The sequence below is a fragment of the Mixophyes fleayi genome, chromosome 12 (genome assembly GCF_038048845.1).
Source record: "Mixophyes fleayi isolate aMixFle1 chromosome 12, aMixFle1.hap1, whole genome shotgun sequence".
NCBI lineage: Eukaryota > Metazoa > Chordata > Amphibia > Anura > Limnodynastidae > Mixophyes > Mixophyes fleayi.
The window spans coordinates 61768973-61841061 of record NC_134413.1 but is presented as its reverse complement, the minus strand read 5'-3'; the positions used below and the strand labels follow the sequence as shown (position 1 = coordinate 61841061).

General features: G+C 43.4%; 1 protein-coding gene across 1 annotated transcript; it reads right to left on the bottom strand.

Annotated features, from left to right (window-relative positions):
* Positions 1 to 11859: 11859 nt before the first annotated feature.
* LOC142108931 (vomeronasal type-2 receptor 26-like) lies at positions 11860 to 33437 on the bottom strand. The gene is made up of 3 exons (XM_075192908.1): positions 33378 to 33437; positions 24906 to 25029; positions 11860 to 12755 (listed from the first exon to the last, which is right to left on the bottom strand). The coding sequence occupies exons 1-3, from the start codon at positions 33435 to 33437 to the stop codon at positions 11860 to 11862; spliced, it is 1080 nt and encodes a 359-aa protein (XP_075049009.1).
* Between the last annotated feature and the right edge of the window lie 38652 nt (positions 33438 to 72089).

Here is a 72089-nt window from a genome sequence, read left to right as displayed (position 1 = left end):
GTAGGCCCTGTCGCTGAAATGATTGGTTTGTTAAAGTGCGCATGTCCTATTTCAACAACATAAGGGTGGATGGGAGGGCCCAAGGACAATTCCATCTTGTAAATCTTTTTTTGGCATTATGTGACCGTCCAACAGTTGTTTGCCATGAGCACAAAGTACGACAGTAGTCATCCTATGGCAAAGCGGATAACTGTGGCCTTAACAGCTATGTTGGTGTTAGACGTGCGTCCGGTGTCCGCCATCAGTGGAGTGGGATTTAGACCAGGGGTGTCCAACCTTTTAGCTTCCCTGGGCCACATTGAAAGACGACGAGTTGGTTTGGGCCGCACATAAGATACACTAACAATAACGATAGCTGATCATCCAAAAAACCATAAAAAACATAGTTAACATATATATATATATATATATATATATATATATATGAGAAAAAAGTGATGTTATATATATATATATATATATATATATATATATATATATATATATATATATATCACTTTTCTTTCAAATCCCCCTATACTTAACTTTCAATCGCCCTGTTCAAAAAATCCTCACTAGTTATTATACTATAATCACTTTTTGTATTGTTTCGATGCAATATCAATAAAGTACATTTAAGCCAGGCATTGTATATCAGGGTGCCCTGACCAGGCCTGCGGTACCTGACATATACATCACTGTGACCCCAAATTGTGACCTGTTTTGCTAATTACACCACTATGTTAGCTAAGGGATAACAACTTATAATGGGCCAAAGAGAATAATATATAATACCCCATTAGTATTACAAGTAGAAGTATGTAGCAGGGAGAAAAGGTCCATGATGCTCCAGGACCAGGTGACTTTTATTTACTGGTCAGCGTCCCTTGAAATAATAAAAAAAATCCCCCTTAATGACATCACGCCCGACATTCACTGCGAGCACCGCACGGAGGAGGAGAAAAGGGAGGGAGCCGAAGTACCAGCTGACGTGACCGTGTGACCGCAAGGTAAGTATTTTCTTTTTTTTTTTTTTTTGCAGGATTTTTTTTTTCCATTAACAGTGCTGCCCCCTTACCACAACCAAAACTCCTTCTGGGCCACATTTGCAGGCATGCTGGGCCGCATGCAGCCCGCGGGCCGCGTGTTGGACAACCCTGATTTAGACGGTTGATGGCTTACCCCACTTAGGCTCTCCTGGGGATTTTTGGTGTCAGACAACGCCAGTAACATTGTGCGGTCATTACATATGGGCAATTTCCGTTGTGGCTCCATTATCCAAATTAAAAGGATTTTTACCTGTTGGTGTAATGATGTTATAAACACTACACTTGAAAGCTTGAGCCTTTAAATGAAAAAGTCACTCTTCATTGCACGAAGATTTGCAACAGGGACAGATTTTTTGTTCCCAAAGTCAACAAATAACACTTCGACGCTGTCTGTCTTTGACATACTTGATGGGATCTCAATGATGAATGCTCTGTACCATGGTCGTCGAAAACAAGAGGTAGTGACGCGCTCGAGCTACACCCTCAGTCTATATGCTGCAGAGGATGTAGGAGCAGCCATATGTGCAGTGGAATTTAGACCAGTTGGAGGAGGTATTGTGGCCCCGTTACCAAATTGGGTACCAGAGCCACTCCACTACGCAGTCCAGAAAGCTACCTCGGTGCAACGTTTTGGACTAAAAACAATATTGTGAGGTGTGAGGTGTTCAGAATAGACTGGAAATTAGTGGAAATGATTGTTATTGAATGTTATTGAGGTTAATAATAGCGTAGGAGTGGAAAAAATCAAAAAGACTGGATTTTAGTGCTTTTTATGCTTTTTTAAATATAAATCAGAACCCAAAACCCGAAATCAGAACCAAAACCTTTCGTCAGGTGTTTTGGCAAATTAAATCAGAACCCAAAACCTCAAGCTAATCAGAACCCAAAACCCAAAACACTAAAAGTGCCTGGTGCACACCCTTACTTTAAAGGTGGGCACTGAACACCTACTGCTGGGCTTCATGGGAGACTTATTTTGAAATCTTTTCAACAATCGAGGTGTGTGAATGTTGGAGGCATGTACCCATGAGCGCTCCTCGGGGCCGAAGCCTTTCCAATTCACCAGATACTTCAGGCCACCTTTGTAATACTTGGAGACTAGGATTTGTTTAAACTCCCCCTCTTGATGAACTTTTGGAATGATGGAAGAAGATACAGATGAGAAACCATTAATCCTTAGAGGTTTTAACAGGGAGACATGGAAGGAATTAGAAATACGAAGGGAGGCAGGTCACCGCAATTTGAAGCATACATGATTAATGACCCGAGGAATACTGTAAGGGTCAATGAGCTGTGCAGCCAATATCATACAAGTGACCTTGAGCCGTATATTTTTGGTGGAAAGTTATGACCTATCTCCGACTTTAAAGGTAGAGAGTACTCGTCGTTTCTTATCCACGGATAGTTTGCAGCGAGTGAAAGATTTTTTTAGACAGGACCTTACTTGAGTCCAGATGAAGAGAAAATTCCGGTGTAACGTATTGGCAGCAGGAACCTGGGAGGGTAGGAGGGATGAAAATTTTGTAAGAGGACAATGATGTCCATAAACCTTAAAAAAGGGAGAAATAGTGGTAGATTCATGAAAAGCATTAATGTGGGTGAATTTGGCCCAGGATAGGAGGTCCACCCAGTTGCCTTGATTGGCAGAAGAAAATATCCTGAGGTAAGTCTCTAAGTCCTGGTGGCACCGGTCAGTCTGCCCGTTGGAAGGAGGATGGTAAGAGGAGGACAGACTCAGCTTAATTCCCAACAATTTGCAGAGAGACCTCCAGAACTTAGACACGAATTGGACAACCTGGTCCAAGACTATTTTAGTCAGACAGCCATGTAGATGGTTTATTTCTTTAGCAAAGTGAGATGCCAACACCGGAGAGGACGGAAGACCAGGGAGAGCGATGGAATGGGCCATTTTGAAAACCGATCCACCACAACTCAAATGGTGGCACAATTCTTACTAGGTGGAAGATCAGAAATAAAGTCCATACTGATATGTGTCCAAGGTTCATGTGGAATGGGTAATGGAAGTAACTGACCAGAGGGAGGCTGATGCAAGGACTTGTGTTGGGCGCAGACGCCACAGGAGGAAACAAATTCCCTGCCATTGGAGTGGAGGCTTGGACACCAGTAACTTCTAGACACCAGTCGGTGGTCTTACGAATCCCAGAGTGACCAGAGAAACGATAAGAATGGAAATGTTTCAGTAGTCTCCTGCGGAGACCAGAGGAAGCGAAAAACCTTCCCAGGTGGAGGAACAGGGTCTTCAGTACAGTAGAGGAAACAAGACATTTAGGGTGCAGGAGAGGATCAGAAGGACCGTCCTCCAAAAGAGTGTCCGAAGAAAATACACGAGATAGCGCGTCAGCTCTCTTGTTTTAGTTCCACAGCCGGATCCGTCATCTGGCCTGTTCTTAGTGCCACGGTTCAAAGGCCTAGATCAGGGTTGTCCAACCCGCGGCCCAGCACGCCTGCAAATGTGGGCCAGAAGGAGTTTTGGTTGTGGTAAGGGGGCAGCACTGTTAATGGAAAAAAAAAATCCTGCAAAAAAAAGAAAAGAAAATACTTACCTTGCGGTCACGCGGTTACGTCAGCTGGTACTCCGGCTCCCTCCCTTTTCTCCTCCTCCGTGCGGTGCTCGCAGTGAATGTCGGGCGTGATGTCATCACGCCCAACATCCATTGCGGAGCGCAGCACAGAGGAGTCACCCGCGCGAGAAGAACAATCAGCAGCACAGAATTGGAGAAAAGAAGAGAAAAGGACAGGAGAACAAGCCGATTAAAAGGTAAATTAAGGGGGATTTTTTTTATTATTTCAAGGGACGCTGACCAGTAAATAAAAGTCACCTGGTCCTGGAGCATCATGGACCTTTTCTCCCTGCTACATACTTCTACTTGTAATACTAATGGGGTATTATATATTATTCTCTTTGGCCCATTATAAGTTGTTATCCCTTAGCTAACATAGTGGTGTAATTAGTAAAACAGGTCACAATTTGGGGTCACAGTGATGTATATGTCAGGTACCGCAGGCCTGGTCAGGGCACCCTGATATACAATGCCTGGCTTAAATGCACTTTATTGATATTGCATCGAAACAATACAAAAAGTGATTATAGTATAATAACTAGTGAGGATTTTTTGAACAGGGCGATTGAAAGTTAAGTATAGGGGGATTTGAAAAAAAAGTGATTATATATATATATATATATATATATATATAATCACTTTTTTCTCATATATATATATATATATATATATATATGTTAACTATGTTTTCTATGGTTTTTTGGATGATCACCTATCGTTATTGTTAGTGTATCTTATGTGCGGCCCAAACCAACTCGTCGTCTTTCAATGTGGCCCAGGGAAGCTAAAAGGTTGGACACCCCTGGCCTAGATCCTATGGTTTGCCTAGATTTGCACTACTCAAGCAAGGCGCGTAGTCTAAGGAGAAGACGGTGTTCACCAGTGATCAGCCACAAGGCGGTTTGGGCTTTGCTGCGTCTATCTCGCAGCTCGTGAGGAACAAGCAAAAGATGGTCAGCTATGGCAGACAACACGTGGAGAAGTGTGGAAGACAGATGACGCTGGGATAGCGGAGAAAGAGTGGAGTCTCAGCTCTGCAGACGACAGGTTACCACTGGGATGATGGCAGGAACACTAGGAAGTATCAGTTCTGAAGTCAGCAGGTTATAACTGGAACGGAAGTGAAGTACAGAGATTGATTGTCAGCTCTGCGGACGACAGGCTACCAATTGAATTGCGGCAGGAACACTTAGGAAGTGTCGGTTCGGAAGCCAGCGGGTACCATTGGAGCGTAGGTGAAGTGCAGAAATAGAGAGACAGCTCTGCGGTCAACAGGTACAATGTAGCCACATTTAGCACCAAGGAGGTAACTAAAAGAACAGGCACCAAACATCCAGGGGAGGTGCCTTTTAAACTTTGGAGCCAAAATCATCAACCAATAGGAGAGGAGCGGAGAAAATAAATAGAACGGGCCTGTGCATGCTCAGACCCAAAACGAAGATGGTGGCAGCAAGGACGGAGCGGATGGACCGCAGAGACAGGTAAGAGTGTCGGGGATCGTGTATGCAGATGCCTGGCATGTGACAACTTGTATAAAATCTATCTGTATTCTCTGAAAGGGATACTGTTCCCTGGGGTATGCTTTTCCATGGAGTTGGGACAGACTTAGCCAGGTTAATCTGTGCATAGATTTAGGCATCCTGCCACTAATGCCTGTGCTGCTTGGGTGAACCCTGGTGCTATCCATAACCTGTTAGTGAGTGCAACCATAGCATCTTTCACCAGATGCACTTTTCCATGCTATATTGACCATAATTGGATAAAGTGCTTTTGGCAGACAGAAACGCTGATCTTTACACCACTCTCCTTGCACATCTAGTACTCCTTGTTTTGCCCAAGCCTTTTTCTTATTCTCTGTTGCTTGTTTCTGCATAATTTGGAGTGTGGTACGGTCAAACTTGGGGTCAGGAGTCACCATGTAAATAGACTCCCCTTGTGGTACTGAGGCTATGGTGGCTTCTCGTGCGGCCTGGTCTACTAGCCTATTTTCCTCAGCTTCGGAGGTGGTGTCTCTTGTGTGTGCCTACACCTTCATCACTTACAGTTTGGAGCACAGCTGGAATAGGGTGAACAGTGCCCTGATATATTCAGCATGTTTGACTGGTTTAACTGCTGAACCCATACAGTCACAAATTTTCCATATATGGGGCCATAGTCATGTGCAATTCCAAATGCATCTATGTAAAATCGTGATCCATCTACAAAAACGAGGATGTCTTCATCTGTTAATGGTGTATCTTTAATGTCAGATAAAGCCAGAAATTATTGTCTCATTAGTTCTACACAATCATGTTCAGAAAAATTTTGTGTGAATATTTTTTCTTCTTTTTAAAACTGGGATTCCTCCAGATTCCTAGGTGATCCCTGATGTGTCCTCCCATTTTTTGAAGCATGCAAGAATAATGTAACCAGATCTAACTACACCGGTTAAGTGTAGCATTACTGGGAGATAGTAGTGCTACTTCATATTTAGTATGTCTGTGTTACGAGCCGCGGCGGTGCCCAGCCGCCGCGACTCTCCTACCTGCGTCCAGGCCATCGCTATGGCGACCGGGACGTCACTTCCGCCTGTGACCCGGCCGTTGCCAGGGCAACAGAGGGACGCTTCATCGCTGCGTCCCGGCAATGAGAAGCCGGGCGCATGCGCCCATCAATATTACTAGCTTGCGGGCTAATGAAGTTAGATTCATGGGGGCTGGATATTATCAGAGCCAGGCTCTGATTGGCTGTCCTCACTATTTAAGGCAATGAGGTCTGCTACCTCATTGCCGGTTATAGCTTCTGTGCTCCAGTCTGCTGACCTGCTTGTTCCTGTTCCTGTATCCTGATACTGCTACTGATTTACCGTGTATGACCCCTGGCTTTGAATTGGACTTCGCTTGTGTTTCCTGTGACCCTGATCTTCGGCTTGTTTACTGTTTCTGCTATCTGCCTGTGACCCCTGACCTCAGCTTGTTTACCGATACTGTTTGTCTGCTGCTGGCCCTTGACCTCTGTGTGGACCTCACTCCACTTGCCTGGGTTCTCCCCAGCCGGTACACACTTCACGACCCTCTGTCAGTCTGCGGCCCAGTCTGTCCCCACCATCAGGGGCTCCAGTGAACACCTGACTGGCAAAGTAGATTCCAGGTTGTGTTGTGCCGGCTGGAGGGGTTCCTAACAGTCTGGCTGGTAATGACAGTCGACAAATGTTTTGTTTGTGCTTGGTTTAAAATTTCTGTTACTGCATGTGGTACTATTAAGGTAACTGGGTGTCCTAGCACAATATCTGTACTCTTTTCAAGCACTAGGGCAGCTGCAGCTACTGCATTTACACAGGTGGATGCGCACGTATAACGGGGCTCAACTGTGTAGATTAATATGCAAGTGGCATATAATTTAAAGGGCTAGTCATAATCCTGCAAAGCCAGTGCTGGAGCTGAAGTTACTTCAGCTTAAAATTGGTTAAACATTTGTTTCTGCTCAGAGGAGAGTGTAAATGGCTTGCTATCGTCCAGAAGTGCTAATGCAGGAACACGAATAATAGCTCATAAAGTCTTTTTTCATTGAACTCCCAACAATGCATTACCATACCGAAGATACAAAGAAGTATTTACAGTATATGACGATTACATTACAGTAAATAAGGGCAGTGAATGTGTTTATAACACTGATTGACTCAAAACTATTATGAGGATAAAAATAAAAACTTTTTGTTATTTGCCATAATTTGACATTACATTGCATTACTTTCTTTCAAACCATCTAATATAAAATTTAGTTAAAAAACAAACAAACCAAAACACCATTTCTTATTCAACTATGTCCATTTCTCCTTCTCTCTTCAAAAACATACCTTCTGACCTTCTACGACATACAAAAAAAACCACCTAGTTCTTTCCAAAACACAGTAGTAATTACTCAGCAGAGTCTACATTATTTAAATCCTTCATTAGTGTCTGTGTATGTTTGCTGTGGCTGTGGACCAAAACATATTGCAAACTTCTAGTCATTGGGAGTTGGATAAATTCAATCTGGATTAACTAAAGGGTCTTTCCCTGTAGCTGGAGACCTTACTGTGAAGGAAAAAACTTTTGCATAGAGATTAACATTTATTCATTAGAGATTAAATCACATTTCCAAAACAGTGTGTGCTGCTTCATGTAACATGCTTGTCATTATCAGTACACCATTATCAGGTAACCAGTGAACATTTTTGTGCAGTGAATAGCTGCTAATAGGACACTATTAGTTTCTCTGTGTAGCTTAACTGTAACACAATGTGTTCCATGTTATGAAAATATGATTTACACAAAGGGGCAGTCTGAAATCTCACAAACAGGGAATGTCAAAGTGACATGACCTTGGCCAGTGTTCAAAACCACTCCTTTCTCATCATCACCTAGTACAGCCCCCTTGAATGACTCTGATATGTCTTCCTGTTTTCAATCATTTCATCACATGGCTCTCAAAAGGTTCCAGGCATTCAGCCATTTTGAAATCAACACTGCTCCTCTCATAAATCAGAGAACTCTCACTAGATACCGCGCATCGTGTCTGCAAATCACTCAGCATTTTCTCAACAGAATCTCCCATCACCAAATATTCACACATATTTTCAGATTCTGTTATTTCTATGTCGAAAGTATTAATATATTCACTTAAACAAGTCTTGCTCACAGGCGGCATTTTATCTCGTAACATTTCTTTATGGGCATAACAAACCCCCCTGATTTCTGAGAACATTCTTCAGCACCATTTTCACATAACTTTAAACCGCTTGTAATATCTGCATGTAAAAGCTCACTCCCACCTTTCTCTTTTAGCTTAAAGTGAAAGCTATTTTTCTCAAATTCACAGACAAAATATTTTTTCTTCAAATACAGAAATGGCTTGTTGGACCTTAACCAGCTGGAGGTCAGTGTCTTCTCCTGACACTATCTGTCCATTCACTAATTCGCACAGTGACAGAAAAAAAAGATTTTAAAACTTGATTTGCATCTTTTCAAAAGCTTACAATTAACCAATGTTGGCATTACATTTACAAATGTACAACTTTATCGACCTTAAAACAAAAACAGAAAAAACGTACTTATACAAGAAGTAAAATTAACTGATATCTCCCAAACTACTGATGTGGAACTACAAGTTCCCTTAGAGCAATTTTACATACATTGTCAAATAACAAAAACAGAGTGTGTCTCCAAGATTTCTTTCACACTAAAGTCTTTTATACAAAATAAGGGGGGGGGGCATTCCACTCTCTACATATCACTCACACGTAATAAGACAGAAACAGAGAAACGTATGCAAAATGTGCAATTTTCCTCCCATATACATACATCCACAGAACACAACCCACCTGCCCCACATTAGGTGGTATCTGAGTCATTATTTTTGTCATTTTATCATTTGGATCAGTTTTTTGAACAGTTGATTCATATTTCATGTTTCAGCTTCTGATGTATTTAGCATATTCACATGTATTGCGACTTTCCAGATCTCTAAACTTTCCAGTGCCACCTCAAACAATCTCTTGGGGTTTGGTGTCAATACCCATTTGTTCTTGTCACATTACCACTTGCAACACCCTTGTTTCTTCATTTACACATATCAATACCTTGTTTCCTTATCCGCGGTTTCTTGAATAATTCCGGCAGACCTTCTACTCCCCCATTTCCTAATATCTTTGCACATCATGTATATGGGGGAGCTGCAGTCATTTATTATTCCCATATTGACAGTATTTTGTTGAGTCCAAATAGGGACTCTTATCTAGTTTCTTTGGGTTGTCCTTGTAGTGGACGTCCCATTTTCTGTGGACTCCTTGTAGTGGGTGTCGTGCAAAATAGTTTTTTTCACAGTATCTGGGACAAAGGTCTGCAAAATTCTTTTAAATTTTGGCCAGATTACAGAATCTCCCTCCTTTGATATATTTCTGGGGATGGTTTCTAAATTGTTCAACCAATGTTGTCTTACATGTGTGTCAATATTATTTCTTTCAATGTGACAACCTAATGAGCCTTTGAATTCTCTGAAGTTGTGTTCTGGGAGTGCATGTAAAACGTGATATTCATAATATATGGCAACTCTAAGGTTGCTATCTGTGACTGCTATCAATACAGGACCCAAGAATGTACTCTCTAATTCCCTCTATTCCAAAACAATCCCTATTCCAAAAAATAGGGATTCTATGTTTATCTGCTTTGTTAGTATTTAGACATTGGGAAACTAACTGTTAACAAGTTAATGTTTGGAGAAACGCAAACCTCAGACCTCTGGCGCCCATATCACGAGTACCAACAAGAAAAAGCAAAGCACCCTGACCAGACACAATGGGCGACTTTTTCAACAATTCTACTGTGTTTTATAAGCTGTCACTTAATTCAGCCCTGTATGAGCTAGGATGTCTTAAGACGTAACCCAGTGATCACAGTTCGTGAAGGACGAGGACAAGCCTCTGTTGCAGGCGCGAAGTGTGGTCTTTGATCAACGTCCTATTTGACTTTTTATCCATCATACAATAAGCACAATCACATGTACTCAAATTCCACTCATATTTCATAAATCTAAGTGACAATACAATTACAGTAAATAAATTGGGTTAGTACTGTATTATATTAATCAGACTATACCTGAGACTCACAAATTTGCGTGTCAGGTGCCTCAGACAGACATGAGGTGACACAGAATATGAAGACCAATGAGTAGAAATCTACTCACCACGGATGTGTTGGGGTTCAACGTTCAGGGATACCTCCATTGTCTATTTTATAGCCTAGACAGTGAATTTCGGTGGGACCTCCAAATATGATAAAGCTATATTTTTACTAGAGTCTCAAAGTATATTCAGTTAACCTTGTGATGTCAAGTATATCTGCAAGTGCTTCAATCAACTGGAGAAAATAAACACAGACCAAAGTTCTGTATGTAAGAAATATTCTCTGTTTAATATCTCAATGTTACAAGTTTTTATAGCATCCTGAATATTTGTGAATCCAGTGTCATAAGCATACAATGGTCTATGAGATGCACTGCAGATGAACTGTCTCACGTATTCTCGAGGTCTCTAGCTTCCTCCCCCTGTATGTCAACTATTCTTATCTATGTCATCTTAACCTCAAGGATGTGGGTGCAATAGGATTAGATTGCTGATGTTATAGACATAATGTTAGTTATCTAAATGACAATGCAAACACTATGCCCTGATTTTCATGTCATATCAATAAACTTGTATATATTAAATATTTGGTTGCCTTTAACCTATATAATTTAGCTTAGCCTTTATACTTATATGGGTTGCTAACCTACTGGCATATATCATAACTTATGTATTGTACATTGCACATGGTATGTTACTGTTTATGCTTTTTAAAGTCATACAAATTGTTTTTTTTAAAAAAAATAGAACAATATTAGGAAATTTATTTCTGTCCTGTTAGACAGTGCTTATGGGCTGTTAGTAAAATAACTCTTCCTTTTCTGGGGTTATGGTTCTTTCCAGCCAAAGTAGAGCAGTGTTTTTAGGTGTGGGGCAAAGCCTTCCCACTGTAACTGGAATGGTGGTTGCCCGCATATTATAAAAGTTTAAGGTTAGGAAAATTTATATATTGACAGTTGCAAATGACTACTGAGATTTAAAGCCTTAGTCCGCTAATTATTAATTGTAGCAGTTTAGGAATTGACTTGGATTCACACCACTATATGTGGGAGTGGGGAAACCCCCATCGGATTGGTGGGTTACTTTATTATACCCTCTCCCCATACCAATCAGGACATGCCTTCATTTAATTGTATTGTCAATCTAAAAATGATACATCTAGCGTTCCACTACACCTAGGGAAACCAGAATTAGGTTCCAAGCACATATCTTTGCTATTTGTTTTACATTTTTTAAACTATTTAAGTCTTAATCAGCTGAGCAGTTAATTCCAATAGAGCCCATCTATTCCAACCAAATAATTAATCTCTTCTCTTGCTGAAACAGGGGTTAATTTGTGTCACACAATAGTCCACATATGCTTATAATGTTTCTGTAAACTTGATTATATATTTTTCCATTATATATGCAGCATCATTAAAATGGTTAGAATGTTACATGTTACAAATACATTTAAAATAATCTATTTAAAATTACATTTAGCAGATATAAATGGATTCCCTTCCATTAAAGTCCAGTGCTAAGTTAATATTTTATACTACTAATTATATTATAAATAATATGATAACATAATAAAAACATTTCAAATGTAATAGCAGAGCACAGATAATCAATGAAGAAAGACATTTTGTTTCTTGTTTAAATCAGGTCGGAATAAAATAATATAGCATTTGGGAAGAAATATGCAGCCTAGCAGTGCAGAACTAGAAGCCAGGATGGCAAATATTTCAACAGCTACCATATATTTTCCTTTGGTGCTCAGATAGCTTGGAATGAAAGAGATCCAGACACTACAGAACACTAGCATACTGAAAGTGATGTGCTGAGCTTCATTAAACATGTCTGGCAACTTGCGGGCAAAATAGGCTACAAGAAAGCAAACCGATGCCAATAATGCATTATATCCAATCGCCATATAAAAAGCAGGTTCAAATCCTTCATTGCACTTTAATATCATAATAGATGGTTGAGATTTGGTGTCAAAGTCTGGGAATGGCGGAGAATAAAATATCCATAGAAAACATATTACCGCTTCTCCCAAGGAACATAAAAGAACAATGTACCTTGGAACCTTGGATCCAATCCAGTTCTTTAGTCTGCTGCCAGGTTTTATAGCATTGAATGCAATGACAACAGTGATTGTTTTTCCAAGTACAGAAGAGATACTAATAGTAAAAATGATACCAAAGGCAACCTGTCTTAGCAAGCATGTTACCTTCATAGGATGGCCAATAAATAATAATATACAGAGGGGTGACAACATGAGAGCAACAAGTACAGTATAACTAAGCTCTTGGTTGTTAGCTCTCACTATAGGGCTGTCCTTGTGTTTAATAAATATCCCAAGTATAAATGCTGTAGTGATAAATAGAACAATGGCTAGTAAGGCTAAAGCCAAACCAAGCGGTTCTTCATAGGACAAAAAGTCTACTGATCTCATGATGCACTTATCTCTCTTCTCATCCGGCCACTGGTCTTCTGGACACTGAAGACAATTCTCCATGTCTAATAGAAACAGAAGATACAGATGTTCTAAATAACAAATTACAATATAATTTAATATAAATTAACTAGAATTTCATCTTGTTCCTATATTACAATATATTATATTTGTATTAACAGTTATTTATATAGTGCCTACATAGTACAAAGCACTTTACATAATACATGATACATTCATATAATATAATTCATATCAGTCCATCCCTATGTTCCCTAACACACATACACACACTCATTTAGCCATAATTCAATTTACTTAACTATCTTTGGAGTGTGGGAGGAAATGTCCTGGTTGGAATGCTCATTATTCATTTTCTATATGTAGCACCTTAATAACTGGTCTGTCTGTTGTTTCCATTTCTGTGTCCACCCCAGCACTTCCTCTTTCTATTAACTATTCTGTCCTTCTTCCTAAACATTTGTGAACAGCACATTCCCCTTACTAATTTTCAATCTTTTTTATTTTCTATAATTTTATCTACACCCTCTTCTGTCTCCTTTTAATAAAGCTGTAATAGACTGTAGAGTACAGAAACAGTGCACATGTGTTTGCATATTTTAGCTAATTCTCATTAACTTTATTCATGATAAGTGAGTTTTACTTAATACTATTTTGAAAGCTAAGTGTTATAATCATTCTCTCTTGTATATGCCTCTCTTTCATTCTTAATTTCAACTGAGGTCACTTTCCTATCTCACTTTCTTTCTCTACTGCCATATATTAATTGCATCAAGTCAAATACTAGAGATGTTCACTCACCCCTGTCTTGGTTTTGCTTTTCCACTGTATTAACTTCTTGTTTTGCTTTTGGTTTTGGCAAAGACACCCTCACATGTGTTGGTTTTGGTTTTGGATCTGTACTTTTTTGAAAAATTACTAAAATATGCTAAAATCACATAATTTGTTTCTGTTTTTGTTCCTACATTACTATTAACATAAAGAACACTAATTTCCAGTCATTTCCATACTTTTCATCACCTCACAGGTCACAATATTATTTTCATCTACTTTTGGCTAAGGACTGCAGCAAGCTGACTTGATGCTAAGTGACAGAGCAACGACACAAACACACAGCAGTTCATAGCACATTTAGAAAACATTGCCACACAGTAGTGGCAGAAAACAAAAGTGGTGCAAGATGGACTTGTACTTAGGCCCTCCCTCCAATCCATATTTTAAAAAGCTTTAACAAACTCACACAGAAACAGGAGGGGTAGCAGGTACAGTTTAGCAATCCAAGCACTTCAGCGACAAGGAGTGCCAATTTTGTGGCTGAGGTGCTTGGCTTGTTTTGGCCCCCACAAAACAAGCAACCAATGGGCTTAAGGCAGATAAGTTAACAGTGCTGTCAATGAACTGTAAGACTGCAGAAGTTACTAAGCGACAGAGCAACAGTAAAACACAGGGTGATTTATATTACATGTAGGACACATTGCCACACTGCAGTGGCAGAAAAGAAAAGTGGTGAAAAATGGAATTGTCCTTCGGCCTTCCCACCCACCCTTATGTCAGATTGACATAATATGCTTGATGGGCAGCAGACTAGAAAAGGTTATAAAGTCGCCAATATAATGACATCGACAGCATTATTAGGACAACAATTAAAATGTAGATAGTGTTTATTAGGTTGACCATTCAAATGTAGACAGTATTATCACTATCATTAACCCTGTCCCTGTCCATAACCTGTCCCTAGACCTATCCCTATCCCTAGATCTGTCCCTGACACTATCCCTAGACTTGTCCCTAACGATATCCCTAGCCCTATAATAATTAAGTCCCCAATTGAATAGTCTACCTAATCATACTGTCCTCCATGTGAATTGGTGACTTAATAATATCGTTGACACCTGAATTGTCGACTGTTACACCAGCTGAAAGACCAAGCCCTAAATGTCAAATAGTGCAAGAAGGATTTATCCTTGGTAACATGTTAAAATGGATTGTACATTTTAACAAACCAATCACCTCAGCAACAAGGACTGCCTCTTTTGTTGCTGAAGTGATTGGTTTGTTTGGGCCCTCACAAAACTAGCTACCAATGAGCTTAATGCAGGTAAGCTAAGCTAGCAGTGCTGTCATTGAACTTTACAGTGGAAAGTTGTTGTTATCATCATCTGCAGCCTCATTCTCACCCTCAGCAGTGTGCACATTATCCTCACACAATATTAGTTCATCTCTGCTGAAATCCATCATTACTTTGATGTAATTGTCTTCACATTTTTAGGAAGTAGCCTCCTATGCTGATCGCTGACAAGTTTCACGGAGGTGCTGGAAACTTTCTGAGTACACACTGGAGGGTGGGCAGCTTAGGTATTGCAATGCAAGTTTGTACATGGATCTCCAAAATTGCCTTTTTTTCCTCCCAGTATGTAAAGGAACTGTCTGACGTGTCTATTTGTATGCTGTCGTAAAAAAAAATCCTCCACCCTTTGGTTGCCAGTCATGTCCCTCATAGAGTTTGTTGATCTAAGCTGGTCCCTGGTCACCTAGTGTGCCATTCCTTTTTCCTAACCAGCACAATGGGCAGGTGTTTAGCACCACACCTGCCCTCTTTCCCTTGCCCTCCTGACACTCCCTATATTCCTACCTTGATTTCCTTTTTCCCGGTCGTTCCATTTCTCCACTCCCTCAGTTAGCCAGAACCTTATTTTGATGCCTTTGTTTCTCTTTCCTGACTCCCTGCCACTGATCTTCTCATGCCTCTCCGCCTTGTCTCCTTCAATGTTAAGGGCTGCAGTACACCCCAAAGAGAGGCAAACTTTATGCTTCCCTCCAGGCCCTTAAAGGTGATCTTGACTTTCTCCAGGAAACGCCTCCATCCGAAACTTAAATCCAAAACATTCCCTCTCACTTATCATGCATGTGACTTTGCTAAGAATAGACATTGGGTGGCAATTCTTTTTGCTTGTCATATTGTTTTCGAGCATCTGGAAGCCCGTAGAGATAAGGAGGGTAGATTTCTTATTCTAGTGGGTAAACTGAACAACCTCCCTTGCACCTTGGTGAATACCTATGCTCCAAACCAGGACTAGCATGCATTTTTTACTCGACTGAGTACAATACTATCTCAGATTTGTAAGGGAGAATTGATAATGAAGGGCGACTTCAACGCTGTTCTTATCCCTTCCATGGGATAGATCTGCCCCCCCCCCCCCCGACAGGAGAGATGGGAGGAACTCCAAGGCCCTGCAAGAGTTCATGAGGCTGCATAATCTTTATGATACATAGCGGATCTCTAACCCTTTAGCTCAAGACTACTTCCTCTATTTCCCTGTCCATAACACATATTCACAAACTGACATTATCCTGCTCAGCCTCGACCTGACCCATAAACTCCTTAATTCTCCTATTCACATAATCAAATGGTCAGATCATGCCCCAATATCCTCAGACCTTTCCTCACCAGCACTACGTGCCTCCTCCTTTTCCTGGAGACTTAATGAGTCTTTACTATTTGACGGAAACACAGTAGTGCTCCTCAATTCCCTTCTGTCTGAGTATTTTGAAACAAACGATTCCCCAGACATTTTACCTACAACCCTCTGAAATGCCCATAAGACTGTCATCAGGGGTCATTTATTAGCCCTAGATGCGAGTGCAAAAAAGGAGAGACTCGCTAAAACTCTGTGCCTTACTGCCTCCCTCCAACAGCTAGAGACCCAACATAAATCTAACCCAGACCCTGACATTCTTCAACAAATAGTCTCCTTGCGAGGTGAACTTGACTTTTTGCTCTCCCACTAAGTGGCCAACAAGCTGAAATGGCAGAAAAGCATTTTTATGAAAAAGGTGACAAGGCCGATACGCTCTTAACAACTCGGCTCTGGACCAGGATCTCTGCCCGGAATCTCCTGGCTATCATTAACTCCTTGGGAATGCTGGTTTATGACCCTAAATCAATTTGTTCTGAATTCAAGAAGTACTATCTAAAACTGTATAATCTCCCTCAGTCCCCTCATGGAGTGCATAGAAAGATTTCTGATGGAAGCCAACCTTCCTAAACTGTCCCCCCAGGCAACACACCGCCTTAGCAAACTCATCACCCTAGAGGAGGTGGAGCAGGTTATAAAAGCTCAAAAAGTTAGCAAGGCTCCGGGACCCAATGGTTTTTCGGCAGGCTACTATAAGAGGTTTGCGGGGCTCTCCTGGCCGCTCCTTTTTCCACCCTCTTCAATTCCATTCTGAAAGATGCATCTTGGCCCAATGAATCCCTGGAGGCTCGGATCTCCCTGGTTCCCAAAGAAGGTAAAGACCCCTATAGTTGGGCTAATTATGGCCTAATATCCCTGCTCAATAACATCTTAAAACTCTATGCCACGATTCTCACTGACCAGCTAAACTCTGAAATTCCTGCCCTTGTCTACTATGACCAGGTAAACTTTGTCCCTGGTAGGCTGGCCAGGGATAATACAAGGAGAACTATTGACCTTAACCATATACTTAACACTAGGAAAACTCCCTCAATTATTTTATCCTCATATGCTGAAAAAGCCTTCAACAGGATCTCCTGGTATATACCCGATGGCACTTTGGCCTGTCTGGAGATTTTATTTCGAGTATACAGGCCTTGTACTCCCACCCCTCTGCCAAAGTCATGGTTAATGGCTCTCCTTCAGACATTATTTCAATTACTAACGGCATATGCCAGGGATGTCCCATCTCCCCACTGATTTTCGTCCTGGTCATTGAAACCCTGGCAGTCACTATCCGAGCCTCCCCAGATATAAAAGGTGTGAAGACAAGCACTGGAGAGCAAGCTCTCTTTTTTACCTTTCTGCAACCGCTAATCTCCCTGCCCAACTTAGTCAACCTTTGGCTAGATATGGCAACTTATCTGGATATAAAATGAATATAACAAAATCTGAGGCTCTGCTCCTTACCCTTCCCTCCCGGGATTGCCGGATGGGAAGGGTAAGGAGCTGGCAAAAGAAAAAACTACAGTACTTGGGGATCTACATCACCAAGTCCTACGAGTCCCTACACCAGGAGAATTATCCAGGTTTTTTCCTCAAGCTTAGATCCAATATTTTTTCCTGGCGGTCCTTCATTATCTCGTGGCTGGACAGGATCATAGCTGTGAAAATGACAATCCTCCCCCAACTCCTTTACCTATTACAGACACTCGCTATAAAGATAGCTCTCTCCGAATTATATTTATGTAACGACACTTGACCAAATTTGTCTGGTGGGGCAGGTCCCCCAGAGTTCGACTGGCATTACTTAAAAAACCTACAAACCATGGTGGTAAAGGCTTCTCTGACCTCAAAGCCTACTATTGGGCAGCTCAACTTAGTTAAGGGGTTGTCCTCCTATGCTACTCCAGCCTACCACTCTTGGGCAGATATCGAAACTGCTTATCTCGCTCTGCCATTATGTCAGGTATATGGGGATTAGCATGGTGGCTAAGTTGTTAGCACTTCTGCCTCATAGCACTGGGGTCATTTCAATTCCCGACCATGGCCTTATCTGTTTTGAGTTTGTATGTTCTCCCCGTGTTTGCGTGGGTTTCTTCCAGGTGCTCCGGTTTCCTCCCACACTCCAAAAACATACTAGTAGGTTAATTGGCTGTTTTCAAAATTGACCCTAATCTCTCTTTCTGTCTGTCTGTCTGTGTGTGTATGTTAGGGAATTTAGACTGTAAGCTCCAATGGGGTAGGGACTGATGTGAATGAGTTCTCTGTACAGCGCTGCGGAATCAGTGACGCTATATAAATAAATGGTGATGATGATGATCCATCTGCAGGATGGCCTTGAATAAATGCCTCACTACCTTAGTATTCACTAATCGGACCTGGGAGATCTGTAAACATCACCTGTCTGTGTCCTACCCCGATATCCTTCATGCCCCTGTGGCACAACCCCACTTTTCCTCAAGGTATGTTCCAACCCTTTTCTAAGGCATGGACCACAGCAGGTATCCGCTTTGTTTTAGACCTTCTGGTCCGTGAGAAGCTCATACCCTATTATGTTCTCTGCTCTATATTCCCCGATTTCCACCCACCTCTCTCTCAATACCTAAAGGTTAGACACTTACTACACTCTCACATACCTTATGTCTCCTCCCTACTTAAAAACCTCTGCCTTTCTTCCCTACTGCGGCGCGGCATGATTTCTTCCCTGTACAACCTACTCTTGGAAAATATGCTGACAACCGGGAATACCCACGAGAGGGAGTGGGAGAGGGAATTTGCACCCATCCCCCAGAGAACGATTGCTGGGAGACGATCAGATTCAGTCTGGCCTCAAGCTCTATATCTACACTAATTAAAGAGAATGCATACAAGCTTTACCGTTGATGGTATCTTACACCCGATAGGCTTGCACATATATAGCCGTCTGCCTCCCCTACTTGCTGGAGGGATTGTGGCCATAGAGGAACTCTATATCATATCTGGTGGTCATGCCCGTTCATCTCCTCCTTTGGGAATAGGGTTGCTGGTCTCCTCTCCTCCCTTCTCCAATGCCCTGTTAAGGAGGTTCCGCGGTCCTTTCTCCTTTGTTACCCTAAACCAGACCTCGATCCCCATTCAGCAAAACTGGCTTTACATGTCTTAGTGGCTGCCAGGTATCTGATAGTTAGGTCATGCATGAAAGCTTACAGAACCCCCTTGAGTCTCTTCTCTTAAGTCCTATATCTGGTTTATTGCCAATATGGAGAAAATTACCTCTCACCTGTGAGATAAGGAAGACAAGTTCCACCAAGTTTGGGCTCCCTGGCTATATCTGTAGTCCCCCCGTTCACCCCCTTTTGAGTAGCCTCTTCCCCATGTGATTATGGGGAAGAGGCGTCACGTTTCAAGTTATGTCACGTTTCGTGACATAACTTTGGCAACTTCCCAAGCTGTGTGGTCCCTACTTCCCCTGGCATGCAATAACTGACGACCAATCCCCCTCCTCCCCTCCCACCTCTGTTCACCTTAACTTACATTTATATAGCTTAATTCACTTCTCTTGTATTATCGTTTACATGTTTTACTACAAATAGCACTCTTCCTGTGAAATGTGACACTGGTTGGTCTCTTTGTTAACACTATTTCCTGTATGCTTGTTGTCACTTGTGTTTTGTGTAATAACATTTTTGAGATAAAATAATCCTCCACCATTCTTTTGATGTTGATAGTAGAATCAGGAAAGCTAAGTTTTTTCCTAGCAGCAGATGCTGGAAAAACTTAAGGAGTAGACACTGTTGTGTCATGTATCACTTGAGCTGTCAGCTTGTTCACCAGGCGCTCATTGCATCTCTTGAAATCTGGGTCAGTTGTTAATAAGGAGAAGACATAGGGCCTGATTCATTAAGGATCTTAACTTGAGAAACTTCTTATTTCAGTCTCCTGGACAAAACCATGTTACAATGCAAGGGGTGCAAATTAGTATTCTGTTTTGCACATAAGTTAAATACTGACTGTTTTTTCATGTAGCACACAAATATCAACTTTAAATTTCTGTGTACAAATAAGCTATCAAGTATTTGTGTGCTACATGGAAAAACAGTCAGTTTAACATAATTAACATACAACTTATGAAAATTCCTTATTCCAATGAACCTCTTTATGTCCCTCATATCCCTCCTGGGTTTCCCTTCTAGTCAATCACATTATTCTGCTGGTGCCCTAAGAAACCACTATCAATACAAATATTATGCTGGTTCCTCTATGAAGGCCAAAAAATCTCAAACATACAACCTAGATCACCACATACTTGTAACATATAGAGCGTATATATAACACCCCATGTTAAACAGGCTGAATTCTTCCTTTACCTATATGCGATGTTGTTGCAAGGTAAGTATTTTTCTCAAGATACAGTTCAGCTAGGATAATATAGAACAACTTTGAATTTAACAATACCACAAATAAATAATCAGGGCTGGCCATCAAATCTACATATTATATATCTCAAATGTAGATACTGACTTGATACCAGACCTGAAAGGGCCTGATGGCTTTTTGCCTCTTATCGCATAGACTTACTATATACCAACAGTGCTACGTTCTACAGTATAGTTCTCCTGGTAAAAATGGTAAATAAGGAGAAAATTAATCTCCATATACCTCCTCTATTTTCATATAACCATCCAAGGGTTTCAAAAACTTTCTGTCTTATTACTTATAAAAAACCATTTGACTTCAAAGTCCGAATTTAGACATTTAGGTGTTAAATTTCCCATTGAGTAAATAAGTTTCATCTCTGTTTTCGCGAGTTCAGCTTTCGAATCTTTTTTTCTCCAATCTCCCCACACTTTTTTTAAACCACAAAAGTATTTAATGGAGGAAATCTTGCATTCATGTTCAGCTTTACAATGTAATTATATTGAATGCAGTTCGAATCCTTTTGTAATGTTCCGAACATGCTCTCCCCATCGGTCCTTCAGTTTACGTCCCGTTCTACCGATATATTGCTTTCCGCACCCACATTCCACTAAATATACACAATTCTTTGTGTTACAGGTGATAAAATTCTCTATTTTATATACCAATCCTGTGGTGTTGGATTTAATTTCCACCTGTTTGGTTATCTTAGATTTAACATTTTTGCAAGCTATACATGATCCGCATCTATGAAAGCCTTTTGACTTTATATATTCCTTCATTGGTTTAGAACTAACACTTTTCACCAGAATGTCTTTCAAAGTCATGGCCTTCCTATATATGAAACGTGGATGTTTGGGAATAAATTCTTTCAAATCAATATCACATCTCAAAAGAGACCAATGTTTCTTAATAATCTTTTCTACATCCCTATAATGTGTATTTTATCTGGTGATAAAAGGAATACCACTTTTCCCTCATATCCTTCTTCAACAGTCTTCCAAATATGTTTAGGTATAAGTAGACTTTCCCTATCCATTTTTTGGACTTTATCTATCGTATATTCTAGATTAGTTTCTTGATAACCTTTCTCCATAAATTGTTTTTTAAGTTCTTGTGCCTGTTCTCTATATGTCCCCTCTTGGGTACAATTCCATCTCATTCTCTGAAATTGTCCCACAGGAATATTTTCAAGCCATTTCTCGTAATGATTACTGTTTAATGAAATGAAGGAATTTATAATCAGTTGGTTTACTATAACTTTTGGTATTCAGTTGACCTTCTTCTATGTAAATACATAGATCCAAGAAGTTTACTTTTTGGGCACTAACATCAAATGTGAGTTGGATGTTATAATCATTGGTGTTTAATTCATTACAAAATTGGGGAATAAAAGTATTACTGTCTACTGTCTTTATATATGTTTTTGAAGTAATAAGTTTATCTCTAATAAGAATTTCTAAATCAGGAAATTTAACTTTTTCTTGACTGTAATTAGCAGTAAATTTCAAGTTCAAAGTATTTGAATTGATATAAATCAAGAACTTTTCCAATTCTTTGATGTTACCTGTCCAGATACAGATTACATCAACTATGGATCTTTTCCAGGTGTGAATGTATTGACGATATGAATTATTGTTCCATATAGTGACATTCTCCCACCCGCCACAAACAGGTTTGCGCAACTGGGTGCGAATCTAGTTCCCATCGCAGTGCCGCAAACCTGTCTGTAGCGGGTGCCTTCAAACCAGAAATAATTATGTTGCAGTATAAAATCAATTTCTTGGATAAGAAAATGAATTTGCTCTTGTAGTAGATCTGAACTGCTAGAGAGTAGTGATTGAACATGATTACAGCCAGTTTTATGGTCTATAACGGAATATAGCGAAGTAATATCACAAGTCATGAGAATATAATGTATTTCCCATTGAATACTGTTAATTAAATGAATTACTTGATTGGTGTCTTTAAGATAGCTAGACTGTTTGACAACCACAGGTTGAATAAATGGGTCAATAGGGGGTAAGTTTCCACATAATCAGTCCCGCTATTGCTCAATCTATCTTAGAAACTCATTCTGGGTCCATTATTCAATGAATGCTTTCTAATTCTTCATTATACAAGGATACTTTGTGACTGCTCCTCTGTAGCAGATTGACTATCTCCATCCGGTCCACCTTTTTTTCAGTTTACAATCAAGAATTTGAACGGCCACTTTTTTATTCACTTAGCAATTTGGACTCCGGACTAACTATGATCACTAGTGAGAATATTGATGACAAAGTTGTTGTCATTGTAGATTGCTGGTGCCAGGATCTAACTGAGAGAAGGGAGCTAGCTGATGCTGGACTGCTTGTTGGTATTTTTTAGCATAAGATTCTAATTTTTCCAAAAGTTCCCATGAACTCTCTTTGAATGGTGTAGAGGAGAGGAATAGCTTTTTCTAGTAAAATGGTGTTATGAAGGAATTTGGTAACTGGGACACAAGACCTCAAGTAATTGTCGAACACCAGCTGCATTTATAGTGGATATTGGACACAGATCTAATACTAGCATAGTCCCCATGGCGTCTGTGATCCGCTTTGCGCCTCGGTGACAGCTTTCTTACTTTCTTCCTCTAGCAAAACATTGTTTAACAGTCAATTGTTGTAAACTACTAGTAGTCTTCTTCTGGGTTTAAGATCCACCCCCAGCAGCAGCTGTGGGACTAACGTGCAATAATTCCTCAGAGGAATCATGGTTAGTGGAGGAGTCATCTAGCCTTAGCAACTTGGATGCAGGACTAACTCCCTTCACTTGTGAGGATATTGATGATGAAGGTGTTGGGGGTGTAGATTGCAGGTGCTTGGATCTAGATGAGAGAAGGAAGGTAGATTATGCTGGACTGCTTGTTGTTATATTTTTAACATAAGTTTCTGATTTTCCCAACAGCTTTCCATGAACTCGCTTCAAATAGCGTAACATGGATGAGGTTCCTAGATGGTTAATGTCTCTACCTCTACTGAGTGTGGCTTTACAAATGCAACAAATGGCTAGACAACTGTTGTCAGGATTTGGATAAAAATAATTCCACACATAAGAGGTGGATTTTTGGTCTTATTCCTCTTATCACTGGCAAGAACTTCTACCACTGGTGCAAGACTTACACAAACAACATCATCAACATCAACATTCTCATTAGCTCCAACGTCCAGCTATTCAAATATCCCCCTAATCCTGTTGCAAATCCAAAGTCACATCCTCAATTTGTGTATCACCAGCTACACATGGGCTGCTCATCTACACATTTACAAAAATGGTGAATGGAGGCTTCTCTATGAGTACAGTATCAGAAACGTCAGGCATAGACGTAGCACTGGTGATTAGATTCTCCTCAGGAAATAGTGTTATTTCAGAATATGCAGTTTCTTCTACTGATTTACTGTGTTTTTTTCCAGCACTGCTTTTACACATATAATATTTTGGTCACCTCTTTTTTACTCAGAATGACAAGGTCTTGCATCGTCATAACAGACCTTAGAAGAAGATGCCTCACTAACAGTTGCAGAACTAGCACTCATACAGAAAGGCAAAAGCCTGATTCTTTCCTTGCCACTGTGTGTGTAGAATGACATGTTAGCAATTTTATGTTTTTCTTTAGCTTTTTTTGGGATTTCTTGTTTTTTGGGGTAAATGTATGAAGCTCTAATTCTTGCAAGTCAACGGAAATCAGCGACTTTGTAGGGGAAATTTAAAGTGACGATGGCTTGTAAAGGCAAACTTGTCTTCATAAGCCATTGCAGCTTTAAAATTCCCCTCCCAAGTCGCCGATTTCCAGCAATTGCAAAAATCAAAGCTTCATACTTTTACCCCTTGACTTAAAACCACTATGCACTTTAGCATAGGCATGACTGGTACCAACAGATGCTTGGTGCTCCTGCTCTTCTGTGGATTGATTGGAGTCCATATCGAAGGCACAGAGCACTGTCACTGGAGAATGGAAAGTGACAACACCCCTCCTGTTTCTTTGTGAGCAATGTCACTCAGAAATGTGACAGGAAACTGACAAGAACACTGCCACTTGGTGAAGGTCGGGGAGCTCGGTTTTTTTTAAAATGCGAGCCTGAGCATCCCTATCAAATACTGAACTGGTATTTATACTTACATGTGCCTTTTATACATGAATCATACAGAGCTTGAGCAAAAGAGAAATATGACTGGACTAACTGGAGAAAACCCAGGTCCAGAGGTAGTTTAAAGAATGAAAACACCTACACTATGCCACACCAGTGTTAAAAGGGCTATAAACATTGTGGAAAAAGCTTAGTTTTTATTAATAACACAAAAAAGTTGAGCTATCACCTGATGCATTGGAAACATGTCCTTCTGAACATCGTACACAGTCATAGCAGCATTTGGGGCTTCCCTTTATAACAGCTTTTCTGTACCCAGGTCCACAGGCAGGGACACACAGCGATTGGGAGACCTGCAAGTAAAAAATTCTCTTAATACTTGTCACAGCAGAAGAGAAAAGGTACTTCAGCAACTGTCTGTCATGCATTTTATAATTGTTTTGCAAGCATCTGTAGGTCTTGGTATCTTGCCAGGTTTTGCATACCATACAGATGCCAGACTAGGATACAGACTAAATATTTTTTTATTTAATATGTAACTCTTTTGGTTCACCAAATAGCACAAACTAAGCTCATTATAACACTTTTTCCACTTAAGTGAATGGGCATGCTTGAAGTGAGGCCTACTACAGTATATCTCCATACAGTTCCACCATTAAGCACAATTTTAAGGTTCCACCGTGGTGCATAAATACATAGTTTAAAGTAAACTTCATACAGAACATGATTCATTTAGACTAGCGCACTGTACTAGCATGTGTCACAAAGTGTGTCAATCACTGCTCACTCTGGGTTGTGCCAGATTGCATTGTTAGTTTAATTGAACCATACTTTATTGGTGGAATACAGATATTTTAGCTAAGAAGATTCACTTTCATGATGAAACATTTTTTGATGTGCTGTAGTCTTTTAAGTGCAGTATAGAGTAATCAATGATTCAAAATTAAAATGTCAAATTAGGTTTTACCCTTTCATTTATTGATTTGAGATAGTGTTTCCATTTCACCATCATTATCATCATCAAAGTTTATTTATATGGTGCCATAGTCAAGTTAAATTACAAGAATGCAGTCAAACTATATGAATACAGATAGGGTGATATCCATACAAGAATAATACACAAACACACAACAATGCTTGAGCACAATTAAACATAATAGTAATAACAAGAATGAAAATAGATGTCAAAACAGTGATAAAATAAGCAGGAAAACAGCATGTGGTGCAAGAAGAAGGCACGATATCACCATTCAGCATAATACATAATAGGGACAAACAAGATAGACTGATGGACAATAGTATTGGTGTAGAGAGGATCCTGGTTGTGAAAGCTTGCATTCCAGAGGAATGGGAAGGGAGAGACAGTAGAAATATATGAGGAAGATGGATAGAATTAAATGGAGGGTTCTAGGAGGGGGAAGTTTATTCAAGCAACAAGTGGTAGGTTTGATGAATCTATGGTTGGGGGTAGTTTGGTAGGGCAAGATAAAGCATTGCGGTGGTTAGGTGCTGTTTGGGAGCAATCTTGAAGCTGAGGATATTAAAGGGTTGTAAATGGGGAGAAGAGGTAAAGGTCTGAGGTGGAACAGAGTGGTCAAGCAGGGGTATATCATGTGAAGATATCCGAAATGTAAGTTGAGGCAGTATTGTAGAGTGATTTGTAAGTGAGGGTGAGCAGATTGAATTGGATTCTGAATGCAATGGGAGGCCAATGAAGGGGATTTGCAAAGGGGTGCAACAGATGAAGAGTGTTGGGAGAGGAAGCTTAGTCTAGTAGCAGTGTTCATGATGAATTGGAGAGAGGAGTGATTGGTGAGGGAAAGGCTAATGAGGAGAAGGAAAATACTAAGTGAGTGAGACAGGGTTTGTCTATTTCCTGAGTGAAGGGGCAAATGTTGGTTATATTGTGGAAGAGAAGGCAGCAGAACTGAGAGATTGCCTGGATATGAAGAGAGAGGCTGATGGTACTGTCAATGATGACACCAAGGCACAGGCATGGAGAACAGGGGAGATAATGATATCTACTGTGAGGAAGAAATGGGAGGACCATGGCATCAAGAAGGGGAGATAATGATCTCAGATTTAGATATATTGAGTTTGAGTTTCCATTATCCTGGTGGAGATGGTTTAGAGGCCTGTGATAAGAAAGAAAGAACAAGGTCAAGCGAAGAAAGGTAGATTGAATGTCATCAGCGTAGAGGTGATAGTGTAAGTTGAAGGAGCATATGAATTTTGTAAGGGACAAAGTGCAGAGAGAGAAGAGTAAAGATCCTAGAACAGAGCCTTCAGGGGCTTCAAATAAGAGGGGGAGTGAAGATCATGAACTATCAACTAGAGATGAGCGCACTCGGATTTCCTGAATCCGAGCCCACCCGAACGTTGCCGATCCGAGTCGGATCGGAGACAGATCCGGGTATTGGCGCCAAATGAAAACCTGAAACCGAGGCTGAGTCATAATCCCGCTGTCGGATCTCACGATACTCGGAACCTATAAATTCCCCGCTAGTCACCGCCATCTTCACTCGGGCATTGGTTCAGGGTAGAGGGAGGGTGTGTTAGGTGGTCCTCTGTCCTGGTAGATCTCGTGCTGTGCTGTTTAGTTCTGTGCTGTGCTGTTTAGTTCTGTGCTGTGCTGTTTAGTTCTGCGGTATCAGTCCAGTGGTGCTGTGTGCTGTGCTCTGTCAATTTTGAGTTCAGTGGTGCAGTTGGGTCCTGTGCTGTGTCCTGTTCAGTCCAGTGGTCCTGTGTCCTGTGCTCTGTGCTTCTAAGGGCATAGTTCTTATTTCCCCAATATTCCCAAGTGTTTAAAAAATTAAAAAAAAGTTATAAAAAAAATACAAAAAACTAATTAAAAAAGTTTTTAAGTACAACAAAATTTGCAAAACCAATCCTGCAGTATAAGCCCATTGGTACTGCAATATTGCCAAGTTCACACATTTAGCATTAAAAGTCGAGTGGTACTGCAATATTACAAAGTTCACACATTCAGCAGTATCAGTCCAGTGGTGTTGTGTGCTGTGCTCTGTTAATTTTGAGTTCAGTGGTGCTGCTGGGTCCTGTGCTGTGTCCTGTTCAGTCCAGTGGTGCTGTGTCCTGTGCTCTGTGCTTCTAAGGGCATAGTTATGTCCCCATTATTCCCAAGTGTTTAAAAAATTTAAAAAAAGTTATAAAATTTAAAAAAAAATACAAAAAAATAATTTAAAAAAAAATTAATTACAACAATATTTGCAAAACCAATCCTGCAGTATAAGCCCATTGGTACTGCAATATTACCAAGTTCACTGATTCAGCAGTATAAATCCAGTGGTACTGCTATTACAAAGTTCACTGATTCAGCAGTATAAGTCCAGTGGTACTGCTATCACAAAGTTCACTGATTCAGGAGTGTATAAGTCCAGTGGTACTGCTATTACATAGTTCACTGATTCAGCAGTGTATAAGTCCAGTGGTACTGCTATTACAAAGTTCACTGATTCATTAGTATAAGTCCAGTGGTACTGCTATTTCAAAGTTCACTGATTCAGCAGTATAAGTCCAGTGGTACTGCTATTACAAAGTTCACTGATTCAGCAGTATAAGTCCAGTGGTACTGCTATTACAAAGTTCACTGATTCAGCAGTATAAGTCCAGTGGTACTGCTATTACAAAGTTCACTGATTCAGCAGTGTATAAGTCCAGTGGTACTGCTATTACAAAGTTCACTGATTCAGCAGTATAAGTCCAGTGGTACTGCTATTACAAAGTTCACTGATTCAGCAGTATAAGTCCAGTGATACTGCTTTTACAAAGTTCACTGATTCAGCAGTGTATAAGTCCAGTGGTACTGCTATTACAAAGTTCACTGATTCAGCAGTGTATAAGTCCAGTGGTACTGCTATTACAAAGTTCACTGATTCAGCAGTATAAGTCCAGTGGTACTGCTATTACAAAGTTCACTGATTCAGCAGTATAAGTCCAGTGGTACTGCTATTACAAAGTTCACTGATTCAGCAGTATAAGTCCAGTGGTACTGCTATTACAAAGTTCACTGATTCAGCAGTATATAAGTTCAGTGGTACTGCTATTACTAAGCTCACTGATTCAGCAGTATAAGTCCAGTGGTACTGCTATTTCAAAGTTCACTGATTCAGCAGTATAAGTCCAGTGGTACTCTCCTGTGCCGCATATAATTTTTAAAGGCTTTGCCGAGTGTGTGTGTCTTAGGGGTAGGCTCTCTTGTGCTACATATAATGGAAAACCAAAATTTGGAGTATAAAGTAGGGAAAGATCAAGACCCACTTCCTCCTAATGCTGAAGCTGCTGCCACTAGTCATGACATAGACGATGAAATGCAATCAACGTCGTCAGGCAAGCCTGATGCCCATTCTCCTAGTACAGGGCATGTAAAATCCAAAAAGCCCAAGTTCTCAAAAAAATAGCAAAAAGAGAAACTTAAAATCATCTGAGGAGAAACGTAAAGTTGGCAATATGCCATTTACGACACGTAGTGGCAAGGAACGGCTTAGGCCCTAGCCCGTGTTCATGACTAGTGGTCCAGCTTCACCCAAGGATCTAAGCCCTCCTCCTCCCCCCCTACAAAAAATTTAAGAGAGTTATGCTGTCAGCAACAACAACAAAACAGCAAAGAACTCTGCCTTCTAAACAGATGACATCACAAATCCCCAAGGGTGTTGTTGGTTGTGAACCCTGACCTTCCCACCACTGTACGGGAAGAGGTGACTCCATCCAGCATTTGCAGCACGCCCTCTGCATATGCTGGAAGGATCACCCACAGTCCAGTTACAGATTTGGCTAATGAAGGTGTGAATGTTGTACACCGGGAGGAGGATATTGATGTAGCTGGTGCTGAGGAGGATGTTGATGATTATGATGCAGACAGATACCAAATTGCCTTTCTCAATTTCTATTTATATTCTAGATTATATAACGGCTGAATAGTTTTCTATTTTACTCCTAGTGGAGAGGGGATCTGATGCAGACAGATACCAAACTGCCTTTGTCCATTTCTTTGTATATTTGAATTTCTAGTTCTACAGTCTATGCAGGCTGCTTTATTTATATTCAACTACAAGTGTAGGGCGGGGGGGGGGCATAGATAGCCACCAAAGTAACGTGGTCCATTTAATTTCCCTTTCTAGCTCCACAGTCCGTGCAGCCTGCTTTTTTTTATCTTCAAAGTATTTACAAGCCTTGCAATCTAAATTAACTAGAGGTAGTGACGTGGTAGAACTCCAAAAGGCAGTTTGGAAGCCCCTGTACAAACTGGCTCTATTTTAACTGAGTTGTCCCCCCTCCAGTGTGTACTCGGAAAGAGTTTTTAGTGCAGCGGGAAACCTGGTCAGTGAGCGGCGAAGGAGGTTGCTTCCTCAGAACGTTGAAAAAATGATGTTTATAAAAATGAATAATCAATTCCTCAATGAAGTACAGCACTGCCCTCCAGATAGTACAGAGGGACCTGTGGTTGTGGAGTCCAGCGGGGACGAATTGATAATGTGTGAGGAGGAGGAAGTACACACTGTAGGGGGAGAGGAATCAGAGGTTGAGGATGAGGACGACATCTTTCCTCAGTAGAGCCTGTTTAGTTTATAGTTGTACAGGGAGAGATGAATTGTTATTTTGGTGTGGGGGCCCAAACAAACCAATCATTTCAGCCACAGTTGTTTGGTAGGCCCTGTCGCTGAAATGATTGGTTTGTTAAAGTGTGCATGTCCTATTTCAACAACATAAGGGTGGGTGGGAGGGCCCAAGGACAATTCCATCTTGCAACTATTTTTTTGGCATTATGTGACCATTCAACAGTCGTTTGCCATGTTCAAAAAGTAAAAGAAAAGGTCAACAAATTCAAAAAATTTAATCAAAAGTTAAATGCCCTGTCACTATTTTAAACAAGAGGGTTTGACGTGCTAGAATTAGTGTAGTGTTAATATGTTATAAACACTACACTTGGAACTTGGAGGAGGTATTGTGGCCCCGGTATCCAATTTAGTACCGGGGCCACCCCACTACGCAGTCCAGATACTTGTTTGGTGGAATTCTGACCAGTTGAGGGTTTAACTATTTATTATATTGTGGCCCCGGTATCAAAGTTAGTACCGGGGCCACCCCACTACGCAGTCCAGATACTTGTTTGGTGGAATTCTGACCAGTTGAGGGTGTAACTATTTATTATATTGTGGCCCCGGTATCAAAGTTAGTACCGGGGCCACCCCACTACACAGTCCAGAATTTTTTTTTGTGAAATTCAGAGCCGTGGAGGGTTTTTTATTAATTATATTGTGGTGACCACTCCTCTACGCAGTCCAGATACATTATTCGGTGCGATTCAGACCAGTTGATGGTTTTCTTATTATATTGTGGTGACCCACTCCTCTACGCAGTTCAGATACATTTATTGGTGCGAATCATACAAGTTCAGGGTTTTTAATTTATATTGTGGTGACCACTCCTCTACGCAGTCCAGGTACATTTATTGGTGCAAATCATACAAGTTCAGGGTTTTTAATGTATATTGTGGTGACCACTCCTCTACGCAGTCCAGGTACATTATTCGGTGCGATTCATACCAGTTGATTGTTTTCTTATTATATTGTGGTGACCCACTCCTCTACGCAGTCCAGATACATTTATTGGTGCGTGCGAATCATACAAGTTCAGGGTTTTTAATTTATATTGTGGTGACCACTCCACTACGCAGTCCAGAAAGATACCTCGTTGCAACGTTTTGGACTAATAACTATATTGTGAGGTGTTCAGAATACACTGTAAATTAGTGGAAATGCTTGTTATTGAATGTTATTGAGGTTAATAATAGCGTAGGAGTGAAAATAAGCCCAAAAACTTGATTTTTGAACTTTTTATGCTTTTTTCAAAAAAAATCCGAATCCAAAACCTTAAATCCGAACCAAAACCTTTCGGCAGGTGTTTTGCAAAACAAATCCGAACCCAAAACATCAGGAAAATCCGAATCCAAAACACAAAACACGAGACACCAAAAGTCGCCGGTGCACATCCCTACTATCAACTAAAGAGACAGAGGCAAATATGGAAACCTCAGTTTTCAGTATGCAGAGGGAGCCATGTATGTCAAGAAAAATAGAGTGATCAACAGTATCAAATATAGGGAAAAAGTTCCATTGGGTGTCTATAATAAATTTTAATAGCACACATTTTCACTTGTTTATTAATCCTGCTCCATTAAACCAATATACCTTGTTTAACTACATTGCCCATGAACAACACCATCAGCTATCAGGTTCTTAATTTTGTGGTTTAAAAAAAAAAGGTTAACCACACATGGTAAGATTTGATTATGTCTCTGTGACAGAAACAATTCATTGCATTAAATACCAAAGTGGATAATGCATTTAACAAAGCCCAAACACGCTATAAGCTCAATATTGTCTCAAACATTAAAAACAATAATGACAGCAGATCAGAGTACATTACTCCCATTACCTAACAATTTAAACAAATCATATTATTTGTTCTGAAACCCCACTTTCCATTTTGAAGCATATATCACTTTACATGTACAAATATTGTGACAGTCAGGGAACACTGATATTATTATCAGTGTTCCTCGAATTCAAAAATTTTTATTGCTGTAGTGTACATAATATCTAATTCTATGTTAGAGAAAAAAGCAAAGAAATAAAAAATAACCCTTAAAAAGTTAGAATTTTTTTTCCCCATAATATGTTCATAAATTAAATATATATTTATTTGACTAGTGAACAAGCATATAACATTCCCAAGGGTAAAGTAAAGAATAAAAAGTCACACCTAGAGAAGAGCACATAGCGGTTGATGCAGAGTTGGTAACAAAATGGGAATAATTTGCTCTAAAAAAGAGCAAGGAAAAATAATGTATTTTCACGCATCAAGCAGCATTTGCACGTGAGTTACTACAATTCACCATCAGCAAATATTTGCTCCTGCCCTATAGCTTGTACAAAATATATGCCTCTTAACAGATATATACACTGACGGATCCAGGGGGGACGATCAGGGCAATCACTCCCCCCTAGCAGGGGCTTGCTGCACGCTGTGGCACACTGTGTGCAGGTCCGTTCAGCAGAGACAGGGATAGGCAGATGGAGAGTGCTGCCCAGCTGCTCCGATTGGGTTTTATATACAATCAAAGTGGCCTGGCCGCATACTCTCCCTGCATGTCTTTGCCGAACGGACCTGCACACAGTGTTCAGCCGCAGCCAGCCTTAAAATGCTTATTGGCTGATATATTTAGATCCTTTAACTTCTTAACCTTATTTTAACCATTCTTGAATGAATTACACAACACCTTAGTGTAGCAAAATTAACGTAGTTTATTTTGAAGGTATGGTGGTGGAGAAAAAGAGCAGTCAGATCGACATCTGCCAAGCAAACCAGGTGCCCCAGCATTAACTATGGGACACCCGCAGATGGGGGACACCCAACACACCCCGGGCGCACATATCTACCTTATATGAGGCATTCGCCCTGGGCACTGCAGAACCCGCAACCCTTCTGGGCTAACGGAATGAAATCACAAACCGACCCGCACGGGTGGTACTTGGACTGAGACTATAGCCGACTTCATCGAAGAGAGGCGGGTTAAGGGTGCCCACTACCGTAATGTGCACCCTAACTACTGGCCATCGACTGTACTGTGTTTTCCGTCTATGCCCAGATCTCTAGGACCCAAGGCCCGCCACCAACCTACCCTATCGATGCTAAGCTCCTGTAAACCTTCCTTATACCGAACCATGCCCTCATCCCTCATCTGAACACCATCCTGCCTATAGAAGGGGGTTCTAATATCCAATAATCGGGTGCTCCATCCGCAAGCCACTTAAAGAGCAAGTGATCCGGACTACCAAACTACCACCTTTCTTCCTGCCATTGACCTATCCAATTAACCACTACCGACCCCGAGAAATGAAGATGCATCCCTTGCTGTCTAATGCAAAGCAACCCAATGAACGTATGAGTGTCCTAGCACCCAAATATGCCACGGGGTCCAGTGGTATGTAAATTCACGAAAATACAACAAAAACATTAGCAAACATAATGTCACTCACCGGACTGTGAGTGCTTCTTCCCGGACATTTAGGAACCGTGGCCGTCCTCCATCCTGAGGGACTGCGCATGCGCAGCCCTTTCCATACCTCCAGTGTATGTTCCTTTAACTAAATTGGCAGATCAGGCAACCTCCCTATATTAAGCACCTGTGGTCAACACCACGTTGCCTGATCTTGGAGTCTCATTCCCCATGAGTCTCTGAAGGTGTTCCTGTGTTTCCTCGTTTATTCAGCCCAGCTGATTCCTGTGGTTTCCAAACCACTTCTACCTCTGTGGTTTCCAAACCACTTCTACTACTGTGGTTCCCATACCACTTCTACCATCTACTGTATCATCGTGACTGTGAGCTGATTCCTATCCGCTGCCTCCGTGCACTACAGTCTTCTAATCACTTCAACTCTACCATGTATCATTGGGACTGTTAGCTGATGCCTATCCGCTGCCTCCATGCACTACAGTCTTTCATTTACATCCACTCACCTGTTCATGATTGTGACTGCCAGCTGATTCCTATCCGCTGCCTCCGTGCACTACAGGCTTCAACCTGCAACTCGTCTGTGTTTCATCATCGTGACTGTTTGGCTGATTCCTATCCGCTGCCTCCGTGCACTACAGTCTTCAACCTGCAACTCGTCTGTGTTTCATCATCGTGACTGCTAGCTGATTCCTATCCGCTGCCTCCGTGCACTACAGTCTTCAACCTGCAACCCGTCTGTGTTTCATCGTGACTGTTTAGCTGATTCCTATCCGCTGCCTCTGTGCGCTTCAGTCTTCAGCCCTTGTCAACTCTCCCGTGTTTCCTTGAGTCTGCTGCCACTATTGCTACCCGCTACTCTCCGTGATCAACTGTTCCAGTTCAACTCTGCTCCGGTGTCCCATCGTTACTGCACCTGCTGGTTGCTATTGGCTACCTCCGTGTTCCCGCAGAGACCCGCTGCTGTTACTTCTCAGCGCTACTCATCCATCTACTGCTGATCCGCTTTCCATGCCTTCCTGTGTTCCCTGCTGGTCTACCTACCTGTGCGCTGCACCTGCTAGACCACCGCTTCACCCATCCAGGGACTTTGGATCCTGCCGGCCTCCTGCCCTTCAGGTATCTCTGCACTCCTGTCTGACTGCCTTCTCCTGAACCACGGTATGCATACTTCCCATTGACTGTGCTGTGTATTGCATACCTTGCTGGACTGTGTTGGTTCTCCTCTGGAGTGTACTATCCGCTGAGTCTATTGCCATCATTGACTGTGTTGGTTCTCCTCTGGAGTGTACTATCTGCTGACTCTATTGCCATCATTGACTGTGTTATCTCATGCTGGATTACTTCAAGAGACTTTCTATATTGGCAGTGTTGTTCAGTCATTTATACCTTTATATTGTGCATATTACTGTGGATCAAAGTCAAGGTGCCCGTGTATATATTGTGCATATTACTGTGGATCAAAGTCAAGGTGCCCGTGTATATATTGTGTTGCAGTCTCTCCCCGTGCACCTCCTCACATATATATTCAGTGGTACAACTTGCTAGTGGCAGACCACTGACTCCTGTTTACAGTTTCACCTGTTCCAGTATCCTCTCACATAGCAGTGGTACAACTTGCTAACGCAGACCACTGACTCCCCGGATACCTCCACTTGGATTCCATTCCTTCACTCAGACAGCGGTACAACTTGCTATCCGCAGACCGCTGACTCTCATCACCTCCTCGTTTCTGTTGGACATTCCTCCTCACTATAGCAGTGGTACAACTTGCTACCGCAGACCACTGACTACCTTCACGTGTCCTTTGTCCATACAGTTCCTCGTGTATTACTACCTCCATATTGCCAGTGCTGCTAGTCATAGACTTTCCTGAGCATCTCATCATCTGCTATTTCCTGTTCCGTGATCACCCTGCTACCAGAGTACCATATTACCACCTATACTGCTCTGGTAAGCCTATCACCTGGTGATCCCTGGGTAAAGACTCCTAGTGCCCGTGACAGTAAGATCAGGCCATGACAGACCCAGATACGGAACCTACCGCTAAAGAGATGCTGCAGCATCTGGTCAGCCGTGTGGAGCAACAGGATGCTCGCCAACAGCTGTTACTTCAATGTTACCAATCATTAACCTCCCAAGGAACATCTGGACAGACTGTTACAGCTAATATTGAAGCTCCTGTGCTTTCCTCCGTTTCCCCAGTGCCTTCCCAGGTGTCTACAGTTCCTACGCTTCACCTGCCTACTCCGTCAAAATATGACGGGGACCCCAAAACTTGTAGAGGTTTCCTTAACCAATGTTCAGTCCATTTTGAACTTCAACCTCAAAATTTTTCTACCCATCGTTCCAGAGTGGCCTATCTTATCTCATTGTTTTCTGGACAAGCCCTGGCTTGGGCTTCCCCTCTGTGGGAGAGAAACGATCCAATTCTACAAGATAGTGCCAAATTCATTTCCACGTTCCGAAGTGTGTTCGATGAACCAGGTCGTGTGACCTCCGCTGCTTCCAGCATTCTTCGTTTGCGACAAGGCTCCCATACAGTAGGACAGTATGTCATTCAATTTAGGATCTTAGCCTCTGAACTTCAGTGGAACTCTGAAGCATTAGTTGCCGCCTTCTGGCAGGGGCTCTCCGATAAAATTAAGGATGCACTGACTACCCAAGAGCTTCCTTCGTCACTAGAAGATTTGATCTCTCTTTGCCATCGTGTAGATATGAGGTTTCGTGAAAGAGAGTCTGAGAAAACAACGGCTGTCAAAGCACCTCTTCGTTCAAACCCTCAATTTCGTCCAGCTCCATCTTCTGCGATTCCCATGGAGATAGGACGTTCCAAATTATCTTCAGAGGAGAGGAAACGAAGAGTAAAGAATAGACTCTGTATCTATTGTGCTGATTCCACGCATATGCTCAGCTCTTGCCCTAAGAGATCGGGAAATGCCAGGCCCTAACTAGTTCTGGAGAGGTGAAGTTAGGGTCCCTGGAGTCCTCTCCATTGTCTATGAAATCTAAAGTCTGCGCTTTCGATGTTACGATTTCCTTTGCTACCAAATCCTTTGAGTCACAGGCATTGATTGATTCCGGAGCAGCAGGAAATTTCATTTCTAAATCACTAGTGAATCAATGGTCCCTACCAGTGATCACTTTAAAAACACCCATTACTGTGACGGCTATAGATGGATCACGCCTCATCAATGGTCTCATCACCCAGAGTACGTCTCCAGTAACCCTTCAGATTGGTGTACTACACCATGAAGAAATTTCGTTTTTAATTCTTCCAGTTACGACAAGTCCGATTGTCTTAGGCCTTCCATGGCTTCAGTGTCACTCTCCCCAGATTGACTGGCGCACCCCTCAAGTTACGTCTTGGGGGTCTGAATGTCACCATCGTTGTCTCTCTCAAGTTATTCCTCTTAAAGTACAGCAATCTTCCATCTCATCTTCCTCCCCGGGACTCCCTCCTCAGTATGCTTCATTTGCCGATGTGTTTGATAAAGCTCAGTCTGAACGTCTTCCTCCTCATCGTTCTTGGGATTGTCCGATCGACCTTCTACCTGGCAAGACTCCTCCCAGGGGTCGGGTCTATCCTCTCTCATTACCTGAAACTCAAGCCACATCTGAGTACATACAGGAGAATCTCCAGCGTGGGTTCATTCGACCTTCCACCTCTCCCGCTGGAGCTGGGTTCTTCTTCGTCAAAAAGAAGGATGGATCATTACGCCCTTGTATAGATTTTCGTGGACTCAACGCCATTACTATCAAGAATCGGTATCCCATTCCGCTGATCACTGAGCTATTTGATCGCATCAAGGGAGCTCGGATATTTACTAAGTTGGATCTTCGTGGTGCCTACAATTTATTAGAATCCGTTCCGGTGACGAATGGAAGACCGCGTTTAACACCAGAGATGGGCATTACGAATATTTAGTAATGCCCTTCGGGCTGTGTAATGCCCCCGCTGTTTTCCAGGGTTTCATCAATGAGATCTTTTGGGACTTATTATATGTATGTGTCGTTGTCTACCTGGACGACATATTGATCTTCTCACAGGACCTGCCTTCTCATCACCAACATGTGGCAGAGGTCCTCTCCAGACTACGGAAAAACTCATTGTTCTGTAAATTGGAAAAATGTTCATTCGAGTTACCCCAGATTCCATTCTTGGGGTATATAGTTTCCGGAGTTGGCCTAAAGATGGATCCAGACAAAGTAAATGCTGTACTACATTGGCCTCAGCCAACTACTCTTCGTGCCATCCAGCGTTTTTTAGGTTTTGCCAATTACTATAGACGCTTCATTCAAGACTTTTCATCCATTGCATCTCCCATTGTGGCCCTAACTCGGAAAGGGGCTAATACTAAGCAATGGTCATCTGAGGCTCTCCAAGCCTTTCAAATCCTCAAAGAGTCCTTCTCGTCTGCTCCCATTCTGCGACAGCCTGATGTGACACTCCCCTTCTTCCTAGAAGTAGATGCCTCTAATGTGGGCTTAGGAGCTATTCTCTCCCAACGCTCGGAGCAACAAAAATGACATCCTTGTGCCTTCTACTCTCGGGGCCTTCTGCCCGCAGAGAAAAATTATACTATCGGGGACAAGGAGTTGCTGGCCATCAAAGCTGCATTAGAGGAATGGAGATACTTGTTGGAAGGAGCTCGCCATCCGGTGACGATCTTCACGGATCATAAGAACTTGTCATATTTGCAATCTGCTCAATGCTTGAACCCTCGTCAAGCAAGATGGTCTCTTTTCTTTTCCCGTTTTGAATTAATTATAACCTTCAAACCAGCCGCTAAGAACAAGAAAGCTGACGCTCTATGTCGAGCTTTTGTGACGTCCTCTGATGTAGAAGAGGTTCCCAACCATGCTATTCTAGACCCCAAATGTATTTCTCTGGCTGCTTCATCCACCAAAATGCTACCATTTGGGAAGACCCTTGTGCCTCCTACTCTGAGGAGGAAAATCCTTTCGTGGTTCCATGCCTCTCGTTTTTCTGGACACGCCGGTGAACACAAGACCTTTGAGATTCTCTCTCGTAGTTACTGGTGGCCTTCAATGAGGAGAGACGTCAAAGAGTTTATTGCTTCCTGTGATTTATGTTCTCAGTTTAAATCCTCCCGCAGAACTCCAGCAGGGTTGCTGCGACCACTACCCATTCCGTCCAAGCCTTGGACCCATATTAGTATGGATTTCGTTACTGATTTGCCACCAAGTAAGAATCACAATACTATTTGGGTAGTGGTAGACAGATTTTCGAAGATGGCCCATTTCGTCCCTCTGTCCGGTTTACCTTCCTCGTCTACTCTGGCTGAACATTTCATTAAAGAAATCTTCCGCATCCATGGATGTCCGTCTGAGATTGTGTCGGATAGAGGAGTACAATTCGTTTCCAGATTCTGGCGGGCCCTTTGTAAAACCTTGGGCATACGATTAGCACTCTCATCGTCTTACCATCCGCAATCTAACGGACAAACGGAACGAGTCAATCAAGATCTTGAGACTTTTATTAGGATGTTCTCTTCAGCCAACCAAGACAACTGGGTAGAATTGCTCCCTTGGGCTGAATTCGCCCATAACAACATGTACCATGAGTCATCATCCAAAACTCCATTCTTTGTGGTCTACGGTCACCATCCGTCTTTTCCGGAATTTCCTGCCCTCCCGCCCACCCAAGTTCCTGCTGTGGAGACTGCTTGTCAGACCTTCAAAAATATCTGGTCTCAGGTCAAAACCTGTTTAAAGAAGACATCTAACAAATATAAGTCTTTCGCAGATAAGAAGAGGCGGGCTATTCCACCACTAAAAATTGGAGATCGTGTCTGGTTATCTACCAAAAATATTCGTTTGAAGGTTCCATCTATGAAATTCGCTCCTCGTTTTATTGGTCCATATAGGATCATTCAAGTTATCAATCCAGTATGTGTTAAACTTCTTCTTCCTAAGAATCTTCGGATTTCCAATGCCTTCCATGTGTCCTTGCTCAAACCTCTCATCATCAACCGTTTCTCGACTCCTCCCTCAGCACCGCAGCCAGTTCAAGTTCATCAGGAGGAGGATTTCGAGATTACTGAGGTATTGGATGCAAAAATTTCGCGAGGAGTCCTCCGTTTCCTCGTTCATTGGAAGGGCTTTGGTCCTGAAGAGCGTTCATGGATCAAAGCTGAAGATCTTAATGCTCCTGCCCTTCTGAAGAAGTTTTATTCCAAAAATCCGGACAAGCCCGGTTCCAGGCGTTCTGTGCCCACCTTTAAAAGGGGGGGTACTGTCACTCACCGGACTGTGAGTGCTTCTTCCCGGACATTTAGGAACCGTGGCCGTCCTCCATCCTGAGGGACTGCGCATGCGCAGCCCTTTCTATACCTTCAGTGTATGTTCCTTTAACTTAATTGGCAGATCAGGCAACCTCCCTATATTAAGCACCTGTGGTCAACACCACGTTGCCTGATCTTGGAGTCTCATTCCCCATGAGTCTCTGAAGGTGTTCCTGTGTTTCCTCGTTTATTCAGCCCAGCTGATTCCTGTGGTTTCCAAACCACTTCTACCTCTGTGGTTTCCAAACCACTTCTACTACTGTGGTTCCCATACCACTTCTACCATCTACTGTATCATCGTGACTGTGAGCTGATTCCTATCCGCTGCCTCCGTGCACTACAGTCTTCATACCACTTCTACCATCTACTGTATCATCGTGACTGTGAGCTGATTCCTATCCGCTGCCTCCGTGCACTACAGTCTTCTAACCACTTCAACTCTACCATGTATCATTGGGACTGTTAGCTGATGCCTATCCGCTGCCTCCGTGCACTACAGTCTTTCATTCACATCCACTCACCTGTTCATGATTGTGACTGCCAGCTGATTCCTATCCGCTGCCTCCGTGCACTACAGGCTTCAACCTGCAACTCGTCTGTGTTTCATCATCGTGACTGTTTGGCTGATTCCTATCCACTGCCTCCGTGCACTACAGTCTTCAACCTGCAACTCGTCTGTGTTTCATCATCGTGACTGCTAGCTGATTCCTATCCGCTGCCTTCGTGCACTACAGTCTTCAACCTGCAACCCGTCTGTGTTTCATCGTGACTGTTTAGCTGATTCCTATCCGCTGCCTCTGTGCGCTTCAGTCTTCAGTCCTTGTCAACTCTCCCGTGTTTCCTTGAGTCTGCTGCCACTATTGCTACCCGCTACTCTCCGTGATCAACTGTTCCAGTTCATCTCTGCTCCGGTGTCCCATCGTTACTGCACCTGCTGGTTGCTATTGGCTACCTCCGTGTTCCCGCAGAGACCCGCTGCTGTTACTTCTCAGCGCTACTCATCCATCTACTGCTGATCCGCTCTCTACGCCTTCCTGTGTTCCCTGCTGGTCTACCTACCTGTGCGCTGCACCTGCTAGACCACCGCTTCACCCATCCAGGGACTTTGCATCCTGCCGGCCTCCTGCCGTTCAGGTATCTCTGCACTCCTGTCTGACTGCCTTCTCCTGAACCACGGTATGCATACTTCCCATTGACTGTGCTGTGTATTGCATACCTTGCTGGACTGTGTTGGTTCTCCTCTGGAGTGTACTATCCGCTGAGTCTATTGCCATCATTGACTGTGTTATCTCATGCTGGATTACTTCAAGAGACTTTCTATATTGGCAGTGTTGTTCAGTCATTTATACATTTATATTGTGCATATTACTGTGGATCAAAGTCAAGGTGCCCGTGTATATATTGTGTTGCAGTCTCTCCCCGTGCACCTCCTCACATATATATTCAGTGGTACAACTTGCTAGTGGCAGACCACTGACCCCTGTTTACAGTTTCACCTGTTCCAGTATCCTCTCACATAGCAGTGGTACAACTTGCTAACGCAGACCACTGACTCCCCGGATACCTCCACTTGGATTCCATTCCTTCACTCAGACAGCGGTACAACTTGCTATCCGCAGACCGCTGACTCTCATCACCTCCTCGTTTCTGTTGGACATTCCTCCTCACTATAGCAGTGGTACAACTTGCTACCGCAGACCACTGACTACCTTTGTCCATACAGTTCCTCGTGTATTACTACCTCCATATTGCCAGTGCTGCTAGTCATAGACTTTCCTGAGCATCTCATCATCTGCTATTTCCTGTTCCGTGATCACCCTGCTACCAGAGTACCATATTACCACCTATACTGCTCTGGTAAGCCTATCACCTGGTGATCCCTGGGTAAAGACTCCTAGTGCCCGTGACATCAGAAATAGAGACTTACACTGGCCCAGGAGCTTATATGCAGCTTGAATTAGCATAAACAGTGATGATATCATGAATATACATAGATAACACTAAGAGAGGTCTTCATTGGTTCAGGGTTAACAATGTTCCAGTAGACTGCTGGTCATAGGTCAGTTTAATTGATCCTTTCACAAAGAAGGGGGCAACTGACTTCAATTGTTCCTTATGTGTCTTCCCGCCGAATAATCAGTTTAAACTGACTCATAAACAAAGTACTTTTGAGCATTAATCTCATATTGCTCATAACTTGGTACCGTTAAATACGATCGCTACTCTGTCGAAATCGGTTTAATGCCGGTGACATAAGCTTTAATATGAGACAAAGCTCTTCACCTCTTAAAAGACCTGAACCATAAATACCTTTACTATAATATTATCTATGTATAAATAATCTCTAATACATGTTACTAATAAATAGATGTGGATTGGAACCTTTATAAATGTGCATTATTTACAACTGTAAGTGCAAATGTAAATGTGTGTATTGCTAATCCGTGCGATTGTGTCATTACATGTGATGAACTAATCACAATCGCACGGAAAAACAATATTAATCAATTTAGCTTGTTTCATTCAATTATTTGACTTCCACAGTATGCTTCAATAACTCAAGAGTAATTAAAATGTCTCCAGAGAGGTAACACAATGAAGTTCCACAGCTGTAGGCTATCAGTTATTCTTTTTTTTCCTCTTTTAGCAAGAAAGTGAGTGTTTTTGTGGATTACTGGAAGAATAATCTTTGTTTTCTCTTTTTCCATATTTAAACTTGTATGAGTTTCATTTTACTACATTTCCGGCTATCAATTTGAATGCATTTTTGTTAGTAAATTGACTCGTAATACAGTGTTAGGATTCCTGCTAGGTCAATTACTTCTATTGTAGGTGTAAATTATTTATTTCTTGGTGAGTCTAAGTGAAAATGTTGCTTCTATGGATAAATGTATACCTGTTGAAAGTAGATTCAGTTGGCAAAATGTTAGGTGAACCCTTGTGTGTGAATTAATTTATACGTAGGATGAGATGTCTAACGAGGGTATTCTGGTGTATGAGAGGAGCAATGTTGCTTTCAAGATGATTAAATGCTTGAGAAGTGTGTAGGAAGTTGTTCGTAAATAAATTATTTGGAAATAGGTAATAAAACCGGGAGTCTTATAAAGGGGCTCTACTTGATGGTGATTTAATAAGAGGGGCACCTTCATGTGTTAGAGCAGTAGCTGCTGCTGCATTGCTTTTAGAAAAAGTTGCAAACAACCAACCACAAACCAACCTGTCTGCTGCCAGGCTATATATAAGGCAGTCTTGTTAACACCTTCCGATGTCATAATCGAAAGATGTACTACTTTGAACCCAGCTACATTTTTATTGTTGAGTTTAAAATAGGGGAGAATAGAGACAGAGCAGACATATGATGGGGAGGAAATTAAGACTGAGGCAGAGAATGCAGACTACATACGGTCACTCTTCACGACACTACAGTTACCCAGATAAGCAAGAGTAATAAAGATCAAAGTACATACTAGACAAGATAACATGCAGACTAAGGGAAATACCTTGGCAGACGAAGCAGCAAAAGAGGCAGCTCTAAAGCCCCTTAATACCCCAGTTATGACAGTGGGCATTAAATCATTTGACTTTGAGACTTTTAAAAGCATGCAGAGCCAAATCTTCCTGAAGGAACTAGGGGAGTAGAAAGCAGAGGGAACAGTTGAGGACCAGGAGGTATGGTTGACAGGGCTTCGATACTGCTTGCCCCGGTCTCTCTATCTCATCATGGCTCAACTCCTACACGTAAAAGGCTAGTATATCTCATGATGCCATGAGTAACAAGTTAAAGAAAATTGGATAGCACCTGGATTCTCTCAGCCAGCTTAGGCCTATGTGTCAGGATACGCTATATATGCCCTTTACAAACCAGGTAAAACTGTGCCTGTACTCAAAAGACACACTGTCAAGACTTATTTCATTCCAAAGCTATCAGTACGACCTCTTCTGTATAGACCTTTTCTCAGATTGGCAGGAGGCGTGACCTGACAGAGCAGCGAACACAAAAACTGTAGTGAAGAAAATCCTTGTTGAAGGGGTCTGCAAATATGGGGTTCCAGAAGTCATTGAAAGTGGCAGAGGTACACATTTCATAGGAGAGATTTTAGGCATCAAACAAGCCCACCACACATCATACCATCCACAAAGTAGCAGGAAAGTTGAAAGGCTATAGGGGACTATTGAATTGAAATTACAGAAAGCGATGGCTGAAGCTAACAAAACATGGCTGCCATTAGGTTTGTTCTCTGTAAGGAATACCCCAAATTTCAATACCAAACTAGCCCCTTATGAGATACTGCTGGGTGCCCCCACTAAGTTAGGATGTTTTTTTCCTCAGCTGTTACAGCATAAACATGGTGACTTGACTGATTATATAATACATTTGCAGAAAGAACTAACCAAAATCCACCAACAGGTTTTTGCCTCGATTAAAGATCCTAATTATGTCATTGGAACTCAAAATCTTGAGCCAGGGAACTGGGTATGCAAAAAAGCCATGGTTTGACGGCCCTGTTCTAGTATTGCTGGCCACACCAACCACACAGTGAAGGTGGAAGGACTAGATTTGTGAATTCGGGGCCTGATCAACCCATAGGCTGATCAGACTGCAGTCTGGGAGGGGGGGGGACACAACTCCGGCAGCATTTAAGATTTTTTTTTACTATTGATTATGTGCACACGGTGGTGCCCCTCCTCTTCCTCCACACTGTCGCTCCCTCCTCTCCTCTTCTTCTACCCACTTCTTCCCTCTCCTCCCCTCTCCTCCCCCTCTTCCCCTCTCCCCTTACTAGCTGCTGGGTATGATGTCATCATCACGTCCCAACTGTGTCAGTGAGGAGCTGCAGTGAGAAAAGCTAACTGCCGATGGATAAGAAGAAGACAAGTAAGTACATTTCTGTTTTGAAGGGGGACAGAGTGTGTGTGTGTGGTATGCTGGGGGAAAGAGTGTGTGTGTATTGCAGAGGGACAGAGTGTTTGTTTTGAAATGGGGACAGAGTGTGTATTTTGAAGGGGGACTGAGTGCAGAAGGAGGGCAGAGTGTGGGACAGTGTGCAGAGGAGTCATGAATTGTCCGCTGCGATAGGATGAAATGCCTGGGTGGTCATGAATTGGCTGCTCATGTGGGGGGGTATGATCTCTGTATTGTGTTGCGTTCATGAGGATGGTCTCTAAAGAGGCTAATCATTGAGGGTTTGCAATGTTTGCACATTTTCAAACAGGACCACAACTTTTCAGAAGACAGCTACAAGAAAATACAGCTGCAAGAACAAGCAACAACATTTAAGAGAATCTGTCTAAATTTGTTTGCTGGAAAATACTCCTAAATTTTTCTTTAATGATGTAAGCGGAGGCAGGGCACTATGGGTTTATTAGCCTAGGGTGGCCAGAACCCTTGATCAGACCCTGTGTGGATCCACGCTTCACACTGCAAGAAAATTAACAGGACACCATTAAAAGATAAGTAATGGGTCTAAAATTGACAGGACCAACGGAGTCTACTGTTGCAATTTGCAGTTTTAGTTTGGTCCCTTTTTCTGGATACTCACACATGAGATCCGGATGAGGGATCAATATGCCACAATCGTAGCACAAGAGAGTTACATAACCACTTGCAGGACCCATGGGACAATAGACTTGTCCAGATGCATTATATGCTTGCAGAAACAGGGATATTTTTCTGATTGCTGGATATGCACTCACTCCCCCATTTCATTACAAACAATGCTTATAACATAGAGGCCTTGGCTAAACTATTTGATAATGTCACTTACCAGAACCTGAACATACTAGAATTTCGGACTGACACTTAGCGTTTTCATGTTAAGATACTTAGACAGCATCAGCTGGTACTTGATTACTTCACAGCAGCCCAAGGGGGCATGTGCCAGATAGTAGGCCCCACCTGCTGCCTATACTTTCCAGATAATTTCAGTGACCTCATTGCAGCCCATATTGCTGAGATCCACAGATTGAAAAACCAATATAGAAAGCAAGATAATGACCCTAAATATGATCTAGACAGAAATGATTGGTTTTCATGGTTAAACCCGGATAACTGGTTCAAAGGTCTAGGAGGATGGGTTATGGGAATCATTCAAATTATAATACAAGGATTGTTGCTAACTTATGTTGTCTTCCTAGCAATCAAGATTTTGACATTGACCATTAAGAAAATCATGTCCATGAAATGCTCCAAGAAAGAAATCGTGAATGTGGCAATTACTTCAAAAGAGCAATTTGGCAATCTATATTACATGGACTATGACGCAGACACAGATGAATGACAATATGCTACCAAGCTGTCCAGTCAAGACAACAGTATAATGTTGCAAGTTCATTTTTGTTTATGTTGTTTTCTTTTCATTTATAGAATACTTTTATAAGCATTGTATTATTTATATTAGAAATGGTGATTTGCAAGGATCACCTATACATAAGTATGAATGGAACTGTGTGTTCCATTTTATCGCAGCATTAGGTTAGGTAAGGTGAAATAGGGCTTATGTGGATGAGAATTGTAAGGTAGGGACAGATGGCTTCATTAAATAATCAAAAGGAGGCATATGTGAAAGAAATGTAACTTTATAGAAATATTTGGTATCAGAATGAAATTAGTTAGAATAGCTTACGTGCAGAAGTGCACAGTTGCAGTAATTGTAATTAGAGTGGCAAGTTCTTCTCTAAGCTGAGAGAAGAACTGTAAAACTAAGATAACAGGTTGTCCACACTACAGGCTACAAGTCAAGATAAGACAGGAGGTCATCAGCAGAAGTTTTGCAGAGATATTTAAAGGACATAATTAACGAAAAATAAATGTGCTAACTAATACACAATGCAAGCACAACGATAAGTTGAGCATGCAATATTCTTTGTATAAATACTAGTGCTTAAAGCTTCAATAAAAAGAGTTGATTTGACAGACTACTGTGTGACTGATCAATTCTCCAGTGCTGACCATATTAGAAGGGATCTTTATAGGTGACAAGTCTTGCTCCGTTAACAGAGGTAGAATTTTTTTCAATTTGGTCTAAATAAATATGATTCATGGCAATAATGTGATAGTTTGTGTGTGGAATGTTTACTTTGTTCAGTTTTTAGCCCTGCTACCCTCATCACAAACTTCCTTATGTCTAAAAATGTCTGGAAGTTAATATCCAGTGCTTGAAGGCACTGAAGTAACTGGAGTTGCGTAGCATCCCTTTGTTTCACTCATTCTACTAGATGCTGTAGCATGTCTTTAGTGGATGGTTCTCCAGAGGGATCCATTTATGGCCAAAACTTACTGTCACGGATTCAAAGAATCTGTTGGACACTTGTGGTTGGTTTAGATTAATGCTACACACTAGTGGGCAAATGTATTAATGTCCGGATTCTTCAACTCCGGCGTGTTCAGCGTCTTCGGCGATTAAATTTAAAGCGGCGCTGCATTGTAAAGGGAAATTTCCCTTTACAATGCAGCGCCGCTTTAAATTTAATCGCCGAAGACGCTGAACACGCCGGAGTTAAAGAATCCGGACATTAATACATTTACCCCTAGGAGTTTAACAAGGTACAAGGTGTTTTCCAGCAAGGAAGTATGGACTGCAACTTCTACCCCGCAGGTTGCGGTTCTCTGTGTGGGTTCCAAGTGAGACCAGGGGGTAAATGTATCAATCTGCGGGTTCTTCAACACCCGCGTGTTCAGCCTCTTCCGCGATTAAATTTCAAGCGGCGCTGCATTGTAAAGGGAAGTTAACCCTTTACAATGCAGCGCCGCTTGAAATTTAATCGCGGAAGAGGCTGAACACGCGGGTGTTGAAGAACCCGCAGATTGATACATTTACCCCCAGATGGAGAGCACAAGGAGTAGAAGGATGCTGAGAAGAAGTTATGCTAGAAGCTGTGCTAGTCCTCAGGCTGGCAATGTCTAGATATCCAGGTAAAGCGGAATGGCCTGAGAAATGGAGACCAGATGGAGAGCACAAGGAGTAGAAGGATGCTGACAAGAAGTTATGCTAGAAGCTGTGCTAGTCTTCAGGCTGGCAATGTCTAGATATCCAGGTAAAGCGGAATGGCCTGAGAAATGGAGACCAGATGGTAGTGGAGAAAACCACCGGTACTGAAACAATAAGAGAAAAAGAGAGGTAGGTAAGTTTGAACTGAAACACAGGTGATGTGTTAGTATGCAGGCACTGAGGTACACGGACACCCAAGTAAGCAGGGAAGCTCTGTGTCTGGATCACAGGAGGTACAATAGTAACAGGTGTGTCACTCACCGGACTGTGAGTGCCATTTCTCCTGTGTTCAGGAACCGTGGCCGTCCGCCATACTGAGGGTCTGCGCATGTGCAGCCCTTATGAAACCTTCAGTACCTGTTGCTTTTAATTGATTGGATGATCAGGCAACCCTCCCTATTTAAACCACCTGTGATCATTACCTGGTTGCCTGATCTTGGAGTCTCATTCCCCATGAGCCTCTGAAGGTGTTCCTGTGTTTCCTTGTGTATTCAGCTCCAGCTGATTCCTGTTTACTACGTTTGTGGTTTCCAGACCACTTCAACTCTCCTGTGTTCTTCATGCCGGCTCTCAGCTAATTCATATCTGCTACTGCTGCCGGATTCCAGTCCACCTCAACTCTCCTGTGTTCATCGTGTCTGCACTCAGCTGATTCCTATCTGCTACTACTGCCGGATTCCTGTCCGCCTCAACTCTCCTGTGTTCAACGTGTCTGCTCTCCGCTGCCTCCGTTACTACTGCCGGATTCCAGACCGTCTCTACTCTCCTGTGTTCAGCGTGTCTCCCCTCCGCTGCCTTCGCTACTACTGCCGGATTCCAGACCACCTCTACTCTTCCGTGTTCAGCGTGCCTTCTCCCCGCTGCCTCCGCTACTACTGCCGGATACCAGACAGCCTCAACTCTCCCGTGTTCATCATCTTTCCAGTTTTACTTACTACTGCTTCCTGAGTATTGCTCCGTTGATTATCGGTTACCTTCCATGCGCTGCACCAACCTGATTACCGCTTCTATCCTCCAGTGATCTCTCCTCTTGCCGGCGTTCAGCCGTTCAGGTATCCCTGCACGTCTCCTTGACAGCCTGCTCTCCTGAACCGCGGTATGCATACTTTCCATTGACTTTGCTATTGTATTGCATATCCGTCTAGACTGTGTTGTGTTCATCTCCGGAGTCTTCCATCTACTGAAGCTATTGTTACTATTGACTTTGTTTTCTATTACCTGGATCTCTATAGTGACTTTGTATAACTTCAAAGCAGCGCTTGTCAGTTATTATTGTATTGTGGTTATCATCGTGGGATAAGTTCCGTGTGCCCCGTGTATCCTCTGCTTTCCATTCATCTCCTCGTGTCCCTCCTCACTTATATATAGCAGTGGTACAAATTGCTGCACGCAGACCACTGACTCCTGTTTCCCATTGACACCAGTTTCAAGTATCCTCTCACATAAGCAGTGGTACAACTTGCTGTACGCAGACCACTAACTTCCCCGTTACCTACTTGCACCTGGAATCCATTCCTTCACTATAGACAGTGGTACAACTTGCTGTACGCAGACCACTGACTCTCCTCACGTTTACTTGTCCATCTGGTTCCTCGTGTCCATACATCTAAGTCATTACCAGTTGCTGGTAGTCATAGACTTTCCTTGAGCATTCTCTCACCGTCTGCTGATTCTCCTGTTCCGTTGTCACCCTGCTACCAGAGGACCATAGTACCAGCTATATTACTCTGGTAAGAACATCATGATGGTGATATCCTGGGCAAAGACTCCTAGTGCCCGTGACAAGGTGCCAATGGGAGCCACATCTAAAAAATCAGGGAGACTCAAAAATCTGGCACCATAGCAGAAGGTCAGGTGCCTTAAATAGTCTGAGTAGGATAAACTCATTAACCAATGTGTGAGTGACGGATTTATTAAAAGCCGGGTCTGCACATGCACAGACCAAAAACCAAGATGACGGCCACCATGAGCAAGCCGAAGAGGAGACCAGGGGAGGCATGCAGGTAAGCACGTCAGCCCCTAATGGTCTGAGTGACGAGTCTTTTTAGCTAAATCCCCATGGCTGGACTCAGAGCCAGTAGGTCAACAATAGCTGATACAGAAAGATAATCAAGGATCCCTTAAAAGCAAACAGAGACCAAGAGAAGGCAAGAAAGATGCAGTAAAGTAAATTTAGTAGCAAAACAAAAAATCAGGAAATATAACATAATATACTCAGGTTCTCAAATAAGTCTGTTAAATACGGGTCTCAAATTTGCACCCACCCACCAACCCACTGAACCAGTTTGAAACCTATGTTGACCTGTAGAAATTCATAGGAAAATTAACCCTCAAGTGGGCGTGGCTTGGACTCCATGCTAGCAGGACGTGTTGTGCCTGAGCTCCGTGGCTATACACTCTATGACCCAGCTTTCAAGGGAAATTTCATCTAATCTCCCCCTCTATCTGGGCTGTCGGTACGGAGAGCCACTCTAGCAAATGAGGAGATCCATTTTGGTCAAGTATTCTGACTGCACAGACTTAATATCCGAGTGTGGCCTTACCCCACATGACAAGCCGGCGGCTTGTCCGCCCAGACAGCTCCCAGGGACTGTCGCTGCAGCCCAAATTTACCCGGAAGACCCTGCTGCCTCAGGACTTACCCGACCAGCACCAAAAACGCAACAGGAGACCCGTTATCACTCGGAGTCCCTCCGCAGAGAGGAAGGCGTAGTCCCTCCAGGCCCGGGGGATTTACCCTAGCCGCGGGATACGGTCCGGATATCGCCAACCTGAAGTGGGACCCCTAAAATCAGCCCGTCGCTGTGGATGCCCACCCATTATTGAACCCCAGAGCTCTCAGTTCCTTGACGCGACAACCGTGAGTAACTCCGTGAGGCCGGGTCCCTGCTACTGCCTGCAAAGTTTCTAACCCGGAGGCCTCCCTCTCTGTATCCCCTGAGATTGGGTTAGCGCTCCTGGATTCCCCCCTTGTTGCGGCCGCTGATCGAGTGGTTCACCCCAGCGTGTGTCAGGATTCGAACCCAGGGCTTCTGCCTCCGTGGACTGCTGCTCTGCTGACTGAGCTATTCTGGCTGCTGTACAGTTCCTTGTCTTTATTCAGTGTTCTAGATCAGTTCCAGTGATCTCCTGATCTTCCAGCATGCCTTAGCTCCACCCCTTGACTTCCTATAAAAGCCTGGCCAGTTCCTGTCTCCAGTGCCTGATTATTGTGCTCTGTGCCTGTGATCTAGCTCCTGCTCCTGTTGCTGTTCCTGTCTACCTGCATTTACTACACGTGTACCGACCTCGGCTTGCCCTCCACTACGCTTCTGCCTCAACCTTTGGACCGCTACGTCTCTCTGTGTACCGAACCCGGCTTGTTTGACCTTTCTTCCATCTTATCTCCTGTTAGCCAGCCTTCCTCCCTGCCACTGGGCTCCTATCCAGTCTCCGGACCGTGACAGAATAATCAGGCCCCAAAAATGGATCCCGCGGGAGTAGCTGCGCTAAATACTCTGAAAAACCAAGTAAAGAAGTTGCAAGAGTTTGCCTGCATTTCTCAGAACAAGTTCAGAGAACTAGAAGCCCTTGTTGAAGCTCAGCAGAAACAAATAGCTCAATTGCAGAAAGAATTAAAAGATTATGACGCCACTGCTGCACAAGTTTCGCGTCCACCATTGCCTACAAAATTCTGTGGTGATCGTCGGTTATACAGAGGCTTCTTAAATCAGTGCAACATTTATTTTCACATTTAGAAAGAGATATACCGACGCACCAGATAATCATATACCCAGTCTATTATTGTAATATTTATTATCATATGGCTGGGTTGGTGCACCCTACACACGTTGGACTAATATTCACAAAGAAAAGGTAGAGAGTAGAAGACGTGTATATTAGGGGCACTCTATGATTGTTTATTTGTATAAAACATACATTTTAATGGTTCATTTAAAACGATAGTAAAGTCCCAAAATAGTACCTACCTATAAAGAAGATCACAGTGGTGTAAAACGGGATATAATATAATCGCGCTACCAACTCTTACTATATTGGGATATCTAGACCTATTTACTTTATAAAAGAAAATATAATGGTTTTGATTCTGTCCCAAATGTTATATATTCAACTCTATTAAATTGTCTCTCCCTCCATCAATAAAGTATTGAAAGGAAATAATTCCCTTGAACTAGATTTATAACATTATATATATGCAAATAGGATTTGTTTGTAATGATATAGTTCATCTCTCTTGCACTTTTAATAGTGCCTATACTGATTTGGTTAAACTGCTTATTATGCCAGACACCTGGACAGCATGACGATCGATATTACCCAGATATAATATAATTAAGGGAATTGTAAAACACATCACACAGCGAGGCTAGGCAGTTGGTTCTGCCTTTTTAACAAATTTATTTTGATTATTATTTTGGTTTTATTTCGCTACTAGTGGTACGAAGGTACTATTTTGGGACTTTACTATCGTTTTAAATGAACCATTAAAATGTATGCTTTATACAAATAAACAATCATAGAGTGCCCCTAATATACACGTCTTCTACTCTCTACCTTTTCTTTGTGAATTTATTTTCACATGTTACCTACACAGTTCAAAGATGATAAGATGAAGATCTTCTTCATAATCAATCTCCTGATAGGGGAAGCCCTAGCCTGGGTCTCTCCGTACATTGAGGAAGACAGTGCTATTCTGCAAGATCTGGATTTGTTTACGTCCGCCATGGGGCAAGTCTTTGATGATCCTAACCGATGTGCCACCGCTGAAGCTAAACTCCATAGACTGCGACAAGGAAGACGCTCGGTGGCTGAGTATACCGCTGAATTCCGATGCTTGGTTGCAGACACTACATGGAACGATTCTGCAAAAAAAAGTCAGTTCCGTCGCGCCCTTTCTGAGCAAGTAAAGGATGAACTGGCCAGAGTAGACACCCCTGATGATCTGGACGATTTTATCCAGCTGTGCATTCGTATTGATCAAAGGCTAAGTGAGAGGAAAAATGAAAGATTAAGGGCCTTCGGTATGAGCAGTAATTTGCATCAGTTTAATAGACCTACAGTGTTCAAAGCTGCACCATCAGACAATCCAAGCATCTCTCCCGAACCAATGCAAATTGATGCAATTAGGAAACCACTCAGTTTTAATGTGAAACAGAGACGTCGGGAGGAGAATCTTTGTTTATATTGTGGTGAGCAAGGACACTGTGCCTTCACTTGCCTAAATAAGATTCGCCAGACCATCGCTATGACTGACTTAAAGCAAATGGACTCCAAAGAGTCTAGTCAATCCAGTTCCATCTCGCAATCACTTAACCCCTTGGCTCATGAAAACAGAGATCCTTTGCCTTAACAATCACATTTTGTTATCCCAATAACACTTTCATCCGGGTCTCTTTTAATTTGCAGTTTGGCTATGCTTGACTCGGGTGCTGGTGGCAATTTCATGGATATCCCCTTTGCACAGAAAAACTGCATCAAATCAAAGAGTACACAAGCTCCTGTAAATTTGGAGACTGTAGATGGATCCCCTTTGTCTTCTGGGCCAGTAACTCACGAAACAATCCAGCTACAAATGACTATTGAACCAGGGCATCAGGAGGCTATAAGCTTTCATTTGATTGCTTCACCTAAATTTCCCATAATACTGGGAATCCCCTGGCTGTCTACCCATAATCCTTCTGTCAACTGGGATACTCGCACTTTATCCTTTCCTTCTGAGCACTGCAAACTAAACTGCCCATCTAGAACTGTGGTATTGTCACGACTGATAATGGGTACCTGCTGTTGTTGGCGCAACTCAGAGGAAGGCGCGGAGTCTAACGTGCCCCTGGTATTCACCAGGAACCCCCGCAAGGAAGTATGGACTCCGCTGCAGGGACGCGCAGGTCGTGATCCTTCCTAGAGTCCACAGCGAGGTACAAGGAGGTGTCAGACAGGCTGGGTCAGCAACGTTCAGGTAGAAGAGGTACAAAGGGAAATCCAGAAGAATGGTGAGGCAAGCCGGGTCGGTAACTTTCAGGGAGAACAATACAAAGGCAGAATCCAAATAGAGGTGGTCAAACGGTCCGGGTCAAAAGGTCACAAGCAGCACGTGGATAGTCAGGAACGAATACAGCAACTGGTATACACAAACGCTGGAGACAGGAAGACCTGATACTCTGGCACTGGTGAGAGGGCTGGAAGAGGTTTAATACTGTGGTAACCCAATCAGAATCAGCGCTGCAGCGCTGTCATACCTGCCGCCGGGAATCCTGTTCATAGCGTCCCGTTGCCTAGCAACGGGGCGCGTCATCACACCCAGAGGTCGGACGGCAGGAGGATCCGGAAGTGATGCGTCTGGTTGCTAGGCAACCAGACGCGCTGTCAGCAGACAGGCGGCCGTGCGGAACGGCGCCTGACAGGTATCTGTAGACCAGCAGGTCACCGAACTTCCTTCTAAAGATTTGAAATTGCCTCCGCAATACAGTGAATTTTCAGATGTCTGCGATAAAAATAATGCAGATATATTACCTCCACATCGCCCTTATGACTGTCCTATTGAGCTGCTACCAGGATCATCCATACCTTTTGGACGACTTTATTCTCTATCCGAACCGGAGTTAAAATTCCTTCGGGAATTTCTGGATAAAAACTTAAACAAAGGCTTCATTCACCATTCTACTTCACCTGCTGGTGCCGCCTTATTCTTTGTTGAAAAGAAAGATTCTACCTTACGCCCCTGTATCGATTATAGGGAACTCAATAAGATTACAGTTAAGAATCGTTATCCACTCCCCTTAATTCCTGAATTGTTGGAGAGGCTACAGAAGGCAAAGATCTTTACAAAGCTTGATTTGCGTGGGGCATACAATCTTGTTCGTATTCGACCCGGGGATGAGTGGAAAACCGCCTTCCGGACAAGATATGGACATTTTGAGTCTTTGGTCATGCCTTTTGGCCTATTTAATGCCCCTGCAACTCTTCAGCATTTCATCAATGATGTCCTAAGAGACTTATTAGATCAATTTGTTGTTGCCTATCTGGACGACATTCTTATATTCTCTGATAATCTGGAGGAACATCGCAAACATGTCTGTACTGTATTCGAAAGACTCCGGAGGAACCAATTGTATATCAAATTGGAAAAGTGTGAATTTGAACAAGCCAAGATTCAATTCTTAGGATACATAATTTCCCCTGATGGTCTGAGCATGGATCCCAGTAAGATCGATGCAGTCATTAACTGGCCTGTACCTAAGAACGAAAAACAAGTACAACGGTTTATTGGTTTTGCCAATTTTTACCGAAAATTCATAAGAAACTTTTCTGGAATCGTTTCTCCTATTACGCAACTTACAAAGAAGGGCGTTCCTTTTGAATGGTCACCTGAAGCTCAAGAAGCCTTTACCCAACTTAAGACTCTTTTCACATCAGCACCAATCCTGATACATCCAAATCCTGAATTACCCTTTATTGTCGAAGTTGATGCCTCTGATTCTGCAGTGGGAGCAATTCTTTCTCAATGTGCCGGCGAGAAGATGTTGTTGCATCCTTGTTCTTATTTTTCTCGCCAGATGACATCCGCTGAGAAAAACTATGATATTGGGAACAAGGAATTACTGGCCATTAAGTGTGCTTTCTCTGAATGGAGACACCTTCTTGAGGGTTCTATCCACCCTGTGACAGTCCTTATTGATCACAGAAATTTAGAATTTTTACGCACTGCTAAACAATTGTCTCCTAGACAAGCCAGATGGACTTTATTCTTTTCTCGCTTTAACTTCATAATTTCTTACCGACCCGAATCCAGAAATGGCAAAGCTGATGCACTCTCAAGAATGTTCTCCGATCCGCATCTAGAAAAGGATTCTGGAAAGACTATCCTACCTAAGCAAAACTTCTTAGGGGCAACGGATTTACTCTCTCTTTTGAAGAAAGGTTATGACACTGACCCTTTCCTCAGAAGTCCTACTTCAGATGTTAATTTAACTTTTAATAATGGCTACTGGACTCAGCTTCATCGCCTTTATGTACCAGAGTCAGTACGAATTGAAGTACTGAAATTAGTCCATGATTCCAAACCCGCTGGACATTTAGGAGTATACAGGACTCAAGAATTGTTGACACGTTCCTTCTGGTGGCCAAAGTGTAAAAGCGATGTTAAAAAATATGTTTCATCATGTCTGACATGCGCCCGAAACAAGACTCCTCGCTCCTCACCTGTCACGGGCACTAGGAGTTGCTTACCTGATTTTCACCAGATGGAACTCTGCTAGAGAGGCGGGGTTATGGCATGCACCTCAAAGCAGGCAGGTGAATGATTGGAGCGACACAACAGCAGGAGAGTAGAGATAGTCTTAGGAAGTCAGCGACTTGCAGCTATGGTTAGAGGAAAGTCAGAGACTTGGAGCAGTAAACTGGAGGCTAAGAATAACGTAGACACGAGGAGTGGACGTGGATAGGTGATGGTAGTTAGAGGAGGAGTCAGTGGTCTGCGTACAGCAAGTTGTACCACTGTAGTGATGGGAAGAATAGTACTGGTGCAGGTAGGTAGCAGGGTAGTCGTGGTCTGCGTTCAGCAAGTTGTACCACCGCTATGGTGAGGAGTCTGGTCCAGGTGTAGGTAGGTAATAGGAGAGTCAGTGGTCTGCGTATAGCAAGTTGTACCACCGCTGTGATAGGAGGACTTGTCCAGGTGCAGGTAGGTAGCAGGGAAGTCAGTGGTCTGCGTGCAGCAAGTTGTACCACTGCTGTGAGAAGGAATGAGGACTTGTCCAGGTGCAGGAGAGTGAAGTTGAAAGGCAAACTGTGGCTGTATGGAAACAGCGCGAGTAGAGCAATGTCTTGTGAGGCAGGGATGGAAGGCACAATGAATAGTCTGTATGGAGTAGATGCCTTGCAGGGAGGAGAAGCTGGTCACAGCAGATATGCACAATAACGCTAAGTAGTAGCGTGAGGAGATATCGTAGCTTGAGTGAAAGCTTGTCCTAAATGAAGCAATGCAGTAACACAGTCTATATGGGTACTTGTACCCTGTGCAGCAAACAACAATGGATACAACTGGTATGCGAGCAATAGGCAATAGTCAATAGTCAGTAGAGCATACCCAGTTGTGTAGATCCGGAATCAGCTGAGAAGTGAAGCGTTGTAGCGGTATGGGAACCGCCGCTGAGTTGAGCAGGGAGCAGCGTGGAAGCTGAAGCACGAGTAGAGCTGGAAGCAGTTTGGAAACTATACACACGAGTAGAGCTGGAAGCAGTTTGGAAACTGCACACAGGAGTAGAGCTGGAAGCAGTTTGGAAACTGCACACAGGAGAAGAGCTGGAAGCAGTTTGGAAACTGCACACAGGAGTAGAGCTGGAAGCAGTTTGGAAACTGCACACACCTATAGAAGTTCACTGGGAGTGAGACTTCAAGATCAGGCCACTACCTAAGGCTGCAGGTGCCTTAAGTAGGGAGGGGTGATTGATCCATCAATCACATTAGTGGTCAGGTGTAGTTGTTAAAGGGACCTGCGCATGCGCAGTGCGAAAGGATGGTGGACAGCCGCGGTTCCACACAGGTGTGAGCGGGAAAGATGGAGAACAACGTACCAGAGTGGAGGCACTCACACTCTGTTGAGTGACATCACCACTAGGTTTGTTACAACCTCTTCCAATTCCATCTCGTCCCTGGAGCTCTATCTCGGTAGATTTCATAGTTGATCTACCTCCTTCAAAAGGGATGACAACCATTCTGGTGGTAGTGGTCTAACTAAGATGGCTCATTTTATTCCTGCTAGAGGAGTACCTACTGCTGAACAGACTGCAGAGCTTCTAATTCAGGAAATATTTAAGCTAGTCTCTGATCGTGGTTTTCAGTTCACTTCTAAGCTCTGGAAAAGTTTTTGCACTGCTTTGGGAATAAAAATTAATCTGTCCTCCACTTTCCACCCACAGTCTAATGGGCAGACTGAAAGGACTAATCAGACACTTGAACAATATTTGAGATGTTTTATTAGTTACCTTCAAGATGATTGGATGAATTTTCTTCCCACTGCTGAATTTTCTTATAATAACTCTGAACACAGTTCAATTTCCCAGACACCTTTCTTTGCCAACTTTGGACTCTATCCAACGTTTATTCCAAATCTCCCTGTTTCCACATCAATTCCAACAGTAACTGATAGAATCAGAACATTACAAGAAGTTCAAAAAAGGCTTATTGAAAATTTGAGAGAAGCCAAGGAACATTACAGACGAGCTGCCAACAGACACCGTAGAGCTGCACCCAATTTTCATGTTGGAGACAAGGTCTGGCTATCCACTAAAAACCTTAAACAGCGGATACCCTCACCAAAATTGGGTCAAAAGTTTATTGGGCCATTCAAAATTCTATCCCAAATTGGTCAAGTTGCCTTCCGCTTAGATCTTCCTACCTCTATGAAAATACATCCGGTATTTCATACTTCCCTGCTCAAACCCTTTCGAGACAACCCTTTTCCTGGCCGGATTTCTGCCCCACCACCAGCAGTCATGGTGGAAGGAGAAGAAGAATTTATTGTTGAAGAGATCCTGGACTCCAGAATGCACAGAAATAAATTACAATATTTGGTAAAATGGAGGGGATATGGTCCAGAAGAAAATTCATGGGAGCCTGCAGAAAATGTCCATGCCTCCAGATTGACCGCACTGTTTCACCAGAGACATCCTGGTAAGCCAGCTCCTGAGACGTCCAGAGGACATACTGGAAGGAGGGGAGTACTGTCAGGATTCAAACCCAGGGCTTCTGCCTCCGTGGACTGCTGCTCTGCTGACTGAGCTATTCTGGCTGCTGGCCAGTTCCTTGTCTTTATTCAGTGTTCTAGATCAGTTCCAGTGATCTCCTGATCTTCCAGCATGCCTTAGCTCCACCCCTTGACTTCCTATAAAAGCCTGGCCAGTTCCTGTCTCCAGTGCCTGATTATTGTGCTCTGTGCCTGTGATCTAGCTCCTGCTCCTGTTGCTGTTCCTGTCTACCTGCATTTACTACACGTGTACCGACCTCGGCTTGCCCTCTACTACGCTTCTGCCTCAACCTTTGGACCGCTACACCTCTCTGTGTACCGAACCCGGCTTGTTTGACCTTTCTTCCATCTTATCTCCTGTTAGCCAGCCTTCCTCCCTGCCACTGGGCTCCTATCCAGTCTCCGGACCGTGACAGCGTGCTTTGATCCACTGAGAGGGCCTACTTCCGGTCCTGATCCCCGGCCTCAAGTGAAAGCAGTGGTGATTGGCGGGTCGCTTCCGGTGGGGGCGTGGCCTAATAGCGGGAGTCGTGGACCCGGAGCTGACTGACAAGCAGCCAAATATAGTCTTGATCAGCATATTACTCACAGTGGCAGGTTAGTGGTGGAGAGCACCCCCCCTTTTGTCTTTTGTTTGTTTGGGTCACGCTGATTGGCACCTGTGCGGCACGACAGTGAAAAGGAGTCTTATCACAGTGGGTCTATCTGCACTCAGTGTAACCTAGATCTGTAGCAAAGAATTCAAGTGCCTTACTCTTGTCACTTTTTGCTGCAAGCGTTGTGCCCTAACTTACTCTATATACTACAACTGGGAGCTGAAAGATCCCTGCATCCAAAGCTGTGACACTGTTGACACCTGCTGGCCAAACACAATATTGCAGCTGCAAAGTCTTCTGTAATACCTGGCACCACATGGTGTGGGCATTCCTGTCAGCGCATGGTTGAAAATAATTCAGTATTCCATATGAAGTACAGGTTTCTCCCCGCCATAACAATGGAAGTCTTCTAAATCAACATGCAGGATACCCACCCAGTGTGACACTCTAAGCAAGCAACCATTAAGCAGGAACTTACCCTCAAGTCTTGCTAACTTTACATGCTAGTTAGTTTCTCATGGCTCCTAAAAAGAATAAGCCTACTGTCTTGGCTCCTCCACTTAAACTCCAACCAAGGCCAAAGTCGGCATCAAGTTCACCTTCTACCTCAAGAGATTCTCACCAGTGGCAGATGCTAAGGAGTTAGAGATTCCCCCTCTACGCCCTCCTGTTTCTGACCTGGGAACGGATACTGTACTGGATGCCCCATTAACAGCACGTGTGCTACAATCTACCTTACATCAGATGCTGACGGCTCTTCGGGCTGACCTGACTTCTGAAATGAGAGCGGCAATTGGAGGTTTGAAATCAGAGATTGCTGAAATTGGAGATCGTACAGACCACCTCGAGACAAAAATGGGGGACGTGGTGGCTTTTAACAATGACCTTTCCTCTTCACATCAATCCCTTCAGAGCGAGGTCGCTTTCCTGAGAGGTAAAATGGCGGATCAGGAAGACCGGTCCCGCAGAAACAATATAAAGATCAGGGGCATCCCAGAAGCTGTTTCCAACGCAGATCTACAAAATTATACCGTTTCTTTGTTTAAAAAGATAGTTCCGGCAGGTGATGATAGAGACTTTCTTATTGACAGTATCCACCGTCTTCAACGCCCTCGATTTGTGTCGGGGAACCTACCGAGAGATACTCTCCTCCGGGTCCATTTCTTCCATATCAAGGAGGCTATACTTCGAGTGGCTCGAGACCTGGCCAAAGCGTCCATGCTGGTAGATCTGCAGCTCTTTCAGGACCTATCACTCACTACCATCAACCAAAGAAGAGTTCTTCACCCAATAACGGCGGCCCTGCGAGCAAATGACATCTCTTACCGATGAGGCTTTCCGGTTAAGCTGCTGGTGTGTTATGAGGAGTCCTCGTATGTTATCTCGTCTCTTGAAGCTGGCACCAAACTCTTGGAGGAATGGCAGATATCTCTCCTATCTGGAACCGCTACTAGCAAGACCCTGCTTCAATCAGATTGGTCTCGTGCTCCCAAAGACTGAGGTTCAATACTACGGATTAAACCGTACAGCCTTACAACTTCTACCTCGGGTTTGATAAGTAGAATCGTTAATATTCTTTGTATCTAATTTGTAGTATCTTGCGTTTACATTTCTGTGCTTTGTCTCCAAATCCTGATGCAATAATTTACGAAATGTACCAAACAGGAATGTTTAAGGACAGGTTGTGCTCATGCGAAGTTTGGGATGTCGCAATGGATGAGCCTAGTAGCCCTACTGGAAATACATCCCCCTGGATCACTCGCACTACACATTATAAGAATAGAGCAGGCTCACTAGCGATATCTTTCTCCTTTCAGGTCCCGTAACTTATGGTTCGGTTTTACTCCTTGAATGTTAAGGGACTTAACTCCCCAAATAAACGTTGATTGGCGCTTACAACACTCCACAAACGCAGAGCAGATGTTATAGCCCTGCAAGAAACACACTTCTCGTCCCATGCTTCCCCCCAACTTAGAGATTCAAGATATCCCTAGGGATACTTTGCTAACGGCCCATTTAAAAGGAACGGAGTGGCCGTGTTGTCTAGTGCTCGGGTATGCTTTAATTTACAGTTAAAAATAGAGGATAAATCTGGCCGATATATAATTTTGGTGGGACTCTTAGAGGATAAACAGTTGACCTTAGTCTCCCTATATGCCCCTAATTCCCGTCAAATTCCTTTCCTTAAGTCACTACTCGAGGAGGTACAGAAAGTACGTAGAGGCCATCTGGTCTCGATGTGAGATTTTAATTTGACTCTAGATCCCAAAATAGACAAGTCAAGACCATTAAAATTGTCAGGTCCTGATCCAACTCTAGGTCCTTCAACTGCTTTTAGTAAATTACTAGCGGAATATGATCTCTACGATGTCTGGAGGGTCCAATCTCCAACTGTACGGGACTATAATTATCATTCTAGTGTACATAATACATATTCTAGAATACACATGGTTCTGACAGACAAATGGACACTGCAACACACTGATACAGTTAATATTCTTCCTATCACATGGTCAGACCATGCCCCGATAGAGTGGACTTGGAACCTAAATCTCACTAGCATCCTCCCGAGACCGTGGCGGATGCCGGCCTATTTACTCACTTCCTTGGAGGCCAGGCACGGTTTATCAGAAGCACTGACACAATATACCCAGATGAATAATCCGGAGGATACATCCCTTTTTACTCACTGGTGTGCACTGAAAGCAGTCTTACGTGGTTCAGCTATCCAAATTGGTGCACACCTGAAAAAGCAATACCTTTTCCATCAACACACGCTTGAATCCACTCTAATCACTCTAGAATCACAGAACCAGACACGCCCTTCTAAAGCGAGATTGAGGAGGTCATTAAGAGTCTCTCTAGAGACGAAGCCCCTGGTCCGGATGGCTTTGTAAATGTTTTTTATACCACATTTCGGTCAAAGTTGGCCCCGCTCCTTACTAATCTTTATAATAATGTTGTGATGGGGGGTAGCTTCCCAGCTGAGATGTTAGAAGCACAAATAATAACTGGTATTAAAACTGGTAATAAAACCTGGTAAGGACCACTCCAATTGTAAGAATTATAGACCTATAGCACTACTTAATACCGACCTAAAAATTTATGCTAGGCTGATCGTCTCAACCCTTTGTTGCCTCACCTGATCCATCCGGACCAGGTGGGCTTCATATTAGGTTGCCAGGCTTCGGATAACACACAGCGCATTCTAGATGTGGTAGACATTCTGTCTAAGGCTGGAGAGGAGCTTGTAATGCTTTCCCTTGATGCAGAGAAGGCGTTTGATAAGCTCCATTGGCTCTATATGAAAGAAGTTTTACTTAAATTTGGCATTCATGGTAATATCTTACACTCTATATTAGCTCTATATCAGGGACCTTCCGCAAGAGTATTTAGTAACGGTTTTCTATCTTCCCCTTTCCCCATTACTAATGGAACAAGGCAAGGGTGTCCCCTTTCTACCTTGATGTTTGTTATGGCTATAGAACCTCTAGCGCATACAATTAGGCAGGCTTCCCATTTCCCAGGCATTACTTTTCACTCCTATATGCACAAACTATGTCTATTTGCGGATGATGTATTTCTGTTTGTCACCAGTCCGGAGACCTCGCTGCCATTCTTGAAAAGCATTCTAGACGACTACAGTTCGGCCTCGTTGTATAAATTAAATATGACTAAATTTGAGGCCCTACCTATTAATATATCGCAATCCTCACTATCGTCTTTGCAAAAGAAATTTCCGTTTGTCTGGGTAAAGGATTCTTTGCCGTATCTGGGTATACACATTCCCTCTACCTTAGCCACAGTATTCAAAACTAATTTCAATCCAATTTATCTTCATCTTTCTTCCCTAACTAAGAATTGGCTTAACTACGAGGTCTCCTGGCTAGGTCGTATAGCTGTTTTTAAAATGATGTTGTTACCTAAACTGATGCATATTTTTTGCACTATTCCCTATATTGTAGCTAAACGATTGATGGCCCGCTTCCATATGCTAATGATGTCATATGTGTGGCGCCAGAAACGTCCCCTCCTTTCCCATAAACGTATGGCCCTACCTAAACAATGCGGGGGACTGATGCTTCCTAACTTAACTTGCTACCAGGAGGCTTGCATATTGAGCCACCTGCGGGATTGGGTGCTCCCTCCTACCTCTAAGCCATGGATGGACATGGAGAGAGCCGTGTGCCCTAGCTATCCGTTGTTGGATCTTCTCTGGACAGCCAAGCTGGCTCGCCCATATGTTGTATACAGGCTACAGTCCATCTCGGATGCCATGCAGGTGTGGGATAGAATCATTGGTCTGCATGCCAACTTTGTACTCCCATCTCGTAACCTCTCTCTTCAGGCGGAGGGTCAACAAATCTCAAATTTGAATTTGGCTATCTGGAAAGCTAGAGGCATTTCCTCAGTGTCAGATTTGTTTGCCCAAGGCCTTTTTCTTTCCTTTTCTCAGCTCCAAGATCGCTTTAGCTTGCCATCCTCAGAAACTTATAGGTACTTGCAAATCGGTCACTGGGTCAAAACTGTCTCTAGGACCCCCTACTCTCTCACTTTGCTCCCATCGTCTGTCATAAATAGACTGACAAAGGGTAGTGGTAGAGGCAGAATAGCGTTTTGGTACCGATACATTTATTCCCTGACCCCCCCAACTAAAACTCCAGCACAAACCCAGTGGGAAACGGACGTGAATTTAATGTTCACTGAGCAACAATGGGAAAGAATTTTTGTAACGTCCCACCGTATGTCCAAATGCATTAATCATACAGAGATGCATATCAAACTTCTCAACCGCCTATACCTTACCCCGGAGCGGTTACACAGGTTCTGGCCAAGCCAATCAAAATTCTGTTGGCGCCAATGTTCCCAAATAGCCGACATTTTTCATGTTTTCTGGTCATGGCCGATGATCCAGCCGCTGTGGGGCGATGTATTTGCTTTGATCGCAACTGTCCTAAAAACTCCTGTTGCTCGGACACAGTGGCAAGAGACCCCAAGCTGGAGGGAGATGATGACACCTCGAAGCTGGAGGCAGACGATGACACCTCGGAGCTGGAGGCAGACGATGACACCTCGGAGCTGGAGGCAGACGATGACACCTCGGAGCTGGAGGCAGACGATGACACCTCGGAACAGGAGACTGAGGCTGGGACCTCGGAACAGGAGACTGAGGCTGGGACCTCGGAACAGGAGACTGAGGCTGGGACCTCGGAACAGGAGACTGAGACTGGGACCTCGGAACAGGAGACTGAGGCTGGGACCTCGGAACAGGAGACTGAGGCTGGGACCTCGGAACAGAAGACTGAGGCTGGGACCTCGGAACAGGAGACTGAGGCTGGGACCTCGGAACAGGAGACTGAGGCTGGGACCTCGGAACAGGAGACTGAGGCTGGGACCTCGGAACAGGAGACAGAGGCTGGGACCTCGGAACAGGAGACAGAGGCTGGGACCTCGGAACAGGAGACAGAGGCTGGGACTTAGGAACAGGCGGCTGGAGCTGTCGCCTCAGGACAGGCGGCTGGAGCTGGCGCCTCAGGACAGGCGGCTGGAGCTGGCGCCTCAGGACAGGCGGCTGGAGCTGGCGCTTCAGGACAGGCGGCTGGAGCTGGCGTCTCAGGACAGGCGGCTGGAGCTGGCGCCTCAGGACAGACGGCTGAAGTTAGCAGATTGGGTCTCATCCCAGAGAACAGAAATGGTGAAGCGTAAAAAAATCCAGAATGCGGAGAGAAAACAACAGAGGATGGATCAGTAGGCTGTCGTGGTCTGCGGAGGGCACAGTTGTCAGGCGCTGCTCAGCGCGTCTGGTTGCTAGTCACTTCTGCCCTGCTCGGTTACCCAGCTACTACACTGTAAGCATTCCCGTTGCTAGGCAACGGGACGCTGCCTTCAGGAAGCGCTACGGCGCTAATATGATGACAGCGCTGCAGCGCTGAAGCTGATTGGGCATCAGATGTATTTAAGTCTCCCATGGTCCCATGGTCCCACCTCCAGTGCCAGAGTTTCAGGTCCTCCTGTCCTCCAGCGTTTATAGTGTGTTCCTGTGATTGCCCATTTCCTGACCTTTGCCTGTTCAAATATAATGCAGGGGCATTTCCTTCAGAACGTACGAAGGTGGCATTCATGATCTCCCTCCTGAGTGGTCAAGCACTAGCCTGGGCTTCGCCTTTGTGGGAGAATGGAGACCCTCTTCTTAATAACACCGCCTCCTTTATTGAAGCTTTCAGGAGAGTCTTCGATGACCCTGGGAGAGTAGCCTCTGCTGCCACCAGCTTGCTAAACCTGCGTCAAGGCAACTTATCTGTCGGGCAATATGCCATCCAGTTCCGGACCTTAGCGTCAGAGCTGAAATGGAACAACGAGGCGCTGGTCGCTACTTTCTGGCAAGGTCTAATCGACCGTATTAAAGACGAACTAGTTTCTCGGGATCTTCCCTCTGACCTTGATACCCTAATTGCGCTATGTATCAAAGTAGACCTACGTTATCAAGAACGCACCCAAGAACGTCCTGTCTCTAAGCGGGTTGTTCCTCGTCTGGCTCCACAATTTCAAAACCCGGTTTTGCCTATGGATGAACCCATGCAAGTAGGACGTTCTTGCTTATCCCCAGAAGAAAGAGAGAGGCGCTTCAGGCAACGTCTCTGCCTTTACTGTGGCGATTCCGGACATGTTCTCAAGGTCTGTCCTAAGAGACCGGGAAACCCATCCTCCTAAATGGTAGCAGGGAGGCCGGTTTAGGAGTATTCACAGTTGCTCCCTACTCTAAACACACCCCTGAGCTTCTTATGGCACCCTGAGCACCCCTAGAGGTCCCTTCTCCACCACGGCCTTTGTGGATTCCGGTTCCTCCGGGAACTTCATTTCTGCCACTCTCGTTGCTGGGCTTCAAATTCCAACACTCACCTTGCCTCAATCATTATCGTTAACGGCAGTGGATGGGAACCGTGTCAGTAGTGGCTCCATCTCCTCCATCACCTCACCCATTCGGTTAATGGTAGGAGCCCTCCATAGCGAGATGATTTAGTTGTTGGTGTTGCCAAAGTCCATTAATCCCCTTATCTTGGGGCTTCCGTGGCTACGAAGACACTCTCCGCAGATGGATTGGGATCGGGCTCAGGTTACCCGTTGGGTACAGGATGTCATCATAGATGTCTATCTAGTGTTCTGCCTCCCGGTTCCCAAGTTATTGCTCAGTCCACGGTTACGGAATCAGGCCTTCCAGCAGCATACGCCTAGTTTCAAGATGTATTCAGTAAGACCGAAGCTGAGTCGTTACCTCCCCATCGGCCCTGGGACTGCTCCATTACCTTGCTTCCCAATCATCCTATACCCAAGGGGCGAACTTATCCTCTTTCTCGCCCAGAGACCTTGGCAATGTTTCAATATATCACAGAGAATCTGGAACGTGGGTTTATTCGCAAGTCTACCTCTCCTGCTGGGGCTGGATTCTTCTTTGTCAAGAAAAAAGATGGGTCCCTGCACCCGTGCATTGACTATAGACCCGTGAATCGTATTACCATCAAGAATCGGTACCCGTTACCTCTTATCTCCGATCTATTTTACAGGATCAGCGGGGCTCAAGTGTTTACTAAATTAGACCTATGAGGGGCCTACAACCTCCTTCGTATAAAGAAGAGTGACGAGTGGAAGACCGCCTTCAATACGAGGGATGGTCATTTCGAATATCTGGTAATGCCTTTCGGCCTTTGCAATGCCCCTGCCATCTTCCAGACTTTCGTTAATGACATCTTTCAAGATCTGTTGTACACCTCCGTAGCTGTTTATCTAGACGACATTCTAGTGTTTTCAAAAGACATGAGTTCTCATGAAGAACAAGTAAGGGAGGTCTTACGAAGACTGCACAAATACCATCTCTATTGCAAATTGGAAAAATGTGTCTTTGAAGCTCTCCAAGTGTCTATCCTTGGGTTTATCGTGTCCGGCTCTGGTTTACAGATGGATCCCACCCAGGTGTCATCCATCTTTAATTGGCCTCAACCGCAGGGCCTTAAAGGTATCCAAAGGTTCATCGGATTCGCCAATTATTATAGGCAGTTCATCCAAGATTTCTCTTCCATTATTGCTCCAATCACAGCGTTAACTAGGAGATCTGCCAATCCGAAGATATGGTCTCCAGAGGCTGTTTCTGCCTTTACTACTCTAAAAAAGCCTTTTCCTCGGCCTCTGTTCTCTCCCAGCTGGATCAACAGCGACCTTTCTTTGTGGAAGTAGACGCCTCTTCAATAGGCATTGGAGCTGTGTTATTCAAAAAAAGACACCCTCTGGTACCTATTCTCCATGCAGGTTCTTCTCCAGATGATTTCTTCCTAACGAGATTAATTATGGAATCAGAGACAAAGAGCTTCTCGCTATCAAAGCAGCTTTGGAGGAATGGCGACACTTACTAGAGGGCGCTTTATTTCCTGTTACCATATTCACAGATCACCGAGATTTGATATTCATTCATGAAGCTCGCTGTTTGAATCCTCGGCAGGCCCGCTGGGCATTATTCTTTGCTCGCTTCAATATGATTCTTACCTTCTGTCCAGGTGCTAAAAATGGGCGGGCAGACACTCTATCCCGTTCTTTTGATGATACGGATCGCCTGAATCCATCGATTCCTCAATGCATTATCGACCCTTCTAACATCATTGCAATCACCAATACTGTTAAAGATGCTCCTCCCACAGGACGATCATTTGTGGAACCAAAATTACGACTCAAGGTATTGCGATGGGCCCATTCTGGCATAAAGAAGACCACATTCCTTCTCTGTCATCGTTTCTGGTGGCCTACTATACGTGCTGATATACGGGTTTTTATGCAGCATGTACCGTTTGTGCCAAACACAAAACTTCCAGTAAGGTCCCTGCTGGGTTGCTCCAACCCCTGCCTATGCCTGATGCTCCCTGGGAGAGTATAGCCATGGATTTTATTACTGACCTTCCCTGCAGTTCAGGATTCAATACAATCTGGGTCGTCATTGATCGATTTTCGAAAAATGGTGCACTTCATTCCTCTTTCAGGCCTACCTTCGGCTAGTCACTTAGCCGACACATTTATCAAAGAGATCTTCAGACTTCATGGTTGCCCAAAAGAAATCATCTCTGACAGAGGAGTTCAATTCATCTCCCGGTTCTGGAGGGCCTTCTGTAAAAAGCTGGGTACGGAGTTAAAATTCTCATTGGCTTATCACCCCCAGACCAATGGTCAGACCGAGCGGATTAACCAGGATTTAGAGACTTTTCTTCGTTGCTTTACCGCTGATTATCAAAGCAGATGGTCACAATTCCTTCCCCTGGCAGAATTCTCACACAATCACCATGTCCATGAATCTACTGGGTTTTCTCCATTCTTTATTGTGACCGGCATGCATCCTATTATCCCAGACCCGTTTCCAAATTCTTCCTCCTCAGTTCCGGCTGTGGACTCACTCTATCGAGAATTCTCTCTCATTTGGGCCAGAACCAAAGCAGCTCTGCAAAAAGCAACACAGCACCATAAGACCTTTGCAGATCACCACCGCAGAGCTACTCCTCTATTGAAGGTAGGGGATCAAGTATGGCTCTCCACTAAAGATTTAAAACTCAAAGTACCATCTATGAAAATGGCTCCACGTTTTATTGGTCCCTACACCATATCTCAAGTTATCAATCCTGTGTGTGTCAAGCTAAAGCTACCTGCTTCCTTACGATGTCATAATACCTTTCATGTGTCCCTACTTCGGCCATTGGTGCTTAACAGGTTCTTTGTACCTCCATCTCGACCTCCTCCAGTTATAACCTCCTCTGTAACAGAGTTTGAGATCAGTCGAATCCTGGATGTTCGTATCCGCTATGGTAGTAAACAGTTCCTTGTTCACTGGAAGGGATTTGGTCCCGAAGAGAGATCTTGGATGGACAAACCAGACCTTCATGCTCCTCTGCTACTCAAAAGATTTCTCCAATCAAGGGGAGGAGGAGGAGGGCATACTGTCAGGCGCCGCCTGTAGATCGGGACGGAGGTCCTGCTGTGCTGCTCGGCGCATCTGGTTGCTAGGCACTTCTGCCCCGCTCGGCCACCCGGCTACTACACTGTAAGCTAGGCAACGGGACGCTGCCTTCAGGTAGCGCTACGGCGCTAATATGATGACAGCGCTGCAGTGCTGAAACTGATTGGGCATCAGATGTAATTAAGTCTCCCATGGTCCCACCTCCAGTGCCAGAGTTTCAGGTCCTCCTGTCCTCCAGCGTTTCTAGTGTGTTCCTGTGATTGCCCATTTCCTGACCTTTGCCTGTCTCCTGATTATTTGCCGTTTGCCTGTGACCCTTGTGACCCGGATTGCCTTGACTACTCTTTGGATCTCCCATTTGTACCTCGCTGTCTGAACGTTACCTACCCGGCTAGACTCATCACCCCTTCGGATTCTCCTCGTTTACCTGCATTACCCGCACAATTGCTGAACCTGTATGGCTGACATTCCTCTCGTGCTTCGCTATCTGACTCGTGGAAGGACCATGACCTGCGTGTTCCCTGCAGCTGAGTCCATACCTCCTTGCGGGGGTCCCTGGTGAATACCAGGGGCACGTTAGCCTCCGCACCTTCCTCCGAGTAGTGCCAACGATAGCAGGTACGCTATACTCGGTCGTGACAACAGTCCTGTAAGAAGTGTACATTGCTGGCACAGTAGAGACACAGTTTGCTAGCAATTCAGCGCTGCCGCTCCACTTCGGTCAGATGGGGGCGAGGACCACCTGTGAACAGGGAATTTGTTACACCATAGTTCTTAGTAAACAGCAAATTTGTAGAGGCACATTTAAGAGGTGCTGTTTGCACAAGTTCAGCAGCAGAGAAGGTGGATTGAGACAGATCAGCAGCTTCTGAATTAGGAGAGACAGAATCTAACAGTCTCCTGAGTGGGTCCATAAGCAAGTAGAAAATTTAACTAGTTGGGAGCGTAGCAGGATTATGTCCATTTGTAAAGCCTGCAGATGTGGCAATTCAAAAGCTGGTAAAGCAGACATCTTCCAAAAATAAAAGAAAATTAATTGCAGAAAAAAGGTCCCAGAATAAAAAACTTTCACCTGACTCCTAAGCTGTTTTTTGGGCTGGTTATACTGTCACGGTTAAATACAGGAATACAGCTATGCGCCACGAATATGGTGAAAACACTATGTTTATTTGCAGAAATGTACAAATAGCAGGTAATCATGAGTTTGTATTAAATACCAGGTGCAAAACTGATGCAGGAGCAGGAGGTAATATGAATTTGCAGAAACTACCAGGTACACAGCTAATGCAGGGAAGCAGGATGTATGGACAGATCCCAAGCAGCAAGTAACCAGAAGCATATCAGAAGGCAGGAACAAGTAACAACAGGATGTGACAACAATAACCAGCAATGTGTGCTGGGAGTGACGGGTATAAATAGGGAAAACACCTAGGTGCAAGGAATAATTAGTGCAGCAAGGTTAACTCCTAAAAGACATGAAGCAGGCACAGTAGCAGCACCTCTGGTGATCAGAGATACTGCTGCAACACACAATAGTAAAGACTAATATTCCTGGAGGCAGGAGCTGCCAATACAAAGCAGCAAGCTGCAGGCAGATCGTGACAGCCGCCCCTGTCCGGGTCTGTTGCCAAGCATGGTGCCCAGTCCGGGCTGTCTTCTGCCAAGGGTGTCCTGCCCGAGTTCCCAGGGACGTATGTTCAACCCGAGCTGACCAAGTCTCGTGCTAATTCAAATTATCCTCTGTTCCAGACTTCTGACCACCTACCTTCAATGGGGATAGTCAGCAATTTAATGCTCTTATTAAATTTTGTATTTCTTATTTTGCCTCTGTACCTGACCTCCTAGATACCCAACGAAAGCAAGTGTTTTACCTGTTATCTAACTTTTCATGGAAAGCTCTGGAATGGGCAAGCTCCTTCATTGAAACAAAGATCCCATCTTGTCTGATTTGCAGCTTTATACAGATGCAGAGATCAAGGAATTTCCTCCGGCACTTGTCGGTCGTACTCCCTGTCTTCTGTGCCAACTTCGTTGTCTCTAGTTGCCTAACCCTTGAGACTACCTGCAAGTTCTATTGAATTTGAGCAATCCTGTGTCCCTAAAGAGATAGCAAAGAAAAAGAAAGGTAAAAAGAAGAGAAGTGTGATTTCGGGACCCCTGCATTACTTGGACATGGTTCCCGTACTTTCTCTGTCCATGGATGAGGATTTCCCTTCGACATGCCCAATTCTGGACTATGACTCTGAGACTTTCAATCACTTTAGGTGATTTGGGCGTCTGGAATCCACCCTTAAGGGGTACTGTAACAATCTGCCTACAGCTTGCTGCTTTGTATTGGCAGCTCCTGCCTCTTGGACTTTTGGACTTTATTATTTGTGTTTCATTTTATGTGTTAGCAGCAGTACCTCTGATCACCAGCGGTGATGCTATTGTGCCTTCTTCTTGTGCTTTAGGAGTTAACCTTGCTGCACTAATTATTCCATGCACCTGGGTGTTTTCTTTATATATATAGCTGTCACTCCCAGCATACACGGCTGGTTATTGTTGTTACATTCTGTTGTTGCTTTGTTGTTCCTGTCTTTTGCTATGCTTCTGGTTACTTGCTGCTTGGGATCTCTCCATACCTCCTGGTTCCCTGCATCAGCTTTGTACCTGGTATTTACTACAAGCTCATGATTGCCTACTCTTTGTACACTTCAGCAAATAAACATTGAGTGTTTTGCACCATATTCGTGGCTCCTAGCTGTTTTCCTGC

What these genes read in the sequence shown, in the direction of transcription:
- LOC142108931 (XM_075192908.1), bottom strand. Translation starts at nt 33,437, where the DNA reads ATGAGGGATGAGGGCATGGTTCGGTATAAGGAAGGTTTACAGGAGCTT. An exon ending in AGGAGCTTAGCATCGATAGG is followed by an intron (nt 25,030 to 33,377) that starts GTAGGTTGGTGG and finishes TTTTACTTGCAG; the next exon opens with GTCTCCCAATCGCTGTGTGT. An exon ending in ACATGTTTCCAATGCATCAG is followed by an intron (nt 12,756 to 24,905) that starts GTGATAGCTCAA and finishes TGTTTCTATTAG; the next exon opens with ACATGGAGAATTGTCTTCAG.